Source organism: Nicotiana attenuata, chromosome 5, assembly GCF_001879085.1.
Source record: "Nicotiana attenuata strain UT chromosome 5, NIATTr2, whole genome shotgun sequence".
Lineage (NCBI taxonomy): Eukaryota > Viridiplantae > Streptophyta > Magnoliopsida > Solanales > Solanaceae > Nicotiana > Nicotiana attenuata.
The window spans coordinates 4,229,462-4,301,550 of NC_031993.1; the positions used below are offsets into that span (position 1 = coordinate 4,229,462).

The 72,089-nt window shown below is 40.4% G+C and overlaps 1 protein-coding gene across 1 annotated transcript; it reads right to left on the reverse strand.

Annotated features, from left to right (window-relative positions):
- LOC109225917 (uncharacterized mitochondrial protein AtMg00810-like) lies at positions 31,960-32,514 on the reverse strand. The gene has a single exon (XM_019390724.1). It carries the CDS (start codon positions 32,512-32,514, stop codon positions 31,960-31,962), a length of 555 nt encoding a protein of 184 aa, XP_019246269.1.

The window sequence follows — 72,089 nt, forward strand, 5'->3', positions numbered from 1 at the left end:
GAAATAGGAACGAGAGAGGACAAAGGCAAGAGTGAAGAAAAAGAAGGAAAAAGAAGAAAAACAAAGGAAGAAAAGTTTGCAATTGGAAATAAGGAAAAGCCGGGATGAAGCATGCGCCCGATCAAAAGCTGTTACCAATATGTTACATGCCCTAACGCTAACGTGATGGTTTTATTTTGTCATGTCATACCAGAAAGGTGGTTGGTTTGTGGTTTTAAAGTGGTAACTCCTCTTCACAACACGAGGACAAAAGGCAGTCGGCATCCTGGCAACCCATCCCTGCAACACCCGAGCAAAAACCAAAATGAACATGACAGGGCAAGAGTCAGACGCCCGTATCGTGGACCCATCGAAAGAGGTAAAAATGGTAGATATCAAAGCGATGAAGGAAGAGATGTACAAGTTGAGGCACCAGATGACAGAGATACATCAGGCTTGGGCTAAGGGTCAGCCGGCGCCAGTTTATCCCGCCAATCCAGCATATATCCCACCTTTGGCTCAATCTCAGGAGCTTCCTCCTGCGAGTTCATCTTCACCTTTCCCTTTCTACCAACGGAGTTATGGCACCACCTCCTATCTTCCCCAAGCTCCATCACCCAAACAAAACCCTCCCCCATCAATCACCCCTGTCTTTGTGGCGTCTCCACCTGCCACACTGCAAGGATCTTCCAGTGAGCCCCTGTTTCAAGCTCACGACAGTCAGTACTATCCTCCTGAGCCTACCTTTAAAGTTCCTGAGCCATATTCTTACACCCCTCACTTCGAGTTCCCGGTGGAAACTGAAAAGCCGCTTAAAAACCCGGAGCAGGAAGAGATGATTCGAAAAGTAAAAAGCCTGGAGCAGTCCTTCAGGAACATAAAAGGGTTGGGTGGCCAAGTCAGTGTGGCCTATAAAGATTTGTGCTTGTTTCCCGATGTACAGTTGCCAGCAGGGTTCAAGCTACCCAAGTTTGATTTGTACGATGGACACGGAGATCCGGTAGCTCATCTAAGGGGATTTTGCAGTAAAATGAGAGGAGCTGGGGGAAAGGATGAGTTATTGATGGCATACTTTAGTCAAAGTCTCAGCGGTACGGCCTTGGAATGGTACACATGACAGGATCATGCCCGATGGTACACGTGGGATGATTTGGCCCAAGCATTCGCGTGCCACTTTCAGTATAATCTCGGAATTGTCCCGGATCGTCTGTCACTGACTAAAATTGAGAAGAAGCCCGGGGAAAGCTTCAGGGAGTACGGTTTCCAGTGGAGAGAGCAGGCTGCAAGGGTCGATCCTCCAATGAAGGAAGGCGAAATGGTCGATTATTTTCTGCAAGCTTTGGAGCCTACTTATTATGGTCACCTGGTGTCAGCAGTGGGAAAATCTTTTAACGAGGTAGTGAAAATGGGAAGTATGGTTGAAGAAGGGCTCAAATCCGACAAAATCATGAGCTATTCAGCAATCAAGGCAACCACTCAGGCCATCCAGAGCGGAGGGGTACTTGGAAAGAAAAAGAAAGAAGATGTGGCGGTAGTTGACTCGAGAACTTGGTCAGGGGGGCCATCCCCATATTACCATCAACCCCGTCCCTGTCCCCACACCCCACAACATTATTACCCACCACGTAGTTCCCACTTCTCTGTCCACCATGCCCATACATATCCCCAACATCCTACCCTGGCGCAATGGCACGCACCCACTCCACAAAATGCCTACCCAACTCAAAACACATACCCATCTCCAAGAGCTTACAAGACTCCCCCTGGAGCAAGTTTGCGGGCTAACCAAAATTTCAGGCAAGAAAGGGCACAGAAGCAGGAAACTTTCACCCCTATCGGAGAGTCCTATGCTGACTTGTTTGAGAAACTAAAGCATTATAACTTGATTACACCGGTTCCTCCGAATCATGTGGACAAGCGTGCAAGAAGCTTTGATCCTTCTAAGAGGTGTGAATACCATTCCGATGCCCAGGGGCACGATGTCGAAGGTTGCCGAGATTTGAAAAGAGAGATAGAAAGAATGATTCAGGAAGGGATAATTGCGGTCCAGGGCAGTGGCACCCAGAATATTGCACAGAATCCTTTACCTGCACATGATGGTGCACATTTTGTGGGGAAGATCCATGGCGACAGGGAGTATGAGAATCCTCTCGGAAACTCGTTGAATGAAGTCAATGATATTGAAATTGGTGAAGGTCCCAGCAACTTTGATAGGCAATCCAGTGGCTAAGATGTCGAGTTAGGTGATTGGAAAGACGCTCCATCTCCTGGTTAGCTAGAGTGGAGTTTTGGTGGTTTATTTTGTTGTCATTCCTGTTGTCCGGGTTATTTTCAGGGTTGTAATCCGGATATTGTCTTGTGATCCAAACCCTTCTATCCTCTCACTTTGCTTTGTTTGTCTAATCGTAGTAGCTTGTGTAGTGCTGTCTAGGTTTATTCAAAGTTTGTAACTCTAGTCTAGTTTGTTTTGTTGTTTAAACCCTTTCACCGTCAGTCTAATGCAATTCTCTGTTTCCTGCCATTTCTAGTCATTTTATTTCGTTCCCTTCTCCTGTTACAATTCTTTCATGTTGATTCTAGTGACACGACATGCACGCATAATTCTCAACCTGTTTTAATAGTCAGTTTGGTAATGAAGCAAGGAAACAATGTTGAAGACGTAAGGACANCTGGCGCTAAAAGCCAATTTTCGGTTGCAAAAAGTGCCAAATCTGGTCGCAAAAGATGCGCACCAGATCCTGCTGCGCCAGCAATATTTATTTTCACTAAAAAGGCTCTAACTCCACCATACGAACTCGGAATTCGATGATTCTTGTTCCTATGAGTCATAAATAATAATACGAACATAGCCCTTCAATCAAAACTCAATTCGGAGCTCATTTGCTCAGTGCGATGCCCATTTCGCTCGTTAAACAATTAACTCATGTTTCGCGTCAAAAACCCAATCGCGACTTGATGAAATAAGACCAAACTTTCCAGATCACTCCTATAATTCATTATCAAAATTTTGGAAGTCTCAAAACCAAATTTCGATCTCTAGAACTAAAAATGGACCTTTGGATCATTACATGCTTATGCTCAAAACGGCAAAAATCTTCCAAAAACTCTTCCGAAACTTATCCGAGACTCATGGGACCCCGACCAAACATGCCAACACACCCCATAACATCATTCAAACTTGTTCCAACCTTCGTAATGCTTAAAACAACATCAAAACATCGAATCACCCTCGGATTCAAGCCTAAGAATTCCAAAACTTTCGAATTCCAAATCCGATCAAAAAGTCTATCAAACCTCGTCCTAATGACCTGAAATTTTGCACAAACGTCACAAATGACACAACGGACCTTCTCCAATTTTTGGAATTCCATTCCGATGCCGATATCAAAATTTCCACTGCCGATCGGAAAACACCAAATTTCCAATTTCGCCAATTCGAGCCTAAATCTACCACGCACCTCCAAAATACATTCCGGACGCGCTCCCAAGTCCCATATCGCCAAACGGAGCTAACCATATCATAAAAATTCCACTCCGAGGTCATCTACTAACAAGTCAAATCTTGGTCAAACCTTTCAAATTTTAACCTTCAAACTAAGAACTATTCTTCCAAATTCGTTCCGACTGCCCTCAAACCCAAAACCAGCGATTTACATAGGTCATAATACATCACACGGGGCAAGTCATGCCCGGGAACTGACGAGCAAAGTGCAAAAGCTCAAAACAACCGGTCGGGTCGTTACATCCTCCCCTACTTAAACATACGTTCGTCCTCGAACGTGCCCAGAGTTGTTCCAAAAACCATCAAATTACTGTGTAACCTTACCATGCACATACCAGGGGGTGATCCCACGTCACCCTATCCCATATAGGTCCGGTAATACAACATATCTGAAATTTCACAATTCACCATAGCCCATAACCTTAGAACTAATTTTCCACTTCCGAAATTGTCTATTAATCAGAATCTCACATCTACAAATTGAATAAGTCTGAACATGTTGTATCAAGCCATAAATGCAATCCAAGATGAAAATCACATGATATACCGCACAACTCAAACACTTATAGCGATAACTTCTAATCACAACAGCTGCACAAACAACCCAATTCCGGTAATAAACCTCTTATCAAACCAAAGCCTCATTCCAACACTTTCGTATACTGCCAATGATGAATGAAACACGCAGAAAGTCATAACCATTCCTCAGATCAACCAGTTATGGAGCCACTTCTCCTTGGCAAAGACCATAGCAAATTTTTTAGCCGAACCTCGATATTATCTTTCCAACATGCTGAAATCGAATCCATTCGTATCCATAATGATCCCAACGATCTCATCTAATCCAACACACTACTCTGGTGACATGACACATCAATACAGGCTAAAACCCCAACTTGTGAAATCCGCGCACCAATAAGCAACAATCCGAACATTCTCAAATCATGGAAATGACTCTAATGAAAGAGCTGTACCGCAAGCTCACCAGTACCACCACAACACAAGGCTGAGAATCCATCTCACATCATAGAAACAGAACACACGAATCTAACTCGCAAGGTCATACCTCCCCATAATTTCGCTGCAATGCGCGACCCTATCCAAACACTTGTCCACATGAAACACCTCAAGTCACTCTGCTCGAAATTGACGACCACGCGCACTTGATGTCTAGAACCAAAGCAAATCATCATAACCGCGCTGAAGCAAATACATAACACCACACATCCCAACAGTACATAACCGATACGCCATCCGCCGAGCAATATCCAATACTCCTCCCGCTCGAGCTCCACTGAGAGACCCCAATAACACTGTACTACATGTGCCTATAACCAACAAATCCAAATGCCCCACAACACAGAAAGGTAACTCATATATCTCCTCAGAACACTAATAGGCTCAATAACAATCGAATCACACATCCCTCAGCAATACAACTCGGAGCTAACCAAGTCGACTCAAGTTAGAACACACATCCACATTGGCCTGCCAACGGAACCCTTATCAAGGAAACCCTGAAGCTGCTCCCTCAACTCCTTTAACTCTGCCGGTGCCATACGATACGGTGCCCGGCATCAAATCAATACCGAAATCAACAACCTTGCCCGGCGACATGCCCGGCCACAAGAACACATCCGAAAAGTCCCTCACCACCGGAACTGAATCAATGGTAGGAGTCTCTACACCGACATCCATCACGAAGGCCCAAATAAGAAGAACAATCCTTCCCAGCCATCCGCTGGGTCTTCGAAATATAACACCACCCTACTAAGAACATAATCCGTCGAACCTCGCCACTCTATCCGTGGCATCCCCGGCATAACCAACATCACCGCCTTAGCGCAATAGCTCGGAATGACACAACACTGAGACAACCAGTCCATACCCAATATCACATCTAAAATCTAACGTACCATGCAGCAAAGATCCCCTCGGGTCTCCAAACCCCGATAGTCACCACACAGTGCCGATACACATGACCCGCAATCACAACATAGCCTGAATATGAGAATCCCCAGTCTCCAACTCCATGTAGCACATGAATCACCATACCTGATCCCAATTCCGCCGTCCGAATACGTACCACATCTCTAATACCCAATCATTCCACGAGAGATACTCTAACATTCTTCTTTGCCTCCAAGCAAACTCGAATATCAGCAGTCGATCTAACAAGAAAGTGCCACAATACTACTGAAGTACCATCAACTTGATCACATTACCTTTTTCTGAAACACATACCCTCGTCAAATTACCTCCAATTAGCAATACCATTTTCTTAATCATCTGAGGATCATTTCCCTAATCATCTGAAGCTCATTTCTCTAATTATCTGAAGCTACCCGCTGCCTAAGAATTTTATGACCTTCCTTTCAGAACTGAACCGTAACCTTGCACACGCAATCTCAATCCTCCACACATACCGCATATACCATACCATCCTAGGATAACGTGAGAACTTCATATATCTTCCGAGCCACAAGGAACTATGTACTCAACCAACCAAGAACTTTCCATTGAGCCTAATCTAGAAGAAAATCACTATGCATCTCATGCTCCCCATGCTCATAGAAAATATACATCTCTCACCGGTAGAAACCGTCAAGGACTCTCCGAATTTCCATATGCACAAAGCTAAACCATCAGGACTGAATCCTTCTAACTCGACTAAGCTACGCAGGTCACTAATCCCAAGAGAATTGCCGCGAAACACCTGTAGAAACTCATTACCCCGTAAGCATCCAAAGAATTAGTCATATCCTTACCATACCGACTCAGCCTACTACCAAGCTATCCCATCTATCCGAGATTCCTTCTGATTTACCTTCAACTTGATGCTCCTTCTTGCTATAACATCACAGTTTCTCAACCCAGACTTACCTCACGGGACCCAAGCATAATGCCATACAGTCTAAGGCTCACAACCCGCCGAATACTCTCTTAAATGTTTTCAAAAGCACCACGTTCAAAATACCTACCTCGAAGAGACTCCTTGCGAATCTGGAGCCATTACCTTCCTAATACTGATATATAGAATCCCATAATTGATATAGTAATGACACAAGTCTTGGCCCCTCCAATGCAAATCTCAGTTTCTAGCCAAATTATACACTTGAAAAGCTCCAATTATTACATGTAAAACCTTGAACGCGTTAGAACCATCCCCTGGAGTCATCCACTCTACTCAAACTACAATTAGCCTGATTAAATGAACTGAACAACCCGTGCCTCATTAGAACTCTGACATCGCAGAATGTAACCTCATCCTAATACAACCAAGCAACTTCCTGCTTTATGCACCGAGCACTCTTTACCAACAACAACTCAAGACATTTCGTATATTCTCACACACCTATGAAGCATACTATAACCCTTGCCAAGAATTTTCCTTTACTCGAGCCATCCTCGGTCTCAATCTCCGTAGGCCATAACTGATTCACCAATACGCCTCAAACTGGAACCAACATAGCACATAATCGTACAATCAACTAATCAATAGCAGACTCCCCCAGTTGGCTCGAATCCATAGATCAAAACACACTCAATAACTCATAACGCATATACTTTATTGCTTCCATAATACCATAGTGAGGTTAAACTCAATCCTTCATAAGCTCGTGAAACACAGATCTTCTATTACTGTAAATCTTCTGTAAATCTCGCATCCGCTCTCGCAACAGTTAAACCCACTCCCTTAAGCGACCCAAATTTGAATTGCAACACATATATTTCACTTGTAAATGAGATCTTCTAATAGACAACATAAGGATTGCACAACCTCAGCACACTCCGCAGGAGACAACCCACCTGCTTTTCCTCAAACTAGCATTTCTGTATTCCTTCTACCGTCATAAACGTTACGCAGTCACTAAATCTTCCTAAGTCTGAACTCATACCGCAAAATGAAATTTACTTCGCTCCCAACTAGGAAACATGAAAGGATTGTTCACACGCCCGTAACTCGGGGCTATACATCAAATCAAGATGGAAATCAAGCACCTAATAGTTCTTCTATCCTCCAGCAGACCCTTCTCGTCTTCTCCAAATCATATGATTACATCTCGCCATCACATCACTCTCATCACGTATATATCCAGTCATTACTTCCCTTAATAGGGACACAAATGCACATACAGATCCAGAAACATGTGCTCACGCAATCAACAGCTCAGGGCTCAAGCTATAGGTAACAATTCGGCCTCAAGTCTCCCAGACTGGCCCAACATCAACACACAGAGATCATATCCCGCCCCTCGATCAAGGAATCACAAGCCATCGATGCACATCGGATACTGAGCGCTCATGGGCGCATACGAACGTGTGGAAGGAATTCAAAGAGTTACTTTTCAAGCTGAATCAAGGACGCACGATAAGAATTCAAGAAGGTGAAGTTTTTCCAAAAGGTTCCGCAGCCTCCCGAGGATAAATACAGATGTCTCCGTACCAATCCGAGACTCTACTAAACCTTCTCATGACTCGTGAGACCTATGTAACCTAGGCTCTGATACCAACTTGTCACGACCCCAAACCCGGACACGATCGTGATGGCGCCTCTCGTGAAGATAAGGCCAGCCGACACATTTCCAATCCAGTTTTAAGCAATTAAACAATAAGCATTAAGTCTAAAACATGATATAAATCTAAGAGTAAACAGTGACAATACAAAACGGTTCGCGAAATACAACCCAACACAACCCGATACCGGGGTGTCACTAGTCATGAGCATCTACTAGGGTCTAAAATACAACGAAATTCTCGAAAATATACAAAATATAGTCTAATGACATCAAGAGGGAGTAAAGGAGTGTTGCGGACGTCGGGCAGCTACCTCGGTAAAACTCCAATGACTCTGCCTATGCTCAGCCAATACCTGCTACCGGGTGTAGAAATACCTGAATCTGCACACAAGGTGCAGGGAGTAAATTGAGTACTTCCAACTCAATGAGTAACAATCATAACTAATGAATGAGTGATAGGAAATCACGAAGAGTACATCAATATGCTGTATAGAAGCAGTACAAAAACCAGTAAGAAAGCAATGAAGTTGTGAAATCTCTTAAGCACCTTAGCTCAGTTTAAACTTCTTCAAAAATGGCTTTTCAACAGCCAAGCAATTGAATGCAAGCAACTAGAACAGATAAGCATAGAAAATCCGCCCCTCGGGCACAATTACACAATTAAACAAGTAAATGACGGGTAGATAAGACAGATAAACACATAAAGGTTCGCCCCTCGGGCACAATGTCAACAACTCCGCCCCTCGGGCAATATCTCAGAACAATACCAGCCCCTCGGGCAATCACATAGAACAACACCAGCCCCTCGGGATATATCTCACATCACAATGGGTACCCGCTGTCACGACCCGGATTTCCCACCCTCGAGGGTCGTGATGGCGCCTACTGATAGATGCTAGGCAAGCTAACTTAATTAACAAATTCAATAAACACATGTTCCTTTTTAACAATTAACGGCATTAAATAAAGGTGACGGAATAAAATCATAAGCGGAAGACTGAAATGTAGATAAATGATCGATAATACAGAAGTTCCAACACATATATCTCTACCCCGGGACTAGAGTCACATACTTACGAACATCTAAGGAGTACTACATACAAAGTCTGAAAGAACATAATTTTTTTATCTCGGGAACAATGAGATGACAGCCAAATGTAAAGATAGAAGGGAGACACCGGGCCTGCGGACGCCTGCAAGCTACCTCGGGTCTCTCTGGACTGAAGGTAAGCCCCCGTGCTAATGCTGCTACTGCTGCTGCTCAAAACCTGGACCTGTGCAAAAGATGCACAGAGTGTAGCATCAGCACAACCGACCCCATGTGCTGGTAAGTGTCTAGCCTAACCCCGGCGAAGTAGTGACGAGGCTAGACTGAACCCCACATAAACCTGTGCAATTATAAATATACAGCAGAAATCAAAGTACAAGGCAACTAACAGTATAGGAGGGGAAACATGCTGTGGGGGATAACAATATTAACAGTAAATCCAAGTAATCAATCTAGGTGCAATTTAAAATTTAAGACGAACAAGAAACTAATACCAACACCAAACACATTTGCACCAATAACTGTTGCGGCGCGCAACCCGACCCTAATACATTTCAACACTGTTGCGGCGTGCAACCCGATCCACAATTATCACTGTTGCGGCGTGCAACCCGATCCACAATTATCACTGTTGCGGCGTGCAACCCGATCCACAATTATCACTGTTGCGGCGTGCAACCCGATCCACAATTATCACTGTTGCGGCGTGCAACCCGATCCGCAATTATCACTGTTGCGGCGTGCAACCCGATCCGTAATGTATACCTCTCAACCTTGCCCAAGCAACAATCACAAATAAAGGGCAGGGAGTAAATAAGTATTTGGAAGGAAATCCCAACAAGGGTACACAAACAACCAATAACAACCATGCAAGAGTAAATCGTTATTTCTCGTTTTCTTTCATTTTCATATCCTAGTTCTCATTAGCACTCGTGTCAAGCTCCAAGGCATTTCTCATTTCATATGCTCTCACCATTTATATTTCAGACCGAGCCAATGCTCCACAAAGTTCCACAATCACAATATCTTTCACAAGGTGTTTACAACGCATAGAAGTCATCAATTAAGCATGGAAGGCATAACAATATCCAAACAATCCACATATAAGGACTCACGGTCATGCTAGACCCCAATGTATAGGAACTCGTCACCATGCCTATACATCGTACTCGATCATTTAGCAATTAGCAAACAAGACTCGACTCCTATTCCCTCAAGCTAGGGTTAAACCAAACACTTACCTCAACTTCCACGGCCAATATAATCCTCCACAATCGCTTTCCCTCTCGAATTCGGCTCCAACTCAACCAATCTATGCAATAAGGACTTCATGTTATCAATATGTGCTAAACAAATCAAACCCAATGATTAACTATAGCTTTTTCATCAGTTTACCCCAAAAGGTCAAAAATGCCCTCGGGCCCACATGGTCAAAATCCGAGGTTCGAACCAAAACCCGATTACCCATTCCCCCATGAACTCAAATATGTAAGTTATTTTGGAATCGGACCTCGAATTGAGGTCCAAAACCCCCAATTTTAGAAAACCTAGGTTCTACCCTAAATTCCCAATTTCCCCATTAAAATCTTTATTTTGAAGTTGAAATTATGTTTAAGGATGTTAAGGAGTTTAGAAATCACTTACCAATCGTTTTGAAGAAGTAGAATCGTTTGGAAAATCGCCTCTTATGTTTTGGTTTTTGAAAAAGTGAAAAATGACTGAAAATCCCGACTTTATATACTGTACTGGAGACCCGGCGTGGACCGCATAAAAAAGCCCCGCGGCCGCGCCGAGGAAGAGTGGGGAAACCACTCTCTGAACCTACCCAGCGCGGACCGCGCTGATATGGCACGCGGCCGCGCTGGTCGAACTGGAATTCACTGGCCCTCTGAACCTAGCCACGCGGACTGCGCAGAAATGCACCGCGGCCACGCGGCTTCCAGCGCGGACCGCGCGGAAATGACCACGGCCGCGCTGGGGGCCTGCAACACCTGAACCTGCAACCATCTGATATTTCTAGCCTAAGACCTCCCGGGACCTACTCCAAACTCACCCGAGCCCTCGGGGCTCCAAACCGAACATACATATAAACTCAAAAACATCTTACGGACTCATCCGTGCGATCAAATCGCCCAAACAAGATCATAATCATCAAATTAGGCCTCAAGACCCAAGATTTCCTTCCAATTTTCATAAAACATCAAGTTTAGAGTTTTTAGTCCACAACACGTCAAACGACGTCCAAATTCAACCAAACTTTACAGAAAGTACTTAAGCCGTATATAAGACCTGTACCGGGCGTCAGAATCAAAATACGAGCCCGATACCACAGTCTTTTAATCAAATTTCATTCCCAATTTCCTTAATTATTTCCAGAAAACAATTTCACACAAAAATTCATTTCTTGGGCTTGGGACCTCGGAATTTGATTTCGGGCATACATCCAAGTCCCATATTTTCCTACGGACCCTACGGGACTGTCAAATCATGGGTCCGGATCCTTTTGGGCTCCATAATATATCGTTGGAAAGTTATTTCAAAGGCCTACAACTTTCCTCTTTTGCGTTTTCCCAAATTCCTTACAAATTTTCACTAAATTCTGTTGGAAGACGGACCTTTTGTAAACTTAGTCAATTTTATCGAATATTGTACACCTCACTCTTCGTCTTGATTCTATAATATATTTTCACCCATACTCATTGTAGACATGTGATTTTTGACCTTCCCCAAGATTTTTTATATTTTAGCACGTAAATATTCAATTTAGGCCTAATATAGCTATTTCAACTCATTTTGACTTTTTAGTTTATTTTATTACAAGAAAAATGAAAATTATAAAAAATATTTTTAGTTTATGCATTTTTCATAAATAAAAAAAAACACAAAAATAGTACCTTACTTTTATCTTTATATAATTTCGAAAACACAAAAATAGTTTCATGTCTAGTTTAATTAATTAGGATTAGCTTTGTCATTGTGTAGTGTTTCTATCTTATTTTTAATATAAAAAAAAAGAAAAAAGAAGTCATTGTGTAGTCTAGGGACCCTTCTAGACTCTTCTTTGGAAAAAAAAGTAAATAAAAAAGATTCTAAGGACTTAACACAAAAAACCTAGGGACTAATGGGCAAAATACACAAAATACACCTAAACCTAGACTCTACCTATAAAATAATGCTTAAAAAAATCTGAAAAGGGACCAAGAAAAAGAACGCCTGAAAAAGAGCTGATCAGCGCAACTTTTTTGCAAAAAGAAACACCCCCCCCCCCCCGGTCGATCTTCATCTTCTTCAAAGAAGAAAGACCAAAATTCCATGGCTTCTTCTTAGCCACAAATGACCCCGTGAGCTACTGCTCTTGAGCGAAATCACAGTAGCATCAGCCTCAATAGACTTCAAACACCAAGCAGCCGAGCTTCATCACCTTCAGCCGGTCTCTTCATCCTCCTCACAACAACGATTCCAGCGACTCTCCTCTCTAAGATCGGAGCCAGTCGACCACCAAATTCGCCAGAAAAACTCCAGCAGCCATCGCTCCCTCACCACCATAACTGGCCGGAATTCGGCGACCATATACACACATACAGCAGAGAAAAAAGGCAGGAAACGGACAAACACGAGAGGGAAACGGGAAAGTCACAAGAACAAGGAAAAAGAAAATCTAGGCGAAAAAGGATTAAAGAAAAACGGGGGTTTTGGCTCTTGGATTCTGAACTTTCATTGTCTTATTTAGTTCCTAGTTTAGATATAAGAATTAGTACTATGAGATTTTACGATAAAAATCCAAAAACACTTTGGTCTTTTTCTGTTGATTTCGATTTCAAAGATGGAGTCGGGTTGAATTATTCGATTCGGATTTCCATTTGACGTTCGAGTCTGCCGATGATTACCTTTCTGTTCTTCATTTGATTCTGATTTTTGGTTTTCGAGTGTGGGAACGGAGTTAAGCCGAGGTTGATTCGAGTTTGTCGCCGATTGGAGGTTCAAGTCGTGTCGTGCGTGTTCCTATTCGTTGGCTCCTGAATTATTTTGCTGCTGTACTTTGCATTCGGATCCAATAGACTTGGTAATTGCTAAATACCGGCCAGCAAATAGTGTTCTCAAGCTGTGGATCAATTGTTCAAGCAATTCTGTTGTCTTTGGTAATAGATGAATCTCAATTGCATGGCCCTTGTTTAATTAATTTTGTTTGCCCTTAAAAATCGAGGCGTGCCATTTAGCGAATTTTCATGGCCCTCGCAAAGTTAACAACGCGTAGTTGCTTTAGGCGTGTGTTTAATAATATTACTTTCCTAAGTTCGGGTGCGCATTTATGTGACCTAAATCCAAATCGCAACGATGTTAAAATATGTCAAAAATCATGGGTGCATTTATGTGACCTAAATCCAAATTGCAATTCTCTTTAAAAATAATAATAAAAGCGGCTAAAAGTTAAAATTTGCACATAGGTTCATAATTGTTTAAAATCAGATAATTTAAGCCGAATATGACAGTTGAGCGACCGTGCTAGAACCACGGAACTCGGGAATGCCTAACACCTTTTCCCGAGTTAACAGAATTCTTTACCCGGATTTTTGGTTCGCGACTGTTAAACAGAGTCAAACCTTTTCCTCGATTCGGGATTCAAACCGGTGACTTGGGACACCATAAATCTCCCAAGCGGCGACTCTGAATCTCTTAATAAACAATCCCGTTTCGATTGTCCTTTAATTGGAAAAACTCCATTATATACTACCCTTCGGGGTGGTGTGTAAAAAGGAGGTGTGACAGCTCTGGCGACTCTGCTGGGGAAAAGGACCCAGAATTTCAGTTTAGGGTTCAGAATTCGAGCTTGGAATAATTGTTGTATTTGGATTTGTTTATCTGATTTTATTACATGTTTGGGACTAATGTGCAAATGTTGCTTTTTACCGCTTTTGATATTATCTGAATTGTATATATAAAATTGTTACGAAACCCCTCTCTTCTCACCTCCGGGGATGTGCTCGCTGGTCGAGACTCCTTATTCTATTAGTGTCATACCTTAAAATAAGAAAAAGACCGGACAAGTTACTAAGCCGGATGGCCTTTTGGTTCCCGGTACGTAGCCCCCTCCTCGACTTGAGTTGTCCGCTCGGGTACACAGAATAGAACATATACCCAGGTTTTGAACCTAGAATAACTTGACCTCATGCCGGATCCCTAGTAGGAACGCTTATCTGCATCACATGCATTTTGACTTAGGGGACTCAACACAGGGGTTGGGTCCGTCTAGGACAGGTGTACCCGGAATAATGGACCATCCTGATGCATCATCCTATTTGTGCATTTATCTATTTTGGACTCGCATGCTGACCGACTTTGAATATCTGGAAAATTGAAAAACAAAAAAGGGGAAAAGAGAAAATAGCAGTGTGGAGAGTTAATTACCTATATTAGAAAAACCAATGTCCAAGTAGTGCCGAAATGCTGCCGGATTTTTAAGAAAATGAAAGAAAAAAGAAGAAAAGTATTTTTTTTTTTTAGTTTGTTTTGTTTGCCAATGGAAAAGAAGAACAAAAAGAGTTTTATTTTCAAATTAGTTCGTTTTATTTGCCACTGAAAAAGAAAATATAAAAAGAATCTTGCTTTCAGAAATAGTGTATTTGCCAATAAAACAAAAGAGTCTGTTTTCAGAAATAGTTAGTTTTATTTGCCGAACTACGCAGGTTTGATTCTCATCGGATGTGAGATACGTAGGCAACCCTCATCGGGTCCAACCTCCCCTTTTCAAAAATAGCCAAAAATGCCAAATTTTTTAATTTCGTCATGAATAAGTCGGGTGCCACCATTCTTGTTTAAACTAAGCCGAATGTCCCCAAAAGGGCGCCGGAAGGCTGTTTTTGCAAGAACAGCCACCCTGAGTCAGTTCAACGGTTAACAGACACAGCCTTAAAATCTTCTCCCCGAAGTGCTGAAAGGCCGTAACTACAAAACTGGCCGTTTGTTCTAAAATTGGAAATTTGAACAAAAATAGTGTCATTTTTTTCCTTTTAGGTCAAAATAAGTGAGTAAATCACCTTAATAAATGTGCAGGATGAGCACGATTCAAAATAAGGGGAACTTGCATATAGGCCCGCGGCGAGACCGAACGATGTCCCGCGGGCGCCAGGAGCTTTAATGTATTCATGATTGTCTTCTGAGTCTGTATTTCCTTTTCTACTGGAGTCTGTAAAAGTCAGTCAGTTGATTAAGTCTGTATTTTCGTTTAAAGTAGAATAGGGATGATGGAGTTTGTAGTTCTTTTCTGCATTAGAGTCTGTTAGTTGTTTAATCTGTTAGTTTTGAGTCTTTGTAATAGACGTATTTTCTATCAATAAAATTGAAAATCCCAAAAAATATTTTGCTTCTACTTTACATTTATTCTGCAAGAACTACGCTTGGTCTGATTCACGCGGGGTCGCGATACGTAGGCAATCTCCATAGGATTCGACCGTAACTAAATGAAAAGAAAGGAAAAACAAGAAAAGAATGAAAGGAAAGAGGTGAAAAACAAGAAAGGAAAGGAAAACAAAAAAGGGAAAAAGAAAAACAAAAAGAAAATAGAAAACCAAACAAAAGCAAACAAGAGAAAATAAAAAGGGAGCAAAGGAAAAAAAAGAGCAGAAAAACAATTTTGAGGAAAGGAGCGAATAGGAACAAGGAAAAACCAAAGCAAAAGAAAAAGAAGAAAAGAGGGAAAAATAAGAGAGAAAAGCAAAAGAGGGAAAGGCAAGAAACAAACAATGGAAAACACGAGGGAAGAATGAGAGGAAAGGCAAGGCAAATAAAGAAAAATAAAAAGGCCGGGATGACGCATGCGACCGATCAAAGCATAATAGGGACTGTTAACTGCCTAGGTGCATTCACTCCCCAAATGTGCGAGTACCAATATGTTAAATGCCCTAACGCTAACGTGATGATTTCATTTTGTCATGTCATTCCAGAAAAGGTGGTTGGTTTGTGGCTTGAAAGTGGTAACTCTTCTTTACAACACAAGGACAAAAGGCAATGGCAAACAACAAGAGAACTGAGTTGGTTGATACTGGTGCTCGACAACAAATGGTTGAACGGGATAATGGGTTGGTTGAAGAGGTGCGGATGCTGAGACAACAAATGACAGACATGTATCAAGCCTGGATGACTGGGAAGGCGCCACCCCCGCCACCACCAATTTTCCTGGACGCTACCCTTACCCAAACTCCCAACACAATACCAGATGATCCTCCATATTCTCCAGATACACCCGCTTATCACACTCGTCCCAACTACCCTAGTAGCTCCATCGCTCATCCTTCAGTTACTACTCCCCAAAATTGCCCTCCTGTCATATCCATTACCCTAAACAATGAACACCCATTCAAAGCTCGTAATGCCCAATATCACCCTCCAGAGGTTGCCCACAGGGTCCTTGATTCATACAAGAAGAGCTCCCGGGATGAGCTCCATGCTAGAAATGAAAAGGTTACAGGAAGAGAAGGACGAGATGGGACGCCCAGGAAGCTGAAAAGCATAGAACTGTCCTTAAGGGACAAGCGAAGAGTGGGAGGCCAGGGTAGCATGACTTGCAAAGAACTGATTGTGCCACATGATGCCCGCCTGCCCGCAGGATTCAGAGTACCAAAATTTAACTTGTATGATGGGTGTGGAGATCCGGTAGCCCACCTGAGGGTCTATTGCAGTGAAATGAGAAGCGTTGGAGAGAAAGATGATCTGTTGATAGCATATTTCAGTAAGATGATCTGTTAGTCAATTTTATCGAATCTTGTACACCTCACTCTTCGTCTTGATTCTAATATAACTATTTTCACCCATACTCATCCCGCTAGGACTTCATATGTCTATAATATCAGATTAATACCCATTTAGCATATTCACACCTAGTCCGAATGTACGGGGTATTACATTATCTCCCCCTTGGGCTCATTCATCCTCGAATGACTCTCCTGATTGTAACTTCTGCTAACTCCGGACCTTAAACGGGTCTGGTGGAAACATGAACTTTCATTAACACTTGCATACTAAACTGAATAAATACATGACTACTGAACTGTTGAGATAGTGAGCTGAATGACTAGTGCATTGACTGAATATTGGTCTGCCATGGATACGTGAATACTGAACTAACATAGGCATATGAATATGAAACTGGCACGAATATTTTAGTAATCTGAGTACTAAGAATATCTGAGTACTGAACTGGCATGAGTATCTGACTACTGAATTGACATGAATATCTGAGTACTGGAAACTTGAATGTTATAACATGACACGTGAAATACTGGATGTACCACCACTAATTCTGGTGGCAACTCCAACTCATAGGCTAATTGACCAATCCTTCGCAATATTCTATATGGCCCAATATAGCAGGGACTATGCTTCCCCTTGTTCCCAAATCTCATAACGCCTTTCATAGGCGAAACTTTCAGAAACACTCAATCATTAACTTGAAACTCTAGGTCACTATGCCACACGTTCGAATAGGACTTTTGGCGGCTCTGAGCCGTCTTCAAATGCTCTTGAATCATCTTAACTTTCTCCATAGTCTGATAGACAATATTCTATCCCAACAACTCCTCTTCACCAACTTTGAACCGACCAATTGGCAATCTACACCTTCGCCCATACAGAGTCTTGTGCGGTTCCATCTTGATACTAGAATGGTAGGTGTTTTTATTAGAAAAGTCAATGAGAGGTATGTGATCATCCCAGTTGCCTTTAAAAAATCAATGATATCCTCAAGTGTTTGAATAATGCGCTCTGCATGTCCGTCTTTCTGAGGATGAAAAACTTGTGCCTAATCCTTTCTGAAATGACTTTTGAAAGTTCATTGTAAACTTAACACCACAGTCCGAAATGACGGACCACGGAGTCCCATGCAATCAGACGATTTCCTAACTGTATAACTTGGTATAACCTTCTGCTGAATCTGTAGTATTTACTGGAAAGAAATGTGCTGACTTGGTAAGTCGATTTACAATCACCCAATCAAATGATGCTTTCAAGATGAGCAAGATAATCCTGTTATAAATTCCATATTTACCATCTCCACTCAAAAGTATGTGTGAACTATGGTAAAAGACTGGGCTCTCTGTTACTCGACTTTCGTTTGCTGATACTTCGGACACTTGGCCACAAGGTCTGCGACGTTCTTTTTCATGTCGTTCAACCAATAAATCTCCTTGGTCATGATGCATATTTGGGGAACCTGGATGGAAAGAATACCTGGAATTATGGGCTTCTAACATGATCTTCCCTCTTTAAGTCCATCTATGTCTGAAACACACAATCTGTCTTGGTACCTCAAAGTACCATCATCTCCCCCTTATTCAAAAGCCATCATCTTATACTTGCGAATCTCCTCTTTCAACTGCAACACGTCGGGATCATCAAATTGTTTCTCCTTCTCTTCGGCTACTAAGGGGGAAACAAGTCCTGTTTTAGACAACAACTCCGTCATTTTCGAAGTGTGAAGTCGAACTCCTATCTTGGGTGGTGAACTTCGTTCACCAGAGTTCTCTTATCTACCTCAATCATGAGTTATACTTCCCACACTTGATTATCTTCTTAAGCACTTCCTGAAAACACTTATAGAATTGTTGTGAGCTAAGTCTTTGACCAGTACTCCGAAGACTAGAGTCTCGTGCAATGGCACTACCCTCATGACACATAAATAGGCATGATTTTATAGCTTTTCTGTGATCTCTTTATCATCAATAACTAAGCTCGGTGATCATTCTACTCACTTTGTGTTTCTTACACATGCTAGACATAATTTTTGTGGTAATTATACAATTTTCCCTCATTACTGAACTGATTTTCTTTTTCATATCTCATGCTAACTATTCAGGTTTCAAATCTCTAACTGGACTTACTGAAAATTTTCACATCACCCATTAGACCAAAGGTCTTATACTTGTGGATCCTTCTCTTTTTGTTGGGATCCAAATAACTTTCCTTATTTTCTGCAATTCTTTGCACTCTACGTCAATGACAACTCATCTGAGAAATCTTTCTTACTAGGAAAAACTAAATTATTCACTTAACGGAAAGCTAATGGATTCACAACTATCATACACAATCTTAATAATTTAACTCTGCTCACACTGTCAATCCTGGAGAAACCACATTTCGATAATTCCTAAAGGCTATTCTTCTATAGTTTGCCCTCTTACTGCTAGCTATTTTTTTTCACTGTCACTATACTTCGGGTTTAACTTAAACTCTTCGGGTTCTAATACATGTTTGGTGTTTTAAACTATTAATCACTCACTATTGTTGACCTGCCTAAGTAAATCAAATCGTACATCTACTAGCTCTGCTGAAATTGCTAATTCAATGTATCTACTCAAAACTTACTTACTATTCTTTTACTAACCACCTGCTAGCATCATGTTTTCTAGTCCTCTTTGAGTAACTAAAGTGAAACAGAAGATAATTCCTAAAATCCCTCACCATCCGACCCTATTCTACGGTCGCATACATTTTTTTGAAACTATATGCATGGATCACACTTAGGGAATTCATCTGTCTTAAATGAAATTGGAATCTCTAACCCCAAACTTTCTATAAAATACAAAATTACATCATACTATAAACATCCGGGGTAATCACTTAGTCCCATAACCTAAGGGGGAATTGTCATATCTTTTATCTCACAATAATAGCTGTTTTTTTATAGGAACTTTCTAACGTGGTACTTTCTAGTTCTAATATGAATAAATCTAAACAACAATCATTCCCTGAAATTCAATATCGGTTGTTATATGTTCTCATTTTTTTACACCATATCTTCTTAGTCGTATACATGAATTGTACGAAAGACACGTCTTTGGTATATCAAATGTTTCTGACTCCTAGGTGTTTTTCCTTTAGGCTCTTTTCTGTCCAAAACTATAATGACCAATTCTATACCAGTTGCGGTCTAATTCTTAACTTGTTGCACCGTAGGGTCTGACATATGAACTATCATCATCCAACCTGAAACCCCATTTCCATGAATAAAAATGAAATTGTTCTGTGAAGCAAAACACATACGGATACACTACCTTCTGAGTATATCATTATCTGATAAATCACTTCCTACGCCATTCTGTGAGTCTTGGTCTTAATCCAGACCTAAAATATGCGAAGATTTCACTACAATCACTGTTACTTATGTTTTCTTTTAGCACCCATAGACATTACTGTATACTCACTAGTTACCAGAACTTTGATACACTGAAAATTGGAGATCTAGTAACTGAATAACTGATAAGTGGCACCCTGAATAACCATAAACTTGCTAACTGAAAGATTGTATAACTGGTAATTAAGGTAAACTGATAACCATAGAACATGATAATTGCTTTTGTACTTTTTGATAAGGTTATGCTCTAATCTGTACTACTATCCATCGCATCCCACTTTTAACATCCTCTCAAGTCTCATATTTATCAACCTGTACTCCATAATTATACCCCAATAGGCAATTATCCTCTCTAGGACCTTAGGTTTCTCCTGTGCGTCTCTTGGGCATCCAATGCATTTGGAATTCGATAGGAAGAGAAGGTTAACTATTGCTCTAAGCTTCATGGCACGATCTAGAGTAGAAAGAAATGAGACAATCCTGGATGTCTTGGTAGTAAATCGTTTATATGAGTGGCCGACACACACATATAAAGGAAACTCCACTAGACACGGCTTCATAGACTCCCTAGCACTCTTGAACCTAGTGCTCTAATACCAAGCTCTGTCACGCCCCGAACTTCAGCCTGGACGTAACACGGCACCCGGTGCCTGACTATATGCGACCGAGCGAACCAACTGGCTGGCTGAATCAACATGTGATATCATAACATACTAAATGCGGAAGATAAACTAACACATGTTGATAAACTGAAAGTCTGGATGATATAAATCAAATTGAGGAAATACTAATACAATTCTGAAACATTTTTGTAACCAACATAGCTTAATATGAAAAGCCTGCCACTCTGTCTAGTTGTTACTCTAGTCTATGAAGCCTCTAATGAAGTACTGAAAATACTGACTGTCTGAAAATACTGAAGACTGCAAGGTAATGATAATGCCCCGGAAGAAATGGGGATCACCAAGTAGCTGGTATGAGAATCCTAGCGCTCTGAATCATCAACCTGTAAATCATTACCTGCAGCGTGAGATGCAGGCCTCGAGCAAAAGGGACGTCAGTACATTTGAATTGCAGTAAAGCAACTGAAAGAAAGAATTATAAATGCCGAAACTAAAAATAAGCTGATAATTGAGAATTGATAATTGATAACTGAAATGATAACTATTGAAACAGAAACAGAAATGATAACCGATAACTGATACACCCTCCGTTCCAATTTATGTGAACTTGTTTGGCTGGGCACGGAGTTTAAGAAAAAATGAAGACTTTTGGAATTTGTGGTCCTAAGCAAGTCAAAAAGTGGTCCAGAGTATTTGTGTGGTTATAAAAGCTTCTCATTAAGGGTAGAATTGTAAGTTTAAACTAAATTATTACCAATTTTAGAAAGGGGTCATTCTTTTTGGAACGGACCAAAAAGAAAATAGGTTCACATATACTGAAACAGAGGGAGTAACTGATAACTGAACTGATAACTGGTAACTGAAATGATAACTAATAATTGAACTGAACAAAGGAAGTAAGGATATGAATACTCCTTCTTCTGAATGATGAACAACCTGTTTATCTGAATAAGCTACGGCCTCGAGACCAATATATATGTGCACAAGCTACGGCCTCAGGCCCAAGTATACGTATACATAACTACGGCCTCATGCCCAAAAATGCATAAAGTATAAACTACGGCCTCAGGCCCAAACATGCATAAAGCATAAACTACAGCCTCAGGCCCAGGTATACATAAAACATATAAACTACGGCCTCAGGCCCAAATAGGTGTTCAACATTCAGGAACTGAGAATCATACAGAAATACATGATGCTGAAATACTGAATCGTACTGAGTTACATGATACTTGAATGCTGAATAGAGCTAGACTGAGACATGTATTCATGAATTGATTATGAAAATTAAAATTTCAACTATTTATGACATGCTGAGTAATCTAGACTGAGACTCATGGGCATCAAACCCAAGTCTATATTGATTACGCACTGATTTCACAACGTTCAGAATGAAAGTCATGAACGAGTTACAAAGCTAGCGAATAGAAGTTCTATAACTATTCAAGGAACTAGGCTTAACTATATTTCTGAGGCAATTGATAACGTGGTAAAAGAAAAATAGTGTAGGGAGAATCATTAACATTCCCAAACATAGAGAGTTAGCCTCACATACCTTAACTTCCTACTCTTGAACGTAATACAATGTTCGCCAACCCTTTCAACTTTAATCTATATCAGTACAAGTCAAAGGGATTCCATATTAGCAATAAATCTCATGTTTTGGTTACTTAGGCATTTTCTCAAACACTTGGTGGCATAAAGCTTCATAGTCCTTATTAATGGTGTCTCTACACCCAATAACCCATCCTCTTGCTCCTATATAAATTCTAAAGTCTCAAATTGTTATAATCAACATCATTCTTTATTACCCATAAGGTAAACAACACCATTAACCAATAATCAACAATCAGCACTCCAAACCTATAACCGTTCATGCTTTTCTATCAAACCCATCAACTCATATCTCATGAACTAGAGTTCATGATCATTAATCCAATAGTATAATCAATTAGAGGGTGAAGACATTACCTTTTTGAAGTTCACTCGTCTTGAATTCGAGTTTTAGGGTTCCTTCTCTCAACAATGATGTCCCAATCGAATATCTAATGATATGGAGGGTTTACCCATATTAATAAGATGTTGAGAAATTGAAATTAACTTAGAATCACCATTCGAACTTACCTTGGGTGGTGGAGGGACCCTTGAGGAGTTAGGTTTTTGAGAGCTCCCCTTTCTAGAGCGAGTTTTTATGTTTTGGGGCTGTGGGAACGAAGTAGGGCTTTAAAATGATCCCCCAAGTGCGCCCCCGCGCACCTGTAGGCCTGACCCCGCATCTGACCGCGCAAAATGGCAGTAACACTGCCACAGGTGCGCGGCCGCGCTCGGGGCGTGCACGGGGCGCGCATATTACGCATTGTTCTGTAAAACGCACATAACATTTTGCACAAAGATCCGTTTGGGCTCCATAATATATCATTGGAAAGATATTTCAAAGGCCTAGAACTTTTCTCTTTTGCGTTTTCCCAAATTCTTTACACATTTTCACTAAATTCTGTTGGAAGATGGACCTTTTGTAAACTTAGTCGATTTTATCGAATCTTGTACACCTCACTCTTCGTCTTGATTCTAAAATAACTATTTTCACCCATACTCATCCCGCTAGGACTTCATATGTCTAAAATATCAGATTAATATCCATTTAACATATCCACACCTAGTCCGAATGTACGGGGTGTTACATAGAAACCTCTTGCCGAGTTTAATTTCGTTGCTGCAAACTTCTCACTTGTGTTACTATTTCCATCCAACATTAATGATGCATCGCAGCCTAATGTGAATAGCAGAATCGTATGATTCAAATACCTGATAAAATAAATAATAAAAGTCGGGATATAGCCGTCATGAGATATTTCAATCTAACCGCCATTAGATTTGGCAGGTTGATCGTGCCGATTTCTGTGGATTCAACTAAACTTGTAATTTTCTGTTGAAACTATGTATACATAAGCGACATGAATGTAAACTGTATTGATAAAATAAGAGTCACTTTGAATTCACTAACTTCATATCTTGAATTTGTTGTGCCTCACCCTCTTTTTCAAGAGAATAATTTGCATATATATTAGAATCAGATAAGACTAAATTAATTACCAAACTAACAAAAGGGAAAACAGAAAGAAGGAGATTACTTTTTTGGATTTTCCCTCAAACTACAAAGGCCACATCTTATAAGACACGACAAAATATGACAATACCATCTTGTTGGGTTTTTAAGCTATTAATGCTTAAAATAGAGTGAATGGGAAATGGAGGGAAAAATGAAATATTTGAGTAATATTTGAGTTTCCCTCCTTGATTGTCCCATATGGGAAGAGGAAAAGGTTTTTTATGGGTATATAAGCAATTGCTCTTCTTCTAGCTCATAAAGAGTTAAAAAGAAGGCAAGCCTCGCGCCGTCGTCGCCGTCGCTCGCTCGCTCGCTCGGCTTCGGCTTCGGTCAAATGATCGATCGATTGATTAATTAACTACCCTTCAATTTTTCCTCTTTATTGTTGAGTAAATATCCATTTATGTTATGACATTTATTCTTTGGTCATTTTGCAAAAACAGTCATTCTGAAGAGTTGCACCTCTTCAGATTTCAGCCCAACTTTGGCTATAAATACAAGTCCATTCTCTCAAATTTTTCGTACGAATTTTCTGAGTTCTTCTCCTTTCTTCTGCATATTTTAACTTCAAAGAAAGCAACAGTAAGTGTGATTTGCTACCAAACTTTGTGTTCGCTGAAACACTGGGGTTTGAAGTACCACTACACCAGTGTGTAATTCGTTCTATCCTGGGAGGAAATAATCCATAACCTTGGGTACTAGGAGGGGATTAAATTCCTTAAGGAAACACTGTGAATTCAGTTGGCTCGAATTGGTTTTTTTATTTTATTTTATTTACATTTCTGTTTATGTTATTTTATTTTATCCAGAATTATTTTCAAAAACAGATTACTAATACATCTTCCACATAAGATAATAGAGTTTAAGTTCTAAGCACTATGGTATATGAAATGCATATCCAATCAAATTGTTTAAATGCTATATAGATAAACAAAATTTAAAAAATATTGATTGATAATCTAAAATAAATTATAACTAGTCTCGGTTAAAATACATTGATAGTGGGGAAAAAATTACATAGTGGTATAAACCTAAAACCTAAAATAATGCATTTTCTATGAAGAATCTGACAAAATTGAGCATTATCGAAGAGAGAGTTTGAGCTAAAGCTCATCCGCCATGGCTGTGTGCCATGAAACTCAGAGAGAGAAAGGAGAAGAAGGTTCGAGATCTTTTGGAATGAGAGTAAACATTCTCATTGAATTTAATTAGGAAATGGTAGTGCACCTATACATATATACAACCTACTCACTGACACTAACTAACAATGTAACTAACTACTTACAACACTAGCCACTAACAAAACTAGCACTAACAGCCTAACTAACTAACTACAGAAAATGTGGCTACTAGTTAAATAATTACATTCAAGTTCTAATCTTAACACCACCCCCCCCCCCCAAGTTGGAAGGGAGGTACTCTATTCCAACTTGTGAAGTAGTGACGAATGTTTGATGCCTGTCAGGGATTTGGTGAGTATATCTGCGATCTGGTTGTCTGTATAGACATAGTGTAGAGAGATTAATCCTTCAACGACCTTATCGCTTATAAAATGGCAATCGACCTCTATGTGTTTTGTTCTTTCATGAAACACTGGATTTCTGGCGATGTGCAGGGCTGCTTGATTATCACAATATACTGGAATGGGAAGACTCAAGGGTATAGTTAGTTCCTCCAAAAGCTTAGACAACCAAACAAGCTCTGCAACTACCTTTCTTGTAGACCAATACTCTGCCTCTGCAGAGCTTAGTGACACAGTGGACTATTTCTTTGATTTCCAACCAATTGGACTGTCTCCAAGTAATACAATATAACCGCTAACTGATTTTCTAGTCTCAGGACAAGCTGGCCAATCTGACTCACAAAAATCTCTTAGTCTATAATCTCCACTGCTCGACAGAAAAATCCCCATACCAGGATCACCTTTCAAATATCTGAGTACATGCACGACAGCTTTGAGATGAGAGTCTTGAGGACTTTGCATGTACTGGCTGAGATGTTGGACATTGTAGGTAATATCAAGTCGTGTGTTGGTGAAGAAGTTCAGTTTTCCCACCAGCTTTCTGTATTGAGTGGGGTCTGTGAGTAGGGTACCTTCAGTGGCTTTCAACTTTGTTGAGGGATCAAGTGGAGAGGCCATGGGAGTGCAGTGTGAGCACTCAAACTCCTTTATCAAATCATTTGTGAACTTTCTTTGTGTGGTTATTGCTCTATCATGTTTGTACAGTATCTCCAATCCTAGGAAATAGTGTAATCTTCCCAGATCCTTTATTTTGGAAGTCTCATGTAGGAAAGACTTCAATGCCTTGATTTCTTCCAAATCTGTTCCTGTCAAGAGGACACCATCCACATATACTGCTATAAAAATAACTAAATTACCCTCCTTCTTGTAGAAAAGAGAATAGTCTAGCATAGAATGGACATATCCTTTAGAGCATAGGGCCTCTTTCAACTTAACATACCACTGTCTACTTGCTTGCTTCAAACCATACAAGGATTTGTTTAGCTTACACACCAAGTTCTGTTTTTCTACTAATAGTCCTGGTGGTACTTGCATGTACACTTCTTCATTTAGGTCTTCATGTAGAAAAGCATTGTTCGCATCAAGTTGAAAAACATCACAATTCTTCTTTACTGCAATACCAACTAATGCTCTCACAGTAGTCATCTTCACTACTGGAGAGAAAGTCTTAGTGTAGTCAATTCCTGCTTGTTGAGTGTAACCCTTGACAACTAGTCTAGCTATAAATCTTTCAACACTTCCATCTGCCTTATGTTTGATTTTATATACCCATTTACATCCTATTTCTTTCCTTCCTACAGGTAGTGGGACAAGGTCCCAGGTATGATTAGAGTAGAGGGCATCAAATTCTTGGTTCATGGCCTGTTGCCAAGCAGGTATAGCTGCTGCTTCTTCATATGACTCAGGTTCACAGTCAATAGAAAGCTTTTCAATCAAATGTTGACTGCTGTCACTTAGACCATTTAAGGATATAGGTTGCAAGTAGGGTACATGTGTGTGAAAAGAAAAGGACTGTGAGGGTGAGCTATGATCAATTTATGTAACTTGTTCTTGAGTGGTATTGTGAGTGGTATTGAGAGTAGGCACATTGCAAATGTAATCTTTCAAATAACTTGGAGGTTTCAGTGTTCTTGGGGTCTATTGTGAGTTAGGATTGTGGTCTATTCAGATTGTATTGAGCTTGGTGAATTATCTGAAAGGGATTGTTGTTGATCCCGTGGGTGAAAACTAGGCTCAGGTGATGTGTTGGTGGTTCCATTTGAAGTGGGAGAGCTTTGGTACCCTGGTGAACCAGATTCATGAGTGATAGGATTAGTTTCATTGCCAAATGAAAGTTCAGGTGACATTAGCTGTTGATGTGGACTCTCACTGTTACTAGTGACAGTAGGATTAGCAACATCAAAATGACTCATACTAGGTCCTATGTGAGGAGAAGGAAAACACAAATGTTCATATTTAGATGCTAAATCAGTGTGGTTTCCATGCAATGCAAATGGAAAGATTGTTTCATGAAAAGTAGCATCTCTGGATACATGAATCTTCCTTGTGGCTAGACTAAGAACCTTGTATCCCTTTGATCCAAAAGGGTATCCTATGAAAATATGTGGAGTTGATCTTGGTTCAAATTTATCTTTGTGAGGTTTTAGGTTTGTAGGAAAGCATAAACATCCAAAACTCCTAAGGTGTGAATAGTTTGGTTTCTTCTTGTATAGAACCTCAAAAGGACATTTCCCTTTGAGGGATGAGGATGGCAATCTATTGATCAGGTAGGTAGAAGTTAGGATGCACTTCCCCAGTATCTTATAGGCAGTTTGGACTGGTACAACAATGCCCTTGCAGTTTCAAGGAGGTACTTATATTTTCTTTCGACTATACCATTCTGTTGAGGGCTATAAGGACAAGTTTTCTGGTGTAAGATCCCTTTGGCTTGGAAGAACATGGTTGTTTTAGTGTTCACAAAATCCAGACCATTGTCAGTTCTGATAGCCTTTATTAAGGTATTGAAATGGTTTTGGACCATTGCACAGAAAGCTTTTATGACATGTAGGGCATTGCTTTTACTAGTCAAGAGATGTGTCCAAGTACATCTGCTATAGTCATCAACTAGGGTGATGACATAGCTGTGATTGTCATGAGTTGGTGCATGATAAGGGCCCCACATATCCACATGGAGGAGTTCAAATACTTTGGTGGTGGAAGTGGTTCTTTCTGGGAATGAAGATCTATTCTGCCTGGCCATAGGACAGATAGAACACATAAAAGGTTGTTTGCTTGCAAAGGCTATAGGTATGGAATTGATACCCTTCATCTTGATAAAAGGTACATGGCCTAGCCTGTTATGCCACAAGAGATCCATGTCACCAGGTCTACATTTGCTGCACACTGAATCTATTTTGTCAGAAGAAGTTCTATTGGAACTTAAAGGAACTTGTACACTTTTATTATCACAAACATGAGGAGGAATAGATGCACTAGGTTCAGAATTACAAAGATGGTGCTGACAGTGTACATTATTGATACTATGACTACCTGAGGTAGATGCGGTGCAGATCTGTGTGTGAGTGGTATGATAGAAGAACTGTTCTTTCTTGAATTTGAATAGTGAAGGTAGAGGCTGTCTCTGACTTTACCAATCTCCAGAGGCCTCCTCAGTGAAAGGCCCTATAGAAGGATACATGAAAACTTAGTGAATATGATGATGCAATCAAGTTGAACTGTCAATGAGTGAACAGAGATCATATTGAACTTGAAACTAGGTACATATAAGACTCTTTTTTGGGTAAATTGAGGACTGAGAATGACATCTCCAACTATTGTCAGTTTTACTTAATATCCATTTGGCAAAGAAACTAGGAAAGGACAAACCAGAGTTTTGATGTTACTCAAAGATTCTTTGTTATAAGTCATATGGTTAGTGGCTCCTGAGTAAAGGATCCAAGAATTAGCATTCTCTTTAAAACTTTCATAAGACTGTGCACTAGATCAAGAGAAGTGTTACAGGCAGTCATACCTGCAAAGTTAACAGCACCACCAGTCATGTTGATGTTTCCTGAGTTGTCTCTATTATTTCCACTCTTTAAGCTTTCCAATATGCTCAGCAGTTGTCCATATTGTTCCTTGGTTAGTTGCTGCATGGTTCTACCTTGCTCCTGAGAATTTCCCCCTTCATCTGTCAAGGTTGCTCCATTGTCAGCTGTGTCAAATACATTTGCTGCCATTTTTCTTCCCCTATTACCATTTTTGTACTTCATGTTTTGTGGATAACCTTGGATTTTGTAACACTTGTCCTTGGTGTGCCCTGGTCTCTTGCAGAAATCACAGAATGGCCTAAGTCTATTTCCTATATAACCTCTTCCATAGCTGTTGTTCCCACCAGAGGAAGTACTCATGTGTTGATTATAATTGGTTCTAAAAATGTTATTTCCTGGGCCTTTGGCATTCAGTGATGTAGACTCAATTACCAACTATTAATTGTGTGGCCTAACTTCTCTTTGCTTCTCTTCTTGTATAAGGATAGAGAAGGCTTGTGCAATGCTTGGAAGAGGATTCGTCATCAGTATAGTCCCTCTTACGACAGTATACACCTCATTTAACCCCATAAAAAACTGTATCAGTCTTCTGTCTTGCTCAGCTTTCTGTATACTAGCCTTAGCACCACAGATGCACTGGCAACTGCACTGTGCATGTGCATTTAATGCGTTTAATTCTTCCCATAGTTTCTTCATCTTAGTGTAATAGCCTGTTATATCCAGAGTTCCTTGACTTAGATCATTGATTTCTTTCTGGAGTTAATAGAGTTTTGCATAATTTGTTTGATCATACCTATCTTCTAATTCCTTCCACAACTCCTTTGCATCATTTACATATTGTAAACCATCCGCTAGGTCTTTTGAAAGAGAATTCAGAATCCACGAAGTCACCATATCATCACATCGTTCCACTTATCAAAAGTTGCATGTCCAATTACTGGTTCTGACAATTCCCTGTTATGAAGCCAACCTTATTCTTCACTGAGAGGGCTCTAAGTACACCTCTCTTCCATGATCTATATCCTGTGCCATCAAACACTTTCACGGATGCATGTATAGGGGACTTGAAGTATCTAAAGTGTCTTTGTTTACAGTATCTCCAGCCATTACTTAAACTACAAATCTCGATTGATCTAAACCGTGCATCAAAGATAGGAAACAAGAATTCAACAGAGAAACCTTCGAGAACACTTAAAGTTGCTACGATTTGTTGCAATCAAACGAGATCACAGAAAAAATACAATTTCAAACAGGGTTTCACAAGAGACAAAAGTGATTGACAATTTCGAGAAAGACCTAAAACTTTAATTGTGAATTGAAGAGAAAAACGAGACAGGAGATCGCAAGTTACCTCAGTAGATAAAACTTGGCTCTGATACCATGACAAAAATTGAGCATTATCAAAGAGAGTGATTGAGCTAAAGCTCATCCGCCATGGCTGTTTGCCATGAAACTCAGGGAGAGAAAGGAGAAGGAGGTTCGAGATCTTTTGGAATGAAAGTAAACATTCTCATTGAATTGAATTAGGAAATGGTAATGCACCTATACATATATACAAACTACTCACTGACACTAACTAACAATGTAACTAACTACTTACAAAACTAGCCACTTACAAAACTAGCACTAACAGCCTAACTAACTAATTGCAGAAAATGTGGCTACTAGTTAAATAATTACATTCAAGTTCTAATCTTAATAGAATCTGATAGTACTGCGTCAATATTAGAAGAAAAGGCAAAATGACGCTACATACCATCCCAAGATATCAAACATGGCTTTCTAGTATAAAAACTTTAAGTTTAATATTTACAATTATGTGACATTTAAAGCAAGACGTAAACTTATATATCTTTTAGCAATAGTTCTGGTAAGGAGAGCTTCCCCTTTAATGGGTCTTACGCGGTGTCAATCTGAATAAGTTGGTGTCCTAATGCTCGTACCGGACACCATGTGGAACTCATAAAAAAAGGGGGGAGGACAATATATTGGGCAAGCAAGAAATCAACAATTTTAGCACATGATAATTGGTTCTTTTGCAACATATAAAAACTTTAGTTGATGGAAGACTACTTTATTAAGAAAACAAGAAATCTTATTTAGAGAAGGCCTCTAAAACTCACATTAACAAAGCAGGCATGGAAGTGAAGGCGAAGCAAAGAAGCTGCCATTCTCATTTCATATTTGATCGCACTGTGGTTTGTGGACTTCTTAAGTAACAACTTTGAGTAGAGCTGGACATGTTTTTGCATAGAAATCAGTTGTTAATTAAGACTTCACTACTACAAATAGGATCCGTAGAAAATCACAAGATTGAGAAGGAATTATATTCAGTAATCGTGTGTTTTCACATGTCTTACAAAGCCACAAGTGACTGGATTTATACAAATCACAAAACAATCAAAAAACTAGGCTAAGTATGCTAAGTGATAGCTTCTACAAATGACTTAGAGCTCTACTACATGTATGACTATTACATTGAGTTAAGTACAAACTATACAATGCAATCTAACCATCCTTATCTCGTGTAAGCTTATCCTTATCGTGATCAGCTTCTTCAACACTTCTCCTCAATCTAGTGAGGAGTGGAATTACCACTTCTAGCTTGCTTCGAAAACCTGCAAATTAACATTTGCTTATTCAATGCCTTAGTATGAATGTCAACTAGCTGATTTTTTGATCTAACAAACCCTTGTGACAAGCTGACCACCAGCAGCCTTTTCTCTAACAAAATGATAGTTCATCTCAACATGTTTTGTTGTGGCATGCATTACCGAATTCACTGTCATATATAGTGCACTCAAGTTATCACAAAACAATGCTGGTGTAGTTTTTAAACGAACTCCAATGTCATTGAGAATGTAGGTTATCCATGTCATTTCAACTGCTGTCGGGGCCAATGCTCTATACTCAGCTTTTATACTAGACCTTGCCACTGTGTGTTGCTTCTTGGATGTCCAAGATATGCAATTAACTCCTGGGTTAGCCTGTAGTTGATCTCCTAGTCATAGGACCCTTCCCAGTCTACACCAGAGAAACCATATAACCTGAATGGTGACTGAGACAAGATTCTTAAACCATACTCAGTTGTGCCCTTCACATATCTAAGGATCCTTTTTATAGCTTGGTAAAGAGTGTTGTTTGGACTTTGCATGAATTGACTTGCCAAATTCACTGCATGATCAATGTATGGCCTTGTGAGAGTTAAATACTGCAGACTGCAAACTATACTCATGTATAGTGAAGCATCCACTTGATCATCCACAGTCTCTTGTAGACCATGCTTATGTGCTAGAGGTGTACTTATTGGTTTAGCAAGTGCCATGCTATTCTTGGCAAGTAATTCTACAACATACTTACTTTGATTCAGATGAATTCCTCCAGTAAAGTAGGTGACCTCGGTACCTAAGAAGAAGTGCAGAGGACCAAGATCCTTCATAGCAAACTCCTTCCCTAGTTCACCAATGATTTCTGAAATTAGTGCAGTGTGACTCCCGGTGCCAATTATATCATCAACATACAGAAGAAGCAGGATTCTGCCTCTTTTATAGTGCATCACAAAGAGTGAGGAGTATGACTTACTGCATTTAAACCCAAGGTGAAGCAAATGTAGACTGACCCTATCAAACTAGGCTCTAGGTGCCTGCTTAAGGCCATACAGTGCTTTCTTTAGAATGCACACACTGTCAGGATGTCTAGGATCTTTAAAACCTGGTTGATGACTCATGTACACTTCCTTCTATAGATGTCCATGCATAAATGCATTCTTTAAATCTAGTTTCCTGATACACCAATGGAGACTCATAGCTACTGAGAGAATTACTCTTATAGTTGTTGCTTTAACAACTCGACTGAAGGTTTCTTCAAAGCCTACTCCTTCAAGCTATAAATACCCTTTGGCAAATAGTTTTTCCTCGTACCTATCAATGGATCCATCAGCCTTTAACTTGGTTTTAAACACCCACCTAGGGCCAACTATGTTCATACCAGGTGCCTTGGGCACTAGTGTTCAGGTTTTATTTTGGTGAAGTGCATTTATCTCCTCTTGCATAGCTTCAAGCCATTATGGTGAGCTAAGTGCCTCATTCATGGTCCGTGGCTCCTTAGCTGCTACCAGACATATGTGTCTCACTAGCATGTTTTTTGATTTTTATCTTGTCACCATGTGATGCTTTTGTGCATTTGATGTATGCTCTGCTGTTTCTGCATCATAAATGGGCTCTGCTTATGTTGGTATCACTTCTGTATCCTAATTAGATCATAAACTGAAAACACATTAGAGTCAGAAGGTGCATTGTCCTGAGTTGAGCTGTTTGATTCTTCACTTGATCCAGTGGATTAAGGTTCAGTAGGGGCATCAGTAGTGATCCAAGGAAGGCTAGGAGTTGCTGCAGTCATGTGATCATCTGTTCCTGTAGGAAGTGCTGCTAAAGGAGATTCAGCAGGCTCAGCATTGTGGACAGTTGTTGATGTAAGCTCAGCATTCTCATCAGGAGCATCAGCATGAGCATCAATTGGAGCATCAGGTATGGACTGATCACTTGGTGGTGGTACATTCACATCAGTTGTGGGCTAATAACTTTGATCACTTAATGGTGATCCATTTAACACTTCCCCTGAATTAGAAGAGTCCACATCTGAGCTTGAGGTATCCTGCAACCTGGAGAAAAACTCATAAAAGGTATCAATGTAAGTAGAGTCATTGAATTGTCTAGTGGTGCATCTAATTGCACATAAGGCAATGTGTTCTCATCAAAGACCACATGTCTGGAGACAAACACTCTCCTAGTAGGTGGGTGGTAGCACCTATAGCCTTTATGAAGGCTACTGTATCCAATAACACACAAGGATAGGTCTTTGGGGAGAATTTTGTTTCCTTTCAAGTAAGGAAAACACCTTGTCGCGCCCCATTTTTTTGCGAAATCGGGTTTCGACACGTGACAACTCTTCCAAAGGAAGGGTTAAAAGAGAAGAGTCGCCACCTAATGGTTTAAGGTGTGTTAGGGCACCTATTTGCATATGACTCGGGTTTGACTAGCTTACATCACCAAAGATCGGGTAAGGGCTCGAAATTACCTCGAGGAGAAGGTGTTAGGAAATCTTCGAGGTCCAGAACCGTGGGTCCTGGCCGAACATGAACTATATGAATTAGTCAGATAAATAAGGAAAGAGAGAAACAAGAAGTTTGGGAAGTTTTATTATCAAAAGACTTGAATAGATACAAACACTTGATAAATAGGAATAAGATGGGGGGGGGGGGGGGTTTCCTAAGCTTTTTAGCCTAAAGGATCACCCCGTGCGACATAAATAATACTTTGTAACTCCCTCTAAACGGGGTGTTACTCATATTATTCAGTGGGCACAAACTATCATCTCCTGCTACCCGATTACTATCTTCAAGTTGTTACCTAAAGCGCACTAGTTCAATTATAAGTCGTACCTTATGCGTGCACTACCCGTCTCGTGCCTATGGTCCACGAGGCATTGGACCTCTACTTTTGGTGGTTCTAGACTTAACTTATCCTGCTCAAAATGTCAAAACTAGGCGACATACAAAAAATACGTTGAACTTCACGTACGGATGCAGTCAAAGGCTCAAATTAACCTCCACAATTAAACAGCAAATGCACGCGCAAACAGATTTTCAGGCTAGGCAATTCAATGATTAAGGAATTTAATTTCCTATAGACATGATTTATACGTGGTAGGCATCCAAATATGCAAGCAGTTTCAGAGGTCAAGCGTTGCTTATAGACAGGATTATACGATTGTCGCATACTGATTATTAAAAATTGCAGAATTCCAGTTGTTAATCCAGTAGATGTTGTGTCTAAGTGCTTTAAGCACTAAGTGACAATGAAATATACTAGAGAAGAGCCCAGAATTATGCATGCTTTCAATAGTGGCCTAAGTGAACAATAAACAGAATTGAGAGGTGCATCATTAACAGTTGTTAAGACGAATAATGGTATCCTATAGGGGACCGATTTTATGGTTATACTTTAACCCTATAGGCATGTTTTCTAGGTGAATTGTGTGATACCATAACAAATGAGATGATTGAAATCCGATAGGCATGATCTCTAGCATATATGCAGCAGTAATGCAAATTGATTTTTACTTCCTATGGGCATGTTTTCTAATAATCATATAGCAACAAAGATAATCAAAGCAATTGAGCTCATGCTTTGCTAGTAGACGAGTAGAGTGAGTGTCTGCTTCTCCAAATGTCATGATTTCTATAGTGTACATGGAGAGTGAACGACACATATAGCAAACACATTATTAGGTCCTATAGGCGCGTTATCTATCCATCGCGTGTAAATATTAAAATATAGCCCACTCCCTTTACTAACAACCCCAAGTGTTTATACAAAGGTTATTACAGGCCCCATAATGAGTAAAGTAACAATGTTACATAACACTGAACAGGCCCACAGTACGCCCAAATAATGATAAAAAGGAATACCTAGCATTGCCTGGGCCTTCAACATCTCTCACAGCGTACCTAGGCCTTCAACAGAGAGCCCCATTCAATACACGACCCAAGGGTCCACAGAAGAGCCCAAACCGATTTACTTAACCACAGTACCAAGTTTTGCACCACTTGAACAACAAAATTTGGACACAGAGTCCATAAAAGGGGAAAGGGAACAATAGGAACAGTATTGGAAGTTGAAGGAATGACTAAGGACCAATACCTAGTGTGTTAGAGTTCACAACGGCCTCAATTGGACCCAAGCAGTGCTCACACTAGGGAGGTCAACAACATAACCTAGATAGCCTTGGCTTTCAGCCGGCTAAGCATGAGAATTCAGAATAGCATGAGCACCAAGTGTGGAGAGTGGAAAGTGGTGGAAGGACAGGAAATAAGTGATACACCAAGTTAAGCATACAGAGCAACTAGTCAAGCAGACCAGCAGGATTTCCACACATAGCAAAGTACCACATAGACAACTTCATATTGAAAGAATAGGAGAAGAAACAGGTTTGCAGGTATACATGGATTATCATGTATAGATACATGATGCTAAGCTAGTTGAGACCTAAAGGTTCAAATTAAGTCAAATATACATCCTAGTGCCATGTTAATCAGTATTTAGGCATGATGGGAACACACATTGTGACAATCACTGAAGGGGTAGGGTATCAAATGAACTAAAGGCATACTGGGGAAACATTTTGGCATAGAAACAAGATCATGGTCTTAATACAAGTTGAAACATATTGTACATGCAGGACAAATATTGTAGAGGTTCAGACAGCAAGCTCATACCAAATAGCACATATAGATATTCTGGGATTGACACAATAAACTAATTAACTAAGACAGTCTAAGTTATGCTATAAAGACAAAATGGTTCAAAACAGGGCATGGAAAACAAGTTGAAGTAACTGTTAAAATCTCAACCAATCACCAATGAGTATGAGGGCTCATGTTGAGTGACACAATAGTAGGGGAACATGTTTTAGAGCAAAATTTTAAATAGCATTCTGATAGTTTGGACTAGTACACAAAGAGCAGTCAAGCAGACACAAGACTTAGCACCAAAGGATTCATTCAAAGTGAGAGTGATTTCCATAGAGTTGTGATAGTGTCCAAACAAAATATGCAGAAGTTTAACAACATATGGCCACAATAGTCAGATTCATATCAAAATGGACTGGCATTAAAGCTCAAAACTGAACATATTCAGATGCTAGAGATACAGAAATCACAAGCAATCAACATAGGCGTGCAAACCGTAGTGAATAATACATATTATCCTAACACAAGCTAAGGACAAAGCAGTAAGCTATCTCATGCGTTCAATTATCACAGAATGACAAAGGAGTATTAAGCATTATCATAGTTAAATCATGCTCATGTAATTCAAACACATATAGGTATGCAGAAAGAAAGAAAGAAATTTAACATTGCAAAGGTTAAAAAGCACTAACCAGTAGCAAAATCAAAGAGAAATAAAAATCGTAATAGCAAGAACCCCAAGTCTCCGATGTTTCAGAGTTCACAAGAGCCTCGAGAATGGGCTCCGAGCAGTGCTTGCACCGGAGAAGGTCGTTTAATGGCCTTGGCTTTCAGCCGACCCAGAATTCAACGTTTAGAGAGTATTCGAGTGTAACAGTGAGTGAGTGAGTAAAATGGGGGAATAGTGAGAACAATAGCAGTGATTAGGAGGTTCGAAAGTCTGTTTAAGGGGATTAAGGGGAGGGGTTTATATAGTAGTTAAAGATTAACACATAAAATAAGGAAATACAGTAAATTAAACACAAAATAAGGAAACTATAGCATGCAAAATCAATTAGAATCAGTTTTTAGGGCAAATCCAGGAAACCCTAATTTAGACGAGAAAGAAAAATGGTAAAAATCTCACTAAATCGAAACCGTGGGGGTCTGATAGTTAGTGTATCGGGTCAAAAACATGTAGATGATACAGAATCAGAATCAAAAGAACACCAACAACTCAACTTCCATAAATAATCAAGTACCCAGTACTTGTAGCGTTCGAGAGATGGTAAGTAACTCTGCGTATACAAGAAAGAAAAGGAATCATGGATAATTTCCATGTAAGGTCGAATTGGGGTTTGAGTGAGGGCGGCTAGGGTTTAGGTTTGAGAGATGAGAATGTGTGAGGATACAAAGGCGTCCGGTTGGTAGAAAATGGGCTAGGGTTTTGGGTAAGGGGTAATATAAAGAACGGGTAGGTTAATTATGGGTCGTTGATCATTTAAGATTAATGGCCAATATCAAACGGGGAAGCGACTCGGGCTACTAAGCTGGTTGCGACCGGGTTATAATTAAAGGGGTCATTTGGCCTTGGGCCAGGGATTTATACACTGAAATGCTTAAAAATAATAACTTAGTATTTAAAAAATATAAAATGCTATTTTTGACACAAATAATATAAATAAAGAGCATTTCTGTATGAATATGGGCTATTACTGCAAAATCGTGCAAATAGCTTTAAAATACTAATGTAATTATATAAATTGGATAAAAATATTGAGACATATATTATAGATGCAAATAATAATTTTATGTAACTAAGCCATCACAAAGTAATCTGAAGGAGTAATTACTAGATACTTAAATATAAGAAACTTAATTTTAAAGTTTTAAAAATTATGAAAAATTATGGAAAATGCCTGCATAAATTTTGTAAATTAAATAATGATGCAAAATTGATGTTTTGAAAGTATATATACTATTTAAAAATATGAGGGCAAAATTGGGTGTCAACACACCTGCATCCAAAAACCTTTAGACTATTATAATCCAGATGCTCTCCAAAGAGCATAAAGAATAGAGTTATCATTTGTAACACTGATGAAGGCATTCTGTTAATTAAGAATACAGCTGTCAAGAAGGCTTCTACCAAAAGAAACTGTGGCAACTTTGCATGAAACAACAAAGTCAGACCAGTTTCTACTATATGTTTGTGTTTCCTCTCAAAGACTCCATAATGCTCAGGTGTGTGAGGACATGATATTTGTTTAACAATCCCACAGTTATCCAGATGTTCAACAAATGCAGTGCTATTAAATTCACCACCTCCTTCATACTGAAAAATCTTAATAGACTTTGTGAATTGTTTCTCGACCATCTTTTGAAACTTAACAAAAGTGTCATAGAATTTAGATTTCCTTCTTAGTGGATAGAGCCAGGTATATCTTGTACAGTCATCAACAAATACCACATAGTATTTCATGTGTTGAGATGATTCAACAGGTGCTGGACCCCAACGATACAGTGAAGTTTAAGCAAAGGCTCTTTTTCAATCTTATTTCTCAATTCAAATGGAAGCTTACATCCTTTTCCTAACTGACAACTAACACAAACAGTAGGGAGCTTAATTCAGTACTTGACATTAATACACTTATCACTACTAAGAATCTTTAAAGACTTTTGATGTTCTAAACGTCAATACCACACAAGAGGGGGGGGGGCGATTTGTGTGGTACCCAATTTTTGCTCTAGAAGAACCTGGTTCTTCTAGGTGTACTTACTACTACTGTTTGCGGAATTAAGAGTACATAAAATAAAGAACACAGAGATTTTTACGTGGAAAACACCTGGCTCAAAAGGTGAAAAAACCACGACCTACTACTCAGTAGGATTTTCCCAAACTTCCACTAAAATCACTAAGCCAAAACAGCATTTACAAAACTCTTGTAAACCTAAGGATTAAACTCTAATCCCAGTGTGGCACACAGCCTCAACTGTTGCGATGCCTTCAAGTTAGCCTATAACTTGAATACTCAAAGTACCTATTACAATTGCTTCTACAAAAGCTGGAAAGGTACAACTTTAAACCACCTACTACAATTGAACTAGAATAAGAATAAACACAATGGAATTGGTTCTTCTATCTTGTCCAAGTAGCTTCAGGAATGCACATTTGAATCTCACATAAATTGCTTGCAAAATTGCCTCGCTCTTTTGCTCTCAATTTAGTTTCACTTCTGCGTTTGTGCAATGCCTGTAAAAGAGAACAATTATTGTTATTTAATGAGTTAGTAATCAGAGTTTGATTGAGACTCAATTGCTGATCTTCCATTGAAGTTGAGTCCTTGAACAATACAAACTTCAACCCTATCCTTTATCCAGATTGGTCCTCTTCCCATGAGGATACTTTCTTTCCTCATCCAATATGCAACCTTTTCGATCAGTTTAGGAGATATTGCTGCTTTATCCTTGAGACTTATCTCCTTCACGTGTATCTCACATGTATAAGTTGATAAACACTATGTCTCACATGATGGACCTGGTCCATGACTGAGTTCATTTGTCATTCTTCAAAACTTCACCAGAACTTGGGCTAACAAATTTCCCTTTTTGATGAAGACAAACTCCGTGCTTTTATTGATCAGAGAACATGTGGAACTCAGCTTAATCATCAACACTTTAACTTAGAAATTTTAACGTATCATCAAGGACCAGGTTTAATCAGGTTATAAATATCACAATATTCAGAATAACAAGTAAAGCACAATATCTCTTCCCCCTTTTGGCATCATCGAAAAGTTGCAAATATTGTGAATCCCAGATTTAAATAATTACTCATAGCCACTGGGGCAACTGCAAGTGAAAACATGGTTCAATTAATCAACAACTAACAAACAAAATTAACTATTAAGATCAGAATCTTCATAGAACAAGAGAAAAAGAAAATTGTCATTGATTAGGATATGTTTGCACAAACAGACCACAAAGAGAAAGAAAAACTTCCAAACATGAGCAACAAAAACAGAAAAAGTCCAGAATCTGGGTCACAGGGGGTTCTAGATAGGTTCAAAAACAAGAACTGGGAGACCTGGCTTGGAGGAACTAGAGGGATGGGTTTGGAGAAGGTTGAACATATTCTTAAGCATTCCTTCACTTTTCTCCTTTTCTTTTGCTAGCTCAGCTCGAAGGCTATCTCTTTCAGCTTCCGAATCAGCAACACGAGCCTGAAGACTAGCAATTTCAGCATCCTTAGTTCCACACTCTTGAACCAAAGCCCTAACCTTGCTATTCACTGGTATCTTCAGAGATGAACCAGGTTCAACTGGGGTGGCATTGACAGGATAGTCACAAGCCAATAAGGTCCTAACACCAAAATGCTCCTTTCTTGATGCCATCTTCCATTTCTTCAAAGGCACCCTTAGCCTGTCCAGCACAGTTGTGAGTATGAACCGATATGGAGTTGCATGTGCCTTGGATCCATTAATGACCTTGTCCAATAGTTTGACAATAAAAGCAGGCCAATTTATCTGCTTTCCACTCTCAAGGCACTCCATAAGAACCAGGTCCATATAGTTGGCAGTATGCCTCCTCTCCTGTCTGGGCAGCAGGCACTGTCACAATTCAATAGACCTGTGCTCAGGTCTNTTTTTAACGAGGCAACACCTATATGCTACCTAAGGAATATTCAACAAGTATTCAAGGCTTCTTTTCAATCAACCTCGAACACTGGGGGGCATCACATTCGGAGGACGTATTCTCGAAGAAAGCGTTTCATGCCAAGGAGGGCCTCGAATAGGGGAGTGTTGTAATGGGCCAAACGGTCAAATGAACCGTGTCCATGTAGAATAGTCGAGCCCCCAACGGCAAAACATGTACACATGTATCAATTATTTGAAGAAGCATTCTTATTATATCAAAACACTTTGTGCATCAAAGAACTCTACTATTTTCTATTTAACGGCTCAAGGGCCAAAACCCCGAATGCACCCGAATTCTCGGGGACTGTCATCGACAATCGACACATCGAGTCATCAAACACTCGAACTTATAAGACCTCAAATAGGAACACTCGAGCTACACATATCCATTAATGACCTTGTCCAATAGTTTGACAATAAAAGCAGGCCAATTTATCTGCTTTCCACTCTCAAGGCACTCCATAAGAACCAGGTCCATATAGTTGGCAGTATGCCTCCTCTCCTGTCTGGGCAGCAGGCACTTGTTCACAAATTCAAATAAGACCTTGTGCTCAGGTCTCATCTCACTCTTCTGAACAGATCTGGCTTCAGGTACATCTTCAGCATTTGCAGCATCACAGAAATTTCTAGTAATTTGAAGAGCAGTGGGGAGAGATTCCAGACATGGCCACCTCTCCTTGTATAGTCATCATACCCTTCACTTGGTATGTCCAGAATCTCACCCAGTTTGATTGCATCAAACTCTACTTTTACACCCTTCACCATGCTGGAGACTACCCTATTTTTCACAGTGGCATTGGCCATGAACTCAATCAGCTCCTTCCTGGCCAGCCTCCCATCCATTTCAAGGACCATGTCCTTCCACCCTTGTGCAGCTAGGGTATCCACCAATCTTCTCATTCCTGGCTCATCCAGGTCTTTCAACAACCTGCCTTTCAAAAATTTTCTCCTGCCAAAGATGGCAAACATATCCTATTCTTTCTCAGACTCCTCCTCTTCTTCTTCTCCACTCCACTCTTCTCCTTCTTTAGTAATTTTTACCTGTTTCCCTTTCATGCAGATCTGGTTCTTTTGGCTAAGGAGGGTTCAGCAGATACAGGTGAAGAGGAAGACTTCTTGGAAGAAGTCTTGGATCTTTTTGGTTTGGGAGTAGGAACTTCAGTTGTTCCTCTTTCTTGATGGACCAGGTCCATCTCCTCTTCTTCTTCTTCTTCTTCTTCTGCTATCTCAACACTCTCCACAACCTTAGCCTTCCCTTTTTCCCTCTTTTTCTTCCTGCTCTCTTCCAGAGCTTTCTGCAATTCTGCTTCACTTTGCTTCACCTTGCTTCTAGTAGCTCTTCCCTTTGGTACTGAAGGGACAGTAGGCTTTGGAGATGGCACTTCACTTTTCTTTGTTGTCTTGGAAGCAGTTGGAGCCTTTTGTGAGGAAGCTTTGCGCTTCTTTGGATCATAGCTGGCTCCAACCTTTTTCAGAATGTCAGCTAGGGTTTCCTCAACAGATGAACCTGGTTCATCCTGTTGCTTGCTCAGATGAACGAGACCTTCAGCAGCTTCCCCAGAACCACTTTCCCCTGACTTGTTGCCACTCTCCTCCACACCTCCACAGATAGCAAGAACTTTTTCTTTCTTTTTACTTCCCTTCCTACTTGACTCAGCCCCCTTTACATCTTTCACAGAACCAACCAAACAAACCTATTATCTACATTTTCAACCACATCAGAAAATACCAAACAAGAATTTACCTCACCAGGGGTTTCTTGATTTTTGTCAGTGTCAGAGGAACCATGTTCTTCACCTTCGCTGGCAGAGATAAAAGCTTCAGACTCAGAGCTGGAGTCAGATTCTTTAGCAGAACTTTCCTTCTTCTGGCTAGCCCTCAATTTCTCATTTAGAGCTTTTCTCAAAGAACCAGAAGCTACATTTTTTCTAGCCAACATTTTCTGCCAGCGGAACCTTGGTTTTGGGGTTTCACTAGGGGGTGTAGATGAGGATGTATTAGAAGGGGATACTGGTGGGGGAGTTCCAGGATTATCTTGGGGATTAGTCATTGTGAATTATTTCTGGAGAAGATTTGGGAATTTTGGAGAGAAAAAGATAATCAGAACTAGAGAGGATTTTTGACGGTTATGAAATAATGAAGAAGGGTGTGGTGAGTATTTAAAGATGATTAGAAGTAATTACAGTAACGACAGCTTTTTGCAGGAGTCAATTAGAAGTCAAATCACTTTAGAACTCCGGTCTCTTAGTGGTTAATAGGCGACGCTAGATTTTAGGCAAAAATCCTGCTTTCTTTAGAGTTCTAGGAGAATGAAACTGGTTCAATGCTCAACGGATAGAATTTTTGGGAATTTGATGAATGTAGGACTTCTGCTCATGATTGAAAAATTAATCTTTCTAATTGTGCAACGTATAGAAAACATACCTGAACTTTCGCATAAGCATATACTGATGAACCAGGTTCTTCAAGTAGAACTCTCTTAAACATGCCTCAAATGTCATAATAGCAAAAACTTTGTAAGAGATCAGTGAGTCATATATACACATGTCACAAGAGTATAATGATTAAAGTATGAAACTGAGTAAGAATTGATCTAGATATTTACACAATAGTTAGAACTCCTAACCAAAACAAAATTTCATTTTGTTTTCGAATTTTTTTTTCATTGTGCATTCTGAACTGGACCTATTAGGTGATTTTAATCATCCCTAATTCCAACATGTTCCTCTCAAAGTTTTCTCTACTCAGTGCTTTAGTAAAGATGTCAGCTATTTGTTTATCAGTAGCACAGAATTCTATTGAAATCAATCATTTCTCATAGTTATCTCTTAAGAAGTGGTGTCTAACATCTATGTGCTTAGTCCTCTTATGATGAACAGGGTTCTTTGTCATACTTATAGCACTAGTGTTATCACAGAATATTGGAATACATCCCACTTCAATTCCAAAATCTACCAGCTGTTGTTTGATCCATAGTAATTGAGCACAACAAGAAGCAGCAACAACATACTCAGTTTCAGCAGTAGATAGGGCCACAGAGTTTTGCTTTTTGGTAGCCCATGACACAAGACATGAACCAAGGAAGTGTGCCATACCTGAGGTGCTCTTGCTATCCACTAGGAAACCTGCATAATCAGCATCAGCATATCCTACTAGATCAAAATTACTACCTTTAGGATACCAAAGGCACAAATCAGTGGTTCCTTTTAGATATCTCAGTATCCTCTTGACAGCAGTCAAGTGAGACTCTGTTGGATTTGCCTGAAAATGAGCACAAAGTCCCACACTGAAAAGAATGTCAGGTCTGCTAGCAGGTTTATCAACATCTGATTTAGTGGCAGTTGCAATGGGTGTGTCTATTTCTTTNATCACAAAGCATTTGGTGGAGGTAAAAGCCACAAGGTTACCTCTGTCACACAATTGTGAAACACTTATTAGGCTATATTTTAAGCCATCTATCAGGTAGACATTCTCTATGGAACGAGAATCTGTTTCGCTTACCTTTCCAACCCCAATGATCTCACCTTTCTTTCCATTACCAAAGGAGACATTACCTCCTTTTAAGTCCTCAAGTGAAAGGAACTGGTCCTTGTCCCCAGTCATATGTTTTGAGCAGCCACTATCCATATACCATATTTGGCTCCTCCCTTTCACTTGGACCTGCAAAAGGAAATCAGGGGTTAGTCTTAGGAAACCAAACTAGTTTGGGTCCCTTTCTCTAAGAAAAAAGGTGAATCAAATTCCTTCTTGCCCATCCAGGCAGCTTACCTTTTTCTTGAACAAAGGCTTTGTTCTTTTGACTGGCCTTTACTTTTGCATTACATTCATTTTTGTATGACCAGTCTTGCCACAGTGTGTGCGTATTTTGTTTTCAGGAAGTGTGAGGTACTTGCTTTTAGGGTCCCATTTTGGTGCTTGAGTCCCATAGCCAAGTCCTCTCTTGTTTCTACTGTGATGCTCTTGCAACCAAGAGAGTGCATCAGAAGCCTTGTTCCACTTGCAAGTTCTGTCTAGTTCATGTTTCACCTTTCCTAGATCTTCCTTTAAGACTTTGATGAATTCATCTTTCTTATACAATTCATCTTTCATTTTTCCCAAATTTTCTTCTAGAGTGAGATATGTGTGATCAGCTTTCTTCTTTCCTGTTCCTAGTTTCAGTTTTAAGTTTTCAGACCTAAGTTCTAGGACACTGTTATCAAGTTCAAGAACCTGGTTCTTCAACTCAGCATTTTTGTTATCACTCTCATTTGCCCTAGACTCTAGACTTTTGCATTTTGCTTTTAGGATCACACATTCCCTAGACAGAACTTCCTTCTCATTGTTAATTATTTCAGACTCATCAATGAAGTCTAGTAATAGCTCAGCCAACCTTTCTTTAGACAAGAATTTAATCTTGTCTTTGAGATGAAGAATACTTACCTCTTGTTCATCATCTGATTCTCCGATGGCCATCAGTGCTTGCTCTTCATCAGCTTTGTCTTCTGAGTCTTCATCTGAGGTTTCTCCCCAAGCAGCAACCATAGCCTTGGTTGAACCTTTGTTTCTTTTTGGTTGAACCTGTTCCTTCTTCCTGTTCCTTCGTTCAGCTCTTTCTTTCTTCCACTCAATTTCCCATTGAGGGCAGTTCTTGATCATGTGATCAGTCTTACCACACTTGTAGCAACCCTCATTGGTCTGTTTCTCAGGAGCTCTTGTCTTGTTGAAGGTTGTACCTCTTGAAGAACCCTTTCCTCTCATCAGGTACTTTTTGAAATCTCTAGTGATCATAGCCATCTCATCATCTTCCAGATCTGAACCTTCAGCAATTCTAAGAGCTAAGCTTCTCTCCTTCTTGGGGGTATCCATCTTCATGGTTTGCCTTTTCATTTCATAAGCAGTCAGATTTCCAATCAGTTCATCCAGTCTGAGAGTAGCAATATTCTTGGATTCCTGAATAGCAGTGATTTTGCTTTCCCATGTGACTGACAGAACACTTGTCAGAATTTTCTCAACCTTGTCTTCTTCATGAATAACCCTTCCAAGAGACTTAAGTTCATTTGTCAGTGTAGTGAACCTAGTATACATCTCCTGGATAGTTTCTCCTTCCTTCATAGTAAAATTCTCATATTGAGAATACATCAGTGTTCCTCTTGATCTTTTCACTTGAGGTGTTCCTTCATGGGCCACTTGCAAGGTGTCCCATATCTCCTTAGCAGTAGTACAGCTTTGGATCCTACTGTACTCATCTAGACCTAGTCCACACACAAGCCATTTCTTGGCCTTAGCATTTTTCTCCCACTTCCTCAGGTCTTCAGTAGTACAGTCAGCCCTTGTCTTCGGCACATCAACTCCTTCAGCATTCTTCTTTGTGGTTGCTAGGGGACCATCAGTGACTATGTCCCAGAGTTCATAGTCTTCCCCTATGATGTGATCTCTCATCCTGTTCTTCCACCAATAATAGTACTGACCATTGAAAAGTGGAGGCCTAGCAGTGGATTGCCCTTCCCAGTTCCCAGGTGGTGCACTCATGTTGATCTTCTCCTAAGGTGTTAGCCTCTTCAAGGATAACCTGCTCTGATACCAATTGATGTTCTAAACGTCAATACCACACAAGAGGGGGGGTGATTTGTGTGGTACCCAATTTTTGCTCTAGAAGAACCTAGTTCTTCTAGGTGTACTTACTACTACTGTTTGTGGAATTAAGAGTACATAAAATAAAGAACACAGAGATTTTTACGTGGAAAACACCTGGCTCAAAAGGTGAAAAAACCACGACCTACTACTCAGTAGGATTTTCCCAAACTTTCACTAAAATCACTAAGCCAAAATAGCATTTACAAAACTCTTGTAAACCTAAAGATTAAACTCTAATCCCAGTGTGGCACACAGCCTCAACTGTTGCGACACCTTCAAGTTAGCCTATAACTTGAATACTCAAAGTACCTATTACAATTGCTTCTACAAAAGCTGGAAAGGTACAACATTAAACTACCTACTACAATTGAACTAGAATAAGAATAAACACAATGGAATTGGTTCTTCTATCTTATCCAAGTAGCTTCGGGAATGCACACTTGAATCTCACATAAATTGCTTGCAAAATTGCCTCGCTCTTTTGCTCCCAATTTAGTTTCACTTCTGCGTTTGTGCAATGCCTTTAAAAGAGAACAATTACTGTTATTTAATGAGTTAGTAATCAGAGTTTGATTGAGACTCAATTGCTGATCTTCCATCGAAGTTGAGTCCTTGAACAATACAAACTCCAACCCTATCCTTTATCCGGATTGTGTCCTCTTCCCATGAGGATACTTTCTTTCCTCATCCAATATGTAACCTTTTCGATCAGTTCAGGAGATATTGCTGCTTTATCCTTGAGTCTTATCTCCTTCACGTGTATCTCACATGTATAGGTTGATAAACAGTGTGTCTCACATGATGAACCTAGTCCATGACTGAGTTCATTTGTCATTCTTCAAAACTTCACCTGAACTTGGTCCAACAACTTTAAACTAGATTAGCACACCAAATACTGTCTATATTCTTCTACTCCTTTGATGCAGATATGGCATAGAAGTTATTGTCCTCCAGTGCATATAGATCATTCTTCTTAGATCCATTGGCCAGAAGTCTCCCTGAGCTATTGTTCTTTACAACAAAATCAGATTCATCAAACTCAAGTATACCAAAATTGTCTTTAGCAAGCTTACCAACTGACATCAGTTTCTTTTTAATCCTAGGAACAACACGAATACTTTAAGTCCAGATTTTGTTGTATTTCCAATATATGTGATTTCAAGTTTAGAGTCATCCCCTACTATTATCTTATCAAGTCCATTATAAGGTTGAAGGTTTTACAGATTACCTGTTGAGTTAGTTATGTGACTGCTTGCACCAGAGTCAACATACATTGCTTCATCTTCAGCCTATGTTTTCTGCAGATTAACAACAGAAAAGGCTTGTGGCAAATCCTCTGCAGTCTGGTAGGAATAGTCCCACCTACAGAAGCATTTTAAGGCTGTTGCTCCTTCCACATATTTGGCAATTTTCCTTGCCTTTTGGTTAATTTGAATTTGCAGTGTTCTGAGTAGCTTGATTAATCTGATTGTTACCTTGTCCTGCAGTTCTAAAACCTCCTCTTCTTGAGGAGAAGTTTGAGTTTTCTCTTCTATTAGAGTAACCCCCACGACCTCTTACTCTTTGAGCAGCAAAGGCCATATTGTAGCCTTGTTGAGTTGTTTCTTCTTCATCTTCTCTCATGTCAAATCCTTTAAAAGCATTGACAAACTGGTTCAAGGTAGGATATGGAGCCCTTCCCAGGATGACAGTCCTTAAGGTCTTGTACTTTGGACCAAGTCCTTTAGAAAAGTTGATCACTTTGTTGTCTTCATCAACAGGCTTATGTATGGCTATGGGTGTTTAACGGGTGGGCTGGGCCGGTTCGGGTTGGGAAAAAACTAACCGGCCGGTTTCCAATCCAGGCCAGTTACCGGCTATTGAAAATCGGGCCTAATCGATCCGGGTCCATCCGATTAAAAAGGTTTGGTTAGTGTTATTTTTTTTATTTTATTTTTTGCATTTTGTATAACTATTGTAATTTATATTAATAAAAGTTATATATTACCATAAGAGTGTTTGAATAAAAGGAAGCAAAGGCTTTAAAATCTTTATGTTTGAAATTTTGACTATTTCATTCAGAATTTAAGAAAATAGAATACAATGAAGATCAGGGAAAAATTGCACTTATAAATTGCAAGTGCTTTTTTATTTCAAAATTCAAACTTACAAATATAAGTTTACATTTAACAACAAGTAAATTAACAAAAAAAAAAAGAATAAATTCAAAGGTTTTGCATTGCCTTAGTAAGTTCTTCATAATCAATATTAACTTCTTGGCCATCTTCTGGAATGTTAAATTCAGATAGGTTACCATGTGTTAATATATCTCCAAGTTCCTCGTCTTCTGGTCTATCAATATCTTCACGTCCTTGATTTCTTCGTTCCGATCTAATCCAATCTCTGAAACATACGAAAACTTCCAAAGCATTGCTTCCCAATGAGTGACGGGTGTCTCCAAGTTGTTGTCTTGCTTAACTAAATGCACTCTCTGATGCAACGGTTGAAAATGGCACATTCAGCACGTCCCGAGCAATAGCGGAAAGAACAGGAAATTGCTTTTCATTCTCATGGCACCATCCCAACGGTGAAAATTCCTTTGTGAGGCTCTTTTTACTTTTGCAAGTAGAATTGAAGTTCATCAATGTTCCTGCTACTGTTTTTAGTGTTAGAAAATTTAGAAAAAAATTAAAACTATCAAGGACTTCATCATCATCCATAGTAGTAGAAGTGGTACAATGCATAGTGGGATTAACATTGCCTACATTAAGAGCGGCATCATCAAATATATTTGCATAATAATTATATAATTGTTGTAAATAATTATTTAGCTTGTTCATACAAACATATATATCTGGGGTTTCAAATGGTCTAATCTCCATATAAGTATATAAAGCATTGATTAATTGGTGACAATCAGACATCTCAATAGAAGGATTTAAAACAGCACCAATTAAGTAAATCGGATGGAATTGGAAAGAAATATTTTTTGAATTTTGCTTGCATTTTTTCAGCGGCATCCTTATATTTTTCTTTCTTCTTAAATTCAGAGAGTAGAAAAGAAATTTCAGCTATATGTACTAAAGCGCCATAGTAACAGTAGGGTAATATTCTCTAGAAAAATCAACAATAGCCGTATAAAATTTATGTAAAAATTTAACAACATCATTAATGGCCTCCCAAGTAGTAGCTGTGAACATACGGTTTGGATCAGTATGATGCGCGTTGCAACTTCAGTTATTGGCAATCTATATTTTTAGCAACAATTTTAAAATAAGTATATATAATTCCATCTAGTAACAATTTCGTCTGGCATGAATCTGGGCTTAAGGTTATGCTCGGTACACTTATTCTTAAATTCCCTAATTCTAGATTGTCTATTATTTCCTTGAATAACACCAACTGCTCTTCTAACATGAGTAATCTCAGTTGAAAATAAATTAAGGCCACGTTTAACAATTAAATTATAAACATGACATGCACACCTAACATGAAAAATTTCGTCAAGTGGTTGTTGCAAATGCAGCTTTAATACTAAAATTGTGGCATTATTGTTAGAAGCATTATCAAAAGACATACACAATACTTTTTTCTTAAGATTAAAAAATTCAACAACTTCGCAAATTGTAACGACCCGACCGGTCGTTTTGAGCTTTTGCACTTTGCTCGACAATTCTCGGGCATGACTTGCCCTCTGTAGTGTATTATGACTTATGTAAATCGTTGCCTTTGGTTTTCAGGATGATCAGAATGAATTTGGGAGAACAGTTCTCAGTTGAATCTTGAAATTTGAAAGGTTTGACCAAGATTTTACTTTTTAATATATGATATCGGATTGGAATTTTTTTATGATTTGGTTAGCTCCGTTAGGTTATTCAGGACTTAGGAGCGTGATCGGAATGTGTTTTGGAGGTCCGGAGTAGATTTAGGCTTGAATTGGCGAAATTGAGTTTTGGCGTTTTCCGGTTGATAGGTGAGATTTTGATATAGGGGTCGGAATGGAATTCCGAGAGTTGCAGTAGCTTCGTTGTGTCATTTGGGATGGATGTGCAAAATTTTAGGTCATTCGAACATGGATTGGTTGGGTTTTTTATCAAAAGCGGAATTCGGAAGTTTTTAGAAACTTAGGCTTGAATCCGATGTGTTTTGGGTGATTGGATGTTGTTTGAAGTGTTTTGATGATTGGAACAAGTTTGAATAAGGTATTAGGATATGTTTGTACCTTTGGCTGAGGTCCCAGGGGCCTCGGGTGAGTTTCAGGTGGTCAATCGGATCATTTTGAAGTTAAGAAAGTTGCAGATTTTGAGTTCCAGCAGTTGCAGACATTTTTGTCTTCGCGTTCGCGAAGGGTCAGGAAGGGAGGCGTCAGGTTTGGCCTTCGCGTTCGCAAAGGGGAGCCCCGCGTTTGCGGAGGGCCGGGATTGTAAGCATCGCGTTCGCGGGAGGCGTGGACGCGTTCGCATAGGTTTATGAGGTGAGGCATCACGTTCGCGAAGAAGAGTTTTGGTCAGCGGAATTTTTGTGCTTCGCGAACGCGAGGCTTTGACCGCGTTCGCGATGAAGGAATTTTAATAGCTGGGCAGAATGTTTCAAAGACCTGTTTCGCGACTTGGAAACCTTTTACACCATATTTTGAACGGGAAAAGAGCCTTGAGGCGATTTTGAAGAGAGGAAATCATTGTTCTTCATTGAGGTAAGGATTTTGGACCCTAAAACTCGAGTATTTGTGATTAAGGAACAAAATATCAGTGTTTAATTCATGAAAATCAGTAGAAAAAGGTTGAGTTAGGGCTTGAGATGATGAGACCAGGGATGATTTGAGGAGTCAAACGAACTCCGATTTTCGAGTTCTTTATATGTACGGACTCGTGAGATGATGAAGAACATTTTGGTATAAAGTTTGTCTAGTTCTGGGACGCGGGCCCGGGGGACGGGTTTTGACTGATTTCGGGTTTTGTGCTTAAATTCTATATTTTTCAATTGGAATTCATTCGTTTAGCATAATTTGATGATAAAAATCTGAACTTGGTAGATTTGGAGCACTCGCAAGTTAATTTGAGAGGCAAGCATGTTGCAGAGTAGCTTTTCGGGCTAGTTCAAGGTGAGTAATGATTTTAAATGTTGTCCTGAGGGTATGAAACCCCAGAATTTCACAGGGTACGGCTATGTTGAGGTGACTTACACGCTAGATGACGAGCGTGGGGTAGAGCACCGCTGGGGATTGTGACTTAGTCCATCCCGATTGATTATTTTACTGAGCATTTGATAGTTAATTGTTTGATATTATTATATTTTGGGCTAAATGCATATGTGGGCTTCGTGCCAGCTGTTTGAACCCTTAGGGGATTTTTAATTAATATTTTCCTCACTGATTGATTTTATACTGGTGCTCAGTCATACTATATCTTACTATTTTAAAGACTCAGCTGCATTATTCTGTTTTAAACACATTAAATGATATTTTCAAAGGTATTTGAGCTGAGCTTCATATTTTACGGTGGCCCGAGGGGCTTATGAGATTCTGACTGAGTAAGGTCGAGGGCCTGTATTGTGAGGATGCTTTTGGGTCGGGCTGCATGCTGCAGCAGTGATACACTGATTATGATAATGAGGCCGAGGGCCTGAGATTTGTATGCCACAAGGTGGCTTGAGATGTGATAATAAGGCCGAGGGCCTGAGATTGTACGCCACGAGGTGGCTTGAGATTTGATATGAGGCCGAGAGCCTGTTTATGATGCCACGAGATGGCTTGATATTGTGCTTGGGCCGTAAGGGGCCCCTCCCGGAGTCTGTACACCCCCAGTGAGCACGGGTACCCATTGTGATTTGAGATATAGCCCGAGGGGCTGGTATTGTTCTATGACACTGCCCGAGGAGCTGATTCTGTTGTTACTGTGCCTGAGGGGCAGTTATTATGTGTTTACTTTTTAGTTGCTTTCCTATATATTGTTTAACTGTTTAAGATAGGTTTATGAGATTTCACTGATTTGTTATACCTCTCGATTTCATTAGTCTGTATATAGTACATTTTAGACTCTTGTTGTATTCGGACCTTAGTAGATGCTCATGACTAGTGACACCCCGATGTCGGGCTGTGTTGGGTTTGTTATTCCGGAAATTATACTGTTAACTACTCATTTTTGAGATTTTATCACGTTTACGACTTAATACTTATTATGTTACTGCTTAAGATTGGAATGGGAATGTGTTGGCTGGCCTTGTTTTCACGAGAGGCGCCATCACGACCGGGTCCGGGTTTAGGGTCGTGACAAGTTGGTATCAGAGCCTAAGTTACATAGGTTTCACGAGTCATGAGCAGGTTTAGTAGAATCTCGCGGATCGGTACGAAGACGTCTGTATTTATATTCGAGAGGCTGCAGAACCTTTAGGAAAAACTCTATATTCTTGAAATTCTTATCGTGCGTCCTTGATTCAGCTTGAAATATAACTCTTTGAACTCCTTCCACGCATTCGTATGCGCGAACGAGCACTCAGTATCATATGTGCATCGATGGCTTATGATTCCCTGATCGAGGGGCGAGATGTGATCTCTGTGTGTTTGACGTTGGGCCAGTCTGGAGGACTTGAGGCCAGATTTTTACCTATAGCTTGAGCACCGAGGTGCTGATTATGTGAGCCGTGTTTTTTAACTTTTATACTCAGTAGTGCCTCTATTAGTAGAAGTGATGGTTGGATGGCTACGCGATGGGTATGTTATGACTGCAAGATGTGATCATGTGATTTGGAAGCAACGAGAAGGGTCTGCTGGAGGATAGATAACTGTTAGGTGTTTGATTTCCATTGTGATTGGATGTATAGCCCCGAGTTATGGGTGTGTGAAGAATCTTTTCATGTTCCTAATTGGGAGTGAAGTAAATTTCATGTTGCGGTATGAGTTCAGACTCAGGAAGATTAAGTGACTGCGTAATGTTTATGACGGTGGAAGGCATACATAAATGTTAGTTTGAGGCAAAACAGGTGGGTTATCTCCTACGGAGTGTTCGGAAGTTGTATGATCCTTACGTTGTCTGTTAGAAGATCCCATTTTCAAGTGAAATATATGTGTTGAAATTTAAATTTGGGGTCGCGTAAGAGAGTGGGTTTAGCCGTTGCGAGAGTGAATGCGAGATTTGCAGAAGATTTAAAGTACTAGATGGTCTGTGTTTCACGAGCTGATGAAGGATTAAGTTTAATCTCACTATGGTATTATGGCAGCAATAGAGTATATGCATTATGAGTTATTGTGTGTGTTCGATCTATGGCCTCGAACCAAGTGGGGGAGTCTGCTATTGAGTTGTTTATTGCACGGTTATGTGCTACATTGGTTCCAGTTGGAGGCGTGCTGGTGAATCAGTTATGGCCTACGGAGATTGAGACCGAGGATGGCTCGAGTGAAGGAAAATTCTTGGTAAAGGTTATAGTATGCTTCATAGGTGTGTGAGAATTCACGAAATGTCTTGAGTTGTTGTTGGTAAGTAATGCTCGGTGCATAGAGCAGAAAGTTGCTTGGTTGTATTGGGATGAGGTTATATTGTGCGGTGTCGGAGTGCTAATGAGACACGGGTTGTCCGGTTCATTTGATCGGGCTAATTGTAGTTTGAGTAAAGTGGATGAATCTAGAGAATGGTTCTAATGCGTTCAAGATTTTTCATGTAATAAGTGGAAATTTTTGAGTTGTATTTTTGGCTAGAAACTGAGGTTGCACCGGAATGTGTCAAGACTAGTAGTATTCCTATATCATTATGGGGTTCTGTATAATAGTATCAGGAAGGTAAAGGTAATGGCCTTGGATTCGCAGGAAGTCCTTTCAGGGTAGGTATTTTGAATGTGGTGCTTTTGGGAATATCTAAAAGAGTATTCAGCAGGTTGTGAGCCTTACACTATGTGGTATTAGTTTTGGGTCTCTTGTGGTGAGTTGGTGGTACAGCCCTTTCGTTCGAGTCGTCTTCATGATTGGAGTACATTCAGATTATTGTTTATTGGTGCACGGATTGCACGAGTTATGGCTTTAGATTGTATTGACGTGTCATGTCACCAGAGTAGTGGTGTTGGATTAGATGAGATCGTCGGGATCTAAAATGAGTACAAACTGATTCGATTTCAGCATGTTGGAAGGATAATATCGAGGTTTGGCTCAGAAATTTGCTATGATCTTTGCCAATGGAGAAGTGGCTTCATGAATGGTTGATCTGAGAAATGGGTATGGCTTATTGCGTGTTTCATTTAGCATTGGAAGTATATGAAAGTGACGGAATGAGACTTTAGTTGATAAGAGGTTTTCTATCGATATTCGATTGTTGTGTGCAGTTGCTGTGATTAGAAGCTATCGCTACCAGTGTTTGAGTTATGTGGTATATCATGTAATTGTACCTGAGGTTACAGATATGGTTTGTTACAACTTGTTCGGACTTATTCATAGTATAAATGTGAGATTCTGATCGTACTGATGATTTCAGAAGTGGAAATGTGGTTCTATGGTTTATGGTCTAGATTGGATTGTGAAATTTCAGTTACAATGTGTTATCGGACCTATATGAGATAGGGTGACGTGGGATCACCCCCGGGTATATGCGTGGTAAGGTTATTCGGCGATTGGTTTGCTTTTGGAAAAACTCTAGGCACGTTCGAGGACGAACGTATGTTTAAGTGGGGGAGGATGTAACGACCCGACCGGTCGTTTTGAGCTTTTGCAGTTTGCTCGCTAGTTCTCATGCATGACTTGCCCCGTGTAGTGTATTATGACTTATGTAAATCGTTGGCTTTGGTTTTCAGGATGATCAGAATGAATTTGGGAGAACAGTTCTCAGTTGAAGCTTGAAATTTGAAAGGTTTGACCAAGATTTGACTTGTTAATATATGATCTCGGATTGGAATTTTTATGATTTGGTTAGCTCTGTTAGGTGATTTGGGACTTAGGAGCGTGATCGGAATGTGTTTCGGAGGTCCGGAGTAGATTTAGGCTTGAATTGGCGAAATTGAGTTTTGGCGTTTTCCGGTTGATAGGTGAGATTTTGATATAGGGGTCGGAATGGAATTCCAAGAGTTGCAGTAGTTTCCTTGTGTCATTTGGGATGTGTGTGCACAATTTCAGGTCATTCGAACGTGGATTGGTTGGGTTTTTGATCAAAAGCGGAATTCAAAAGTTTTTAGAAACTTAGGCTTGAACCCGATGTGTTTTGGGTGATTGGATGTTGTTTGAAGTGTTTTGATGATTGGAACAAGTTTGAATAAGGTATTAGGATATGTTGGTACCTTTGGCTGAGGTCTCGGGGGCCTCGAGTGAGTTTCGGGTGGTCAATCGGATCATTTTGAAGTTAAGAAAGTTGCAGATTTTGAGTTCTAGCAGTTGCAGACATTTTGGTTTTCGCGTTCGCGAGTGGACCCTTGCGTTCGCGAAGGGTCAGGAAGGGAGGCATCAGGTTTGGCCTTCGCGTTCGCGAAGGGAGCGTTCGCGAAGGGCTGGGATTGTAAGCATCGCGTCGCGGGAGGCTTGGACGCGTTCGCGTAGGTTTGTGAGGTGAGGCATCGCGTTCGCGAAGAAGAGTTTTGGTCAGCGGAATTTTTGTGCTTCGCGAACGCGAGGCTTTGACCGCGTTCGCGATGAAGGAATTTTAATAGCTGGGCAGAATGTATAAAGACCTGTTCCGCTACTTGGAACCCTTTTACGCCATATTTTGAACGGGAAAAGAGCCTTGAGGCGATTTTGAAGAGAGGAAATCATTGTTCTTCATTGAGTTAAGGATTTTAAACCGTAAAACTCGATTATTTCTGATTAAAGAACAAAATATCAGTGTTTAATTCATGAAAATCAGTAGAAAAAGGTTGACTTAGGGCTTGAGATGATGAGACCTTTCAGGGATGATTTGAGGGGTCAAACGAACTCCAATTTTCGAGTTCTTTATATGTACGGACTCGTGAGATGATGAAGAACATTTTGGTATAAAGTTTGTCCAGTTCTGGGATGCGGGCCCGGGGGACGGGTTTTGACTGATTCCGGATTTTGTGCTTAAATTCGATACTTTTCAATTGGAATTCATTCGTTTAGCATAATTTGATGATAAAAATCTGAACTTGGTAGATTTGGAGCACTCGTATGTTGATTCGAGAGGCAAGCATGTTGCAGAGTAGCTTTTTGGGCCAGTTCGAGGTGAGTAATGATTTTAAATGATGTCCTGAGGGTATGAAACCCCGGAATTTCATAGCGTACGGCTATGTTGAGGTGACTTAAACGATAGATGACGAGTGTGGGGTAGAGCACCACTGGGGATTGTGACTTAGTCCATCCTGAATGATTATTTTACTGCGTATTTGATAGTTAATTGTTTGATATTATTATATTTTGGGCTAAATACCATATGTGGGCTTCGTGCCAGCTGTTTGAACCCTTAGGGATTTTTAAATGATATTTTCCTCACTGATTGATTTCATACTGGTGCTCAATCATACTAAATTTTACTATTTTAAAGACTCAGCTGCATTATTCTGTTTTAAACACATTAAATGATATTTTCAAAGGTATTTGAGCTAAGCTTCATATTTTACGGTGGCCCGAGGGGCTTATGAGATTCTGACTGAGTAAGGCCGAGGGCTTGTATTGTGAGGATACTTGTGGGTTGGGCTGCACGCTGCAGCAGTGATACACTGATTATGATAATGAGGCCGAGGGCCTGAGATTTGTACGCCACAAGGTGGCTTGAGATGTGATAATGAGGCCGAGGGCCTGAGATTGTACGCCACGAGGTGGCTTGAGATTTGATATGAGGCCGAGAGCCTGTTTATGAAGCCACGAGATGGCTTGATATTGCGCTTGGGCCGTAAGCCCCCCCCCCCCTTCCCCCGGAGTCTGTACACCCCCAGGGAGCGCGGGTACCCATTGTGATTTGAAATATAGCCCGAGGGGCTGGTATTGTTCTGTGACATTGCCCGAGGGGCTGATTCTATTGTTACTGTGCCTGAGGGGCAGTTATTATGTGTTTACTTTTTAGTTGCTTTCCTTTATATTGTTTAACTGTTTAAGAGAGGTTTATGAGATTTCACTGCTTAATTATATTCATTGATTTGTTATACCTCTTGTAGCTTAATGTTGTGCCTTACGTGGCTTTATAATACTCAGTCTTCATTTATTTTTATACTCACTGAGTTGGAAGTACTCACTTTACTCCCTGCACCTTGTGTGCAGATTCTGGCATTTCTGAACCCGGTAGCGGGTATTGGTTACTCAGAGGCAGAGTCGGTAGCTGCGCGATGTTCGCAGCACTGCTTATCTCCCTCTCGATTTCATTAGACTGTATCTAGTACATTTTAGACTCTTATTGTATTCGGACCTTAGTAGATGCTCATGACTAGTGACACCCCGATGTCAGGCTGTGTTGGGTTTGTTATTCCGCAAATTATATTCTTAACTGCTTATTTTTGATATTTTATCATGTTTACGACTTAATACTTATTATGTTACTGCTTAACATTGGAATGGGAATGTGTCGGTTGGCCTTGTCTTCACGCGAGGCGCCATCACGATCGGGTCCGGGTTTAGGGTCGTGACACAAATAGTAGTACTTACCCAGAAGTATGACTCTGATCTTCATCATATTTAAAAGCGATAATACATTTTTGCATACAATAATTTTCATCTATCCAATGACATGTAATTGTCAAATAATCATTTCCATTAACAGCATGGCCAATATCATAATTTAGAGAAACTCTACAAGAAAGGTGGTCAAACAACTAATGTATGTATGTTTGATATTGTCCATGAGGTCTAAAGATATCAGATCTACAAGTACTTCTAGGGATACCTTTAAATAAAGGATTATAAATCCTTTGAATATACATAATAAGATATGATGAAGAAGCAAAAGAAAAAGGTAGACAACCCAAAGCAATCATTTTGGCTAACTCCTCACGATCCTTCATTTTATCATATTTCATAAGTCCTCCAGTAATAGCGTTTAGAGTTTCTTGATTTTGATCTAAATCAGAGATTTCTTGATTTTGATCTAAATCAGAGCCCCATTCTATAGGATGTTCAATTCTCATATGTCTACTAGGTGTACCAATTGTCGCGCCCCCTTTTTCTCGCGAAATTGGGTTCATGACATTTTGGTTGAGACAACTCGTTCCTTTTGGGAAAGGGGTTTGCATTTTTGAAGAGTCGCCACCTAACGATTTAAGGAGCATTAGGGCACCTATAGGGTTCATTTATAACTACGTTTAGTAACCAGAGACAGGGTACGGTCTTGAAATTATCCTAAGGGTAAGGTGTTAGGCACACCTCAGGGACCACTAGTGTGGTTACCGGCCAAACAGTTTTTGTGGATTTGTACAATTAGCAAATAAACAAGTATGGCTCAAATATTAGGAGTTTTAAGTTTAAATACACAGATGTTTGAAAAAAATAGTTAATGAGAAGCTAGATTTTAAAAAAGAAGAAGTACAATCTAAGCATATTTGTGAATGTAAAGGGGTGTCCTAGGTTGGTTAGCCTATAGGATCACATCAGTACAATGCCCGGAAATCACTCCTTAGAAAGGGGCTGCGCGTGGCATTAGCGCACCGGTCATCATATCCATGTCTACCCTTCACATCCCCTTATTGGTCATGCAAAGCGAGTGTTGGTCACGGATTCTTATCGCGTGTTGCTACCCGTCCCTTCTTAATGGTCATGGAGGGAGTTAAGACCTCTACCTATAGGTGGTTCTAGACGTACCCCTAAAGTTTTTAAAGGTGAAAACTCTAAGGTGACAAGCAAAATAATTAGGACTTTGCGCAAACAAGAACAGGAAGGAGTAGATAAAGGCTCAATTTTCCTCCTCAAGTAAACATACAAGCAGCACGACTCGAACACAATTAAGGCCTTTATTAATCAAAGTTCTAAAGAAGGATTTCTAAGTGACTATGCAGAAATAGACCACATTTTATACCCAGAAGTTATAACCTAGAAGTTGCCTAGGGACTCTTTTAAAAGTTATCAGAATCAGAAACGCTAACGACAGAGAGAGCTTCTGGGGAATGCAGTTTTAAAGATGCCCTAAGGCTTGCCTATATGCAGATGTTGTGTCTGTATTAATGCAGAAAACAAACAGGTTTTCGAAATAGATTCTTTTAATACCTATAAGCATGGTATCTAATGAGATTAATGCAATTTTGAAAGAACTTGTTTCAGAAAATACTTAATACTTAATAAAAACAATTCAGAAATGAACTGGGCGTGATCAAGTTGACTTATTTAAACTAAACTAGGTTGAAAAGCAGAATTTCAAATATGGTTCCCTATAGGCATGATATCTAAGTGTAATACTGATTTAAATGGTTTGCCGGCAGGGAAACATACATAAATACTCATTGTACCAGAATCTGAATTAAGTCCTATAGGCATGGAATCAATTATTAATCTGATTTTAGGACATGATTGTTTGGAACCTATAAACATGGTTTCTAAACATGACAAAATGCAGAACCTTATGAACATGATTTCTACTTGATGCAAACGACATTAGAAGTGAGATCCTATAGGCATGATTTCTATTAGGCGAAGCAATCAAATTTAAAGAGTAAATCCCTATGAGCATGTTTTCTATTGCGCAAAGTGGGCAAATAAAAAATAAGATCCTAAGAGCAGGATTTCTACCCATATTACCCCATAAAGCATGTATCTACCCACCCTTTTCACTAAATACCCCAATATCTGTTTACAAGCTATTACAGACCAATGAATGAATTACATAAGTAAATAAAAATCAAGAAGTTATTCTATAGGGAGCCTTCAATTAGGCCCAGATTCCCCAAAGCCTCCAATGACCTCATATGCCTCAATTTCATAGACAATGACATAGTCTGGGTGTATCAAAGTTCCCTAAGGATCTCAAGGATCCCGGGCAGTGCTTACACCTAGAATTGGTAACCAAGATTGAACAAGTGCAGTGTGGAAGGGCCAGCCTCAGTATGCCAGAGTTCAGAGGGTTCTCAAGAGGATCCCAAGGATGTACACATACTAGAGGGGCAGAACTTATTGACTAAGAGTAGAGTGAAAGTGATTTTAGTGAAAAACTGTATAAAAAAGGGCTTGTTTTGAAAGTAGTTTAGTAAAGCAACAGATACTGTTTAAAGAAAGTGCTGAAGAGATGAACAGAATTCCAAACACCTTAGGGCAGGTTTGCACATAGACAATTCACAGAACCAAGTAAACTTAGTAGTCACATACAGAGGTCAAGGGAGTTTGGGAAATACATAGGACACATAATGGATGTTCTAAACGTCAATACCACACAAGAGGGGGGGGTAATTTGTGTGGTACCCAGTTTTCGCTCTAGAAGAACGTGGTTCTTCTAGGTGTACTTACTACTACTGTTTGCGGAATTAAGAGTGCAGAAAATAAAGAACACAGAGATTTTTACGTGGAAAACACCTGGCTCAAAAGGTGAAAAAACCACGACCTACTACTCAGTAGGATTTTCCCAAACTTCCACTAAAATCACTGAGCCAAAACAGCATTTACAAAACTCTTGTAAACCTAAGGATTACACTCTAATCCCAGTGTGGCACACAGCCTCAACTGTTGCGACACCTTCAAGTTAGCCTATAACTTGAATACTCAAAGTACCTATTACAATTGCTTCTACAAAAGCTGGAAAGGTACAACTTTAAACCACCTACTATAATTGAACTAGAATAAGAATAAACACAATGGAATTGGTTCTTCTATCTTGTCCAAGTAGCTTCAGGAATGCACACTTGAATCTCACATAAATTGCTTGCAAAATTGCCTCGCTCTTTTGCTTTCAATTTAGTTTAACTTCTGTGAATGTGCAATCCCTTGTAAAAGAGAACAATCACTGTTATTTAAAGAGTTAGTGATCAGAGTTTGATTGGGACTCAATTGCTGATCTTCCATCGAAGTTGAGTCCTTGAACAATACAAACTCCAACCCTATCCTTGATCCGGATTGTGTTCTCTTCACATAAGGAGACTTCCTCTCCTTATCCAATATGTAACATTTTCGATCAGTTCAGGAGATATTGTTGCTTTATCCTTGAGACTTATCTCCTTCACGTGCGTCTCACATGTATAGGTTGATAAACAGTGTGTCTCACATGATGGACCCGTTCCATGACTGAGTGCATTTGTCATTCTTCAAAACTTCACCTGAACTTGGGCCAACACATAATTAAGGAAAGACCTGGGAATTAGTATAGTCATGCCCAAGCAGCTAACTAGACATAATCACAAAATCATACATGAAGAACAAACTCACATGTAGGGGAATAGGGATTTGGGGACTTCATGGTGGTAAACATATAACAAGTAAGTGATGATTGGTGCAAACATGCTCAGAAACAAACAGAAGGGGAAATATACTGATCTCAAGGGAGGGGTAAACATGCTAATAATGTAACCTTCAACTACAAGTTTCACAACAAAACCACAAATAGAAGCAAACTAGAAACAAGATGAACTGGAACAATAAGAGAATCATATTGTTGTTAGAACTTTGAATTGAAACTAGGACATACCAGTAAAGAGGATAGTGAGCAGAATGAAAGAACAAGAGAACACAAAATGGTTAGCCTTGGCTTGCAGTCGGCCAACTTAGAGCAGTAGCAAGTAGCACAAGAGAGAGAGAGAGAGCAAAAAATTTTAAGTGTGAGAGATAGTTTTTGAATCAAGTGTTTGTGTGTTTGTGTTAATGAGAGAGTGTGTATATATAGTAGTTCGAAATTAGGTAAAATAAGGCAAGAATCATAGTAGCATAGTAATTATGGAACCAAATACTAATCAGAATCAAATCAATGCAAGTACCCCTTTAATTAAGGGGTAATCAACCAACGGTAATAGGCTGAAAAATGCTTAAGGAAAGAAATCAAGTAGAGCATCAAGTACAGAATAGACAATTAGGGGTAAGTACATAGGGGTTCAATTAAGGAAACAACTAACGAAGAATTAGTAAAATAGTGGTTAACCAAATAAGGTAAAAAAAACAAAATTAAGTTGCAGAATATGGAAATAATTGAAAATCATCATATAGTAAATCATGGAATCAAGGGATTCGAAATCACTAATTTAAGGAGGTAACAAGTAAACAAGTTAAAACAGGAAAATCGAAAGTCTACAGGGAAGTTTTCAAATCAAGCCAAGAAACAAGGAGTTCAGAGTCAATCAAAGAGAGAGTTTTAGCATATAAAAAGAGTTACATAGGAGTAATCAAACACAAGAAGCAAAGAGGCCAGTGTTGACCAGTCAATATGAGCACAAACATATAGAGGTGATATAAGTTAGGCATAAGAAACTCAGTAGAAACACATTCGAAGCGAGATAGTCACAGAAACTGAAACAAGAACAGGCTAGTCACAGAATCAAACGAAGAAATGTAGAAAAATTAGGGCTTTCAACATAGGCAAGTTGAAGATGTAGTAAACTCACAGAATCAGTCGAAATATGCAAGAAATAGAAGTTTAAACAATAAAAATAAGTTTAAACAAAGTTTTAAAAAAAGAGTTCCAAAAACCCTAATTTTAGAAGAAGACGAAAACGCTTGAAATCACATGGTTCTTGTAAAGAGTTCCAAGGATAGTGTAAAACATCAAAGAAACAAACTCAAATCGTTTTAAACTGTACAGATCTAGGAGATGTAGGTAGAAATCAGGGTTTCAGAAGAAACCCAAAGAGAGATGAAAGAACCTGTCTAGAATCTTAGGATCGTAACAAGTACAGCATGATTTCGCTCGAAATCACACTGAAGTAGCCAAGAACAGACAAATAAAAAACCCTAGATGCAAATCGGCGTGGCCCTGGACCCTTGAAGACCTTAGAGAAGGCAAGCATAACATTAGAGGAACCATTGGAGGCTTAGGAGTTGAAGGGAGATCACCAGAGAAGACAGAGGCGGCGGTCTCTGAATAATGAGCTAGGGTTAGGGGTTTTTGGAATTAAAATGGTAAGGGCTAATACGGGCCGTTGATCTCTCAGATCAACGGCCATGATTTAATTATTTTTGGGTTGGGTAGGCGGGTTTAGGATTTGGGTTGGGTATTTGAATTAGGAATTGGGCTGGGGCTGGGTTTAAATTAAGGCTAAGATTGAAATGCAAATCTGGCTATATTTTAAATAGCCAATATTCCCTATATAATTTATAGTAAATAATAAATAGTTTCTAAAAAATAATTTCATGTACTAATATGATTTAATATAGTTTTTCAACATTTTAAAAATATAGGTCGATTTTATGCATATAAATATAATTATACATTAATGGGGCTAATATTGCAATTTTATGCAATTTAGTTTTAAAAATACAAAATGCAATTATAAAAATGCATAAAAAATGTATAAGCCATATTTTGGCATAAGTATAGCAATTAAATGAGTAAATCATCACAACAACAATTTGAAAAAATATTTATTGGGGTTTTATGGATAAAAAGGGGGAAAATAAATCAATTTAGAACCTTAAAATTATGGAAAAAATAATAAAACCTTGTGCATGCTTATATATGCATATATATGCTATTTCGAAGGTATTTTTTCATATTTAAAATATATAGGGAAAAATAGGGTATCAACAACCTGTACGTTTCATAGACCGTTCACGGTGTTTACTTATACAATACACCTGTGCATTTCATAGACCGTTAACCGTGTTTACTTACATAATACACCTGTGCATTTCATAGATCGTTCACAGTGTTTACTTATACAATACACCTGTGCGTTTCATAGACCGTTCACAGTGTTTACTTACACAATACACTTGTGCGTTTCATAAACTGTTCACAGTGTTTACTTACAAATCATTATGCACATAACAATATATAAACTCAAGCGGCATGACTAATGCTACTTTAAAGGTTGTAAGTTCCCAGATCGTTGGAACACTTCATGTTCATGCTCATCATGGATAAACATAGCTCATTACAATACAACATGTACGGTGAATCAATAGTTCAATTTCAATGGCCCATGTCCCAAATTCATTTTCATAATATTTATCATCATTCAGCATAGTACATCTTCCTTTCATCCCATTATTCACTCGCTTGTCATCTTAAGCTCATTAGCTAAGTTCATGATTCTTCGGGACTTAATGACAAAGCCATTTACATTAATTATTTTAGAAACATACATACTGTGATTGAAACCATTGGGACATACAACACCTCATAGTTCTTATTTTGGATAATAGCCACATTTCATGTTCATACTATTACTTACTTGTACTTGCCATGGGTGATCGCAAGATATCAAAAATATTTAAAATATGTAGGAACACCATAGACTCTCCTCATGACGGTGTAGGAGCTTATAACACGTTGGAAACATAAGTACAAATACGTTCATCTAATAACCTTTCACACCATATATCATTTCACAATTACTTTCATCTATTTACAACATCATTATCATATTGGTTCCCCTAGACATACATATTATTCATCATTCATTGTATTGCAGCCGTATATCATATTTCACACTTTAATTTCTTTTCTTTCAAGGATTATTATCATAAACATCATCATATAGAATACTCTTGAAATACCTTTCCCGAAAAGGGTAATACACAATTTCAACTAATGAATATATAAGAACTCAAAACATATTGGAAATACCTACCAAGCATAGCATTAGTTAGAACAACCACATTTAGACAATACTCGAGTACATAAGCTTTTGGATAATTCTATTTTCGAAGTCAATTTGGAATAGTTGAATCAAGGATCATTTCATAATATTTCACGCATCATTTTATTTCATTGGCGCTATTGACCACAATTATAGATTTCATTCTTGGCACGGTGTCCGTATTTTATATCTCCAACTCACTACTTTAACTTTCAAGCATCTTTATGGATTATCGCAACGAAGAATCTCTAATCATGACTTTTAGTACACCTTTGAGCAATTAAGCATCTTAAGCACATTGAGATTTCTTACACAATTAGGCATAATAGCCTTCACTTGAAACATGACTTGAAGTCACAACATTTTAATACGCAACCCGTACTTTGAACATATATCTTTAGTAATACAACTCATTTCGGAATAGTCGAGTTTATAGGTAATAACTCGGAATATATAAATTAGGAATTTTGAGCCAACCATACTTGAACTTGTGGAAATATTTATGGAATCCAATTCTAAGAGAGAAAGTTTAGCCAACATACCTTGTTTGAGCTCTCCTTAATAATACTACGACGTCCACCATACTAAACCACTTCAATCTACAACAGTGCAACACATTTCTAACTTTGTATGCGGTAAAAATCAAAAGACTTGATTTTTGCTATCAAGACAATTTGGGAAGCCTCCCTCGAAACCCCGAGGATAGAAGGCTATGGTCGAGTCCTCGACCTCCGGGCTCATCGAGGTCCAAATCAAAAGAAGCAGGGCTCGAGGTCAGGGTAAGAGAAGATGACTCCGGAGCGCATAGCTACACTTGACAGGGTCGGTCTATCTGTAACCTACTGAGATGACGAGCGATAGGCCGTCCCATCTTTCTACTCTTGTAAATAATATATGCATATTTTACCGAGTCCCCTCGCCTATATAAGGGGGACTCACTCCACCTTGTAAGGGACTGATGTTGCTCCACTTCTCCAATAAGCAATAATATCTCTCTCTATCTCTCTCTTTCTTCTAAATTATCAGTGTCCTTCGACCCCGAGGTTGCCCTAACATTTTATTGTTCTTCATTTGTTCTTCGTCATTTAGCTCAAGATTGACGGTATAAAGCCTTATACGCATATACTTATCTGTTATCCCCTTCCCGATTACCCTTGATAAGGTTATCTTCGATAGGCCCGAGGTAGGCTCGAGGCTTGGCCCCGAGGTATCTACTGGCTTGTCCTAAGCCCGAAAACGTCCCTCACTGGTTCGATTATCGTTTTTGGCTAGCTCGATCTTACTATTTTTACTCCACATTTAGCACTAATCACCCTTTCAAACTAGCTCGGGAATAGATCACATATTTTTAGAATCCCATTTACAAAATTAATTGTTGTTACTATTTTCACGGTAAACAGTTTGGCGCCCACCGTGGGGCTAAAAATAATAGTGATTATTTTCTTGCTAGTTTCGTCACTTAAATGCACGATATCTTTCACACTTTTTCTTGCCCAAGACCTTTCGATTTCAGGTTAATGGTCAGCTCGATAAGGGAAATCGAGGACGATAACCCCATAAATCGCAAGGAAAATAATGTAGCCATCCTAACGGCTGGCGCGACACCGCAGGACCCCGGTAACGCATCCAGGTTGGTTCGAGTGGATACGGATTCATACGCTGCATAGCGGGGTAACGAAGTCTTGCACTTCGTCGGCGGCACACAACACGCTAACCGGCAGGAAACCCAAAAAATCCCAGCCCCGGTAGAACGGGAAGTTGATCTTCGTGTTATTTTTGAAATGTTGCAGGAACAACGTTTGGCTATCTCTCAGCAGCAGAGCCGCCCGGAGACTCTTGGCGCGATTGCACCCAAAAATATCTACCCGCTCCGAGCCAGTATCCAAGGTATCGAGAAACGACGAACCAACGACCTATCCTGTAACGGTAAGGATACTAGAGGACATTATCGAAAAGATTGACTCACGCTCGCGAAGACTCCTACAGCAACCGTCTCCCGGGGATACGGTCCCAGGACTCATTTCGCGGAAGTCAAAAACAACAAAATTCCCAGGGGACGACAGGACCCCAAGTCCTCACAGGTACATCACCACTCACGCACGCCCGTTCAGGAACGATGACCCCCAAAATGGAAAACTCGGGCCTGCCCCGATGAGTAGATTTGAAGAAATTCCCCCGGAAGAAACCACAACGCGACATCATTGTTCGACACCCGACCTCGGGGACTCGCTCACCATACTATCACGATTTGTGGAAGCACGCGCCAAATCCATCAAAATAATGCCAGAAGAGCTCAACGCATCGAAGGACGGGAGAAGAAGAAGAAATAAAATATCGCGGGAAGTCGCGCCCCGTTATCCGACAAGACAAACGAGACCACTCCCGGTCCCGAATAGTAGGGTGGCACGGGCCTTCGCCCAAAACCCAAACAAAGCATACCCGGCAGCTCCGGAGCAATTAGAGCGAAGCTCAGCCGAATATCCGGTCGAGGCTTGGTCATATACCAGCAACCAACACTGGACCCAGGTCAGAGCCGCGGATAACCCTCGAGAGACCCCCGCTGGATCAGCGTATCCAGGCAAATCCCCAACAGATAAGCCGGCACTGAACGAACGAAGTCATCGTCCACATGGCGCGAATGGAAGAAACGATCCGAGGCACAGCGCATTTCACAACAACAAGGCGGCGGCCCGAAGACGACACCTTCGAGGAACCCCCATTGATACCAGACTCAATGAAACGCAACCGGCAAGGAAACCTCGCCCGATAAAGTTCGATTTCAACGTTGCAGTTCCAAGCATAATGGTCACCATAAGTAAAGCCGGAAACTGCGGGTGGGTCGGACCTATTCGACCAATATCCCCCCAAGGAAATCGTGGCACGCACGAGAGTCACGAAATGATCGGAGTTACAGACCCAAGAGAGCACCAACTACGCCATCCAACAAAGTGACCACAAAGCATCGCCAAGCAAGCGAACCCGGATCCAGCTTAACGGACAAGGGGAAATCGAACAAAGCAGAGCCGGCAAGCCGCGGCATATCGTCACGACCTTTAAAGGATGGCGGCACCCCACTAAGATCCGTAGAAAGTAGAATGCAAGCGCCCGTCGCCAGAAGGGGACGATCTCGGGGAGTACTCCCCAAAGACACCCTCTCGCTCGAGGAAAAAGGACATCGAGAATCCACCTCGGCATCGCATTAACGTATTGGTAATCCCTTCTTTTGTTCAAGCTCATTTTCAAATAAAACATACGTTAATGATTACAGGTATATCAGCCAAAGATGTACCGACAATGTCGGGCCAAAGCCAATATGACAGTCCGGACCAATGTCGACCTCGCGCCGGACTGCTAATGTGTCCCCAATGGCGATTGCCACAACATCCGAATTGCTTCCCCAGCGCGGCCCGCCCGAGCTCGGGCTAATACGTCAGGTGACAAAGGATGCAGATGCTTTGTGCAGACAACGGCGAATACGTTGTCCGGGACACAACCCCGGCCCTACTCCTCCAAGGGTGTGAAACTCCACGATAGACGCGGAACCAAAGCATCTGGCTACAAGCGACAGAGGGAGATTCCTCGCCTTACGCCCATGACCGGCACTATCCTCAAATAAGGTCAAAGGGTAAGAGCACTCGCGTCTTCGACCCGACCCTGCCGGACGAGGAATGCGGATGCCGAGGGGCATACTCCTAGGAACGCAGCATCCTTTTATCATTTCCCTTTTTCTTTTCTTGTTGCTAATCTGTACGCAGGAAGGCAGCCAAGGCATTCAATGGTTCTGGGTCCCGATTCGAAGATCCGCGGCCGCCATGGGGCCACCTAGCATTCTTTCCTCGATCGAGTTTCTATCAGGAAGAGGGTTCCGCCAACAAGAGTATTAGCAGGACTGCACGTCCCCAGGGAAGGGACCTAACAAGTCCGCGATCTCTCTCTCTTTTCCAATATGGAACCATACAAACACATCGGATAATCAAGGGGGTCACACCCATGTAGACCAGACTCACAACAACAGAACAACATGTATTTTACAACTTATATTTTCGCCAAACAATAAAGAGTATTTTGAAGTGTTCGACGCCTCGAAGAAAAATATTTCGGCTTATCCCCAGCAAAAAACCTCTACATCAAATACGTCCCGAAACGCTCGGAGACTTAATCAATTCGGCACCCTCGCGACTGCAGGGTCGAGGTTCCGGGCTCACAAAGCCCTCGCGATATGGCCCCAAGACTATAGAAAGGCAGTATTCAGGCCTAAAATGATCCGATATATTCGGAGACTCACCATGAGCAATTCGACAACTTGCACGACCCCAGGGTCAGGACTCCGGGATCACCAAGCCTCCGGAAAACAGCTCCGAGCTCACGAGAAGCTGTCTTCAAGCAAACTCGATGACTCGGAGACTGTCGCCAATCACCACACACTGGAAAATCCGAAATTGTAAGACCCTAACGGGCAGCCTCGGCAAAACCAGATCTATTCTCCCTAAACTGTAAGACCTCAACAGGCATGATAAACTGTAAGACCGCAACAGGCATGATAAACTGTAAGACCTCAACAGGCATGATAAACTGTAAGACCTTAACAGGCATGAAAAATCCCGCAGTTTAGGCTACACGTCGCATTTGTAAGAATCCCTAAAGGGCATACCCTCGATGTGGATGCCTAAAACTGCTTCTCGGGATCAAAAATGGCCCCGGCCAAATGCATACGACTACGGTCGGAACGGCTGCTACAGCCCAAAAAACGTGACTCGGGGACGCCCGACTGTTGCTAAAACATCCTCCGAATATACCTCGGAAAGAATCGGTTAAAACACAGGCTTCCCTCAACAGGCAAAAAACGAGTCCCGACCATGTCGGCTCCAAAATCGAAAAAGCGTCGATCTACTCGACCTATGGGCTATGAACCTTCCAAGGTGCTCAAAACATCGCCGATTACGACTTGAAATTGAGGTTCTTTTAGAACCGACGACGGGTCAGGCAAAATAATCTATAAGACCTTAACGAGAGGAAAACAAAGCCTACAAAAGCCTCCGGGCCTCACATCAAACAACGTAAGTGCCATTGCCGCTGACTAAGCAAAGCCCTCGGGCTTCACACCGAAAGGTCTCTACGACCGTCAAATTGAAAATTGACAACTTGAGGATTAAACTGAGCTCGAATCGTAACCCGATTCGGAGACCGGATCCAAAATAGTTAAACTAAGCAAGCCTCCGGGCCTCATATCGAAAGGTCTCTACGACCATACAGCGTAAGTGCCATTGTCGCCGGCTAAGCAAAGCCTCTGGGCCTCATATCAGAAGGTCTCTATGATCAAACAGCGTAAGTACCATTGTCGCCAGCTAGGCGAGCCTCCGAGCCTCATACTAAAAGGTCTCAATGACCAAACAGCAGAAAGGCTATCACCACTGATCGAAAGCTCGAATAAGACTCAAGGGTCAATTACAGCCCAAATCGCAACGCGACTCGGGGACTGGACTCGGAAAATCGCCAAACGCCCGAGGGCGAGAAACGAAAAACACTATCGCCAACCGGAGCCCCCGAAAGGATCAAAGGCCAATTATAGCTCGAATCGTAACACGATTCGGAGACTGAAACCGATGGCAATTCAATCACTATACGCCTAAAAGCACGGCCCTGACGATGCTATCAGCAGTCGCGACAAATCCCCAGGCCACGCGCCCGCAAGAATGCTTCGGTCCAGGAGCAAATAGGGTCATCACCCTTCGCCCATGAAGGCGGGAAAATCCGGAAGGCCAATCAGAGTCCGAGCCATAGCACGGCTCAGGGACCGATCCCACAAACCAATCTACACGATAAAGAGCAACGACAGAAAAAAGGTACAAAAAGAACAACGCTTTGAAATTCTCCTTACATCACACACGACAAAAACATTCTCCATCTACAGGCACGCTCTGCGCGCGCCATAGACCAAGATACAAAATAATAGGAGCTATACTTTGTACCAAGAGGCTACAACACGTCAAGATCATCCTCTGCAACACCCGCGAGGAGTGACCAAGCATCACGCTCGTCCGCCATTGCTCGAGCCAATTCCTTCGAGAGGATAAATCCTCTCTCTCCAACCTCCTCGAACACTTCTCTCCGAGATCGGCAGCGAACATATTCCTCGATCCTCTTTTCACGATCAAGGACTTGCCTCAACTCAGATTGGGCATCAGCAGCCTCCTTTATGCAAGTCGCCATCTCTTGATCCGCCTTGGTTCGGCTCAGCACCGCTTCCGCCCGGGCGTCAACTATCTCGCCCCTGACCTTCGAGAGTTCAGACTCCAGTTTCTCGATCATATCCTCTTGAACCTTTGCGTTACTTCGGGACAAGTTGAGCTGGGCCTCGAAGGCAGGAATCTTACCTGAAGCACTCGCCTCCTCCAAAGCTTGAGCCCGCACCTGGCCCCTTAGTTCCTCGCAGGCTGCCCTGACACGGTTCACCTCACCCTTGAGGTGCTCCACGGCCTCTGCTTTTTTTTGCAGCTAGCACGGCAAGAAGAAGTTAGCCTTGAAAATTAAAGGGAAGCGAAGAACGCACTGCGGGAAGTTACCTGCTCCACGAAATAGCTCTCATAGTTCGAGTTCCGATATGCCTCATATCCCTAATGCTGCAGCTCAACTTCTTTCTCCTTGCAAAGAAGCCTAAGGGATCTCTCTCATCTCGAACCCTCTGGAACTTGGCCTTTTGATGAAGCAACTCGGACTTGAGCCTATCACATGCCTGCGTAGGAAAGATTTAATGAGGAGAGAAAGACGCGGGGTATGAGAGAATTATGCGCGAACTCACCGCAAAATGAAGATGGCAAGTTTTCCCCAAATTGTAACACACTCTTGATAATACCGCTCCCGCAACCCCGGAAGAACCGGCTCCGGGCACAACATACTCATTCGAGGGAGTCGCTCGCCGAGAAATAGGTAACCCAGGGACAGCCGACTCGGGTGGTGCCCTGTCCTCAGAAATACGAGCCCGGCCAGCGCCACTAGAAG

Coding starts and splice junctions, on each gene's coding strand:
- LOC109225917 (XM_019390724.1), bottom strand. CDS start 32,514: ATGCACTATAAAAGAGGCAGAATCCTGCTTCTTCTGTATGTTGATGAT.